The 69,272-nt window shown below is 51.4% G+C and overlaps 3 protein-coding genes across 8 annotated transcripts in view; all 3 read left to right on the top strand.

Moving 5' to 3' along the window:
* ZNF853 (zinc finger protein 853) overlaps positions 1-3,207 on the top strand; it is a 6,935-nt gene extending 3,728 nt beyond the window's left edge. For both annotated transcript variants that reach the window (XM_087867168.1, XM_087867169.1), the window contains exon 3: positions 130-3,207. In XM_087867168.1, the coding sequence (XP_087723294.1) occupies positions 130-1,874 (1,745 nt within the window). In that variant the 3' untranslated portion in view covers positions 1,875-3,207. The remainder of the gene's footprint in view (positions 1-129) is intronic.
* An 11,527-nt stretch (positions 3,208-14,734) lies between these two features.
* ZNF316 (zinc finger protein 316) lies at positions 14,735-33,991 on the top strand. 5 transcript variants are annotated; one of them, XM_087867135.1, is made up of 7 exons: positions 14,743-14,869; positions 18,409-18,535; positions 18,973-19,349; positions 19,543-19,670; positions 20,464-20,590; positions 21,125-21,238; positions 28,566-33,991. In XM_087867135.1, exons 2-7 carry the CDS (start codon positions 18,447-18,449, stop codon positions 30,878-30,880), a joined length of 3,150 nt encoding a protein of 1,049 aa, XP_087723261.1. In that variant the 5' UTR covers positions 14,743-14,869; positions 18,409-18,446; the 3' UTR covers positions 30,881-33,991. The 5 variants fall into 5 exon arrangements, with proteins under 5 accessions (XP_087723270.1, XP_087723261.1, XP_087723280.1 ...); XM_087867144.1 differs by lacking the exon at positions 18,409-18,535 and having other exon boundaries at positions 14,735-14,869; XM_087867154.1 differs by lacking the exon at positions 18,409-18,535 and having other exon boundaries at positions 14,752-14,884.
* Positions 33,992-48,609: 14,618 nt separating this feature from the next.
* LOC123802573 (uncharacterized) lies at positions 48,610-68,926 on the top strand. Its single transcript, XM_045813405.2, has 6 exons — positions 48,610-48,980; positions 49,351-49,509; positions 51,012-51,070; positions 63,402-63,543; positions 63,841-63,936; positions 66,134-68,926. Exons 3-6 carry the CDS (start codon positions 51,014-51,016, stop codon positions 68,779-68,781), a joined length of 2,943 nt encoding a protein of 980 aa, XP_045669361.1. The 5' UTR covers positions 48,610-48,980; positions 49,351-49,509; positions 51,012-51,013; the 3' UTR covers positions 68,782-68,926.
* The last annotated feature ends 346 nt before the right edge of the window (positions 68,927-69,272 follow it).

Genomic DNA, 69,272 nt, shown 5'->3' with positions numbered 1-69,272 from the left:
CTGAGAGCTCAGTGGTGTGTCCTAGAGTGGCTGTCCATGGGGCAGGGTAAGCGAGGAGGTCGTGGGGGTCCGACCGTGAGAGCTGCCTGTAGATCCTTCTCTCCTGGCTTCCTGCCATTTGCACTACAGGTGGCAGCGGTGGGAGTGAGAGTCAAGAGGAAGAAGAGGCTCAGGATAAGAACGGCAGCCCTCCACGGCCAACAAGCGCCGCCCCAACGGGGGCCAGGGAACTGGCTGAGGAAGCAGCGCCCGGACAGCAGGAGTTGCAGCGGCAACAGTCAGAGCTGCAACCAGAGCAGCAACCACAAAGCCAGCCAGCAGGATGGCAGCTAGAATTGAAGCAGCAGCAGCAGCAGCAACACCTGCAGCAGGAACAGTTACAGCAGAAGCAGGAGGAACAGTTACAGCAGCACCAGCAGCAGCGACAACACCTGCAGCAGGAACAGTTACAGCAGAAGCAGGAGGAACAGTTACAGCAGCAGCAGCAGCAGCAGGAACAGCAGAATCAGGAGAAACAGTTACAGCAGCAGCACCTGCAGCCGCAGGAACAGTTACAGGTGCTGCAGCAGCAGCAGGAACAGTTACAGCTGCAGCAGCTGCAGCAGCAGCAGCAGGAACAGTTACAGCTTCAGCAGCTGCAGCAGCAGGAACAGTTACAGCAGCAGCTGCTACAGCAGCAACAGTTACAGCAGCAGCAGCAGCTGCAGCAGCAAGAACAGTTACAGCAGCAGCAGCTGCAGCAGCTGCAGCAGCAAGAACAGTTACAGCAGCAGCAGCTGTTGCAGCAACAGCAGATGCAGCAGCAAGAACAGTTGCAACAGCAGCAGCAGCCCGGTCCACTGGAGCCAGAGGAGGAGGAAGAGGTGGAGCTGGAGCTCATGCCGGTGGACCTGGGGACGGAGCAGGAACTGGAGCAGCAGCGGCAGGAGCTAGAGCGGCAGCAGGAGCTGGAGAGAGAACAGGAACAGCGGCAGCTGCAGCTCAAACTGCAGGAGCAGCTGCAGCAGCTGGAGCAGCAGCTGGAGCAGCAGCAGCAGCTGGAGGAGCAGCAGGAGGTGCAGCTGGAGCTGACCCCGGTGGAGCTGGGAGCCCAGCAGCAGGAGGTGCAGCTGGAGCTGACCCCCGTGCAGCCGGAGCTGCAGCTGGAGCTGGTGCCCGCCGCGGGGGGCGGCGGGACTTCGGCCCCGGGGCCCCCAGCCGCGGTCGTGGTGGCCCCCCCGGGCTACGTGGTGCTGCAGGAGCTCATGGTGTTGCCGGCTGTGGCGGCGCCCGCGGTGGTGGCCATCCCGGGCCCCGCCGGCAGCGCGGCGCTGACTCCGGCCAGGCAGCGGCGGCGGCGGCGCGCGCGGGACCGGCCGACCATCTGCGGGGAGTGCGGCAAGGGCTTCAGCCGCAGCACGGACCTGGTGCGGCACCAGGCCACGCACACGGGCGAGCGGCCGCACCGCTGCGGCGAGTGCGGCAAGGGCTTCTCGCAGCACTCCAACCTGGTGACGCACCAGCGCATCCACACGGGCGAGAAGCCCTACGCGTGCTCCTACTGCGCCAAGCGCTTCAGCGAGAGCTCGGCGCTCGTGCAGCACCAGCGCACGCACACGGGCGAGCGGCCCTACGCCTGCGGCGACTGCGGCAAGCGCTTCAGCGTCTCGTCCAACCTCCTGCGCCACCGGCGCACGCACTCGGGCGAGCGGCCCTACGTCTGCGAGGACTGCGGCGAGCGCTTCCGCCACAAGGTGCAGATCCGCCGCCACGAGCGCCAGCTGCACGGCGCCGGCCGCTCGCGAGGCCTGGGCCTGCTCTGCGGCACACGCGCGGCCACCGGCGGCCCAGCGCGCTCCGAGCAGGCGGCGGGGGCCGCGGACAAGGCGCCGTGAGCGGGCCCGGCGCGGACGGGCAGTGACGGAGGGGGGGGATCGGGATCAGGGAGGGCGCGGGCTCCTCCCGCCCGGTTCCGTGGCCGTGGCCCGGCTTCCAGCTCTCTCCCTGGTTAGCGGAGGGGAGGTCGCGTTCGCGCACCGACCCTCGGAAACGCTCCACGCGCCACGAGACGCGAGCCGCCGGGGCCAAAAAGCACGGGTGTTGGGCTTCAGTACGAACAGCACGCCGCACGAATTTGTTACTGGGAATTGAGCCGTGAGGAGTCTGCCAAAACCCTTCCCCCAGAAAACTGGACTTCGCAGAAGTGGGAGCCACAGGAGAAAACTGCCGGTGACACGTGTGACCGTCGGTGACATTAGACATGCATCGAACACTAACCAGGGAATCAAATATATGTGGTAAAACGCACACGAATAGGATTTGATCCTGGTGAATTTTTCTTCAAGGAAAAAAAAATGGGGAAAAAAAGGAAATTTATCTGCACTTTGTAGAAAACCGATCAAGGCATTAAATTGTCCTCAATGGCATTTGCCTTGAAAGTACTTTCTAGAATGAAAATTCATCAGGGTGGATATCATCCTGATTAAAATGTTTGTGTTCATAAGCACAGGGTCAGAGTGTCCACGGGGTCAATGCACAAATGCCAGGAAGCCCTTCCCTGGGTCGAAGCTAAACCTTCCCTGCAAGGGAGCCCAGGGTTCCAGCGAGTGTGGGAGGCAGGCTGTCGCCCTCGTCGCTGCCGAGGTCCCGCACACACAGTGGCCTGTCAGTGTCCTCTTGAGCAGGAGACGGCGGCTGACGCAGAGGGCATTCTGAGAATGCTCTCCGAAGTCCAGCTCCATGTTCCCCTTGGGGAAAGAGCTCTGAGGTTGCCCCTCCCTGGGATCCGCGGGCTCTCAGCTTTTCTGTTGCTTGCCCAGGGACTAAGGCTAGGGGGTTGGGGCCTTGAGACCCAGGGGCAGGGTTCTCCTGGGCCAGGCTATGCAGGGTGCTGGCCCGAGCAGATCCTGACCCATCACTGGTGGGGTTAGGGGGAGAAATTGGGGGACAGAGGTTGGAGGCAACAGAAATGCTCTTTACAACGTCTACGCAATTGTCTGGGGGGTCTGTACAAGCGTGGGCAATGTTCATGCCTGTGGGAAGGCAGGACAGTGGAGGAGGCTGCCCGCCCCTTCTGCCCCCAAGTGCTTTCTGCTCTTGACTTCCCGCGTGGCTGCTTCGATCCTGCCCCCCTCTGCTCCCTGCTTCTCCTTTACTAACACAGCCTGCTACATTTTACAAATGTGTTGGTTAAGTGAGAAACAAAAAGTGAAAAATAAATTTAAATGAAGAAATACATTGTCTTGTCTCTGTGTTTTCACGGCTGGATTTTGTGTCTTGCCACCAGTTTTTCTACAGAATATTTTCCTGGTCGCTCTAGAGCAAGGGCCTTGGTATTCAGTCCCATGGTCAGTGCTCCTCACCCCAGGCTCGTCCTTCTAACCTGAGTCCCTTGGCCTAGGATGGACTTATTCAGTAAAACCCTGCTGGGAGGGACGGGGACCCGAGGGTAGACACTTGAGGCCAATTTGGGCATCTCCTAAGGACAGCTTTAGATCAGTTCAGAAATGGCTGCATCTTCCCTTCCTCTGCCACTGTATATACAGTGATTCGTGTATGATGGTGATTTCCTCCCCCCTCCCCCCCCCCCACCGATGGGCCAGAGCTGTTTCCCTGAGTAACCAATCACTGAGGGGAGGGGGTATCAGATCTTTCAACTGGGGATCTGACCCCTCAGGGGGGAAGGTCCAAGTCATCCTGTTAGATGGGCCTCCTAGAACAGCAGAGGTGCTGAAGGCAAGGGGGACCCGGGGATGACGGGGGAGATGAGGGCCGGCTGGGGGTGATCCCCCCCAGCCTTCTGTTGTCAGCATGCTCCCCCGAGTGGAATCCATGTGTGGCGTGAGTGGATCTGTGTGGGGCAACGAGCAGCCTGAGCAAACGGTGATTCTTTGCCCACATCGTGGGTGGATGCTTTTGCAAATATGTGGGCTCCCCTGACCCTGCCTGGCTTCCCCCAGCAGCACCTGTGGCTCTTCCGTCTCTCAGAAAGGGAGGTGGCCCCCAACCCACCTCTGAAGAGTTGTGAAAGCCCGGCTCCCTTCCTCACATTGGGACGAGTCTGAGGCAGCCCTTCTGCTCCAGCAGAGCTCTGGGATGAGGTGGAAGCCTCCTTGCCCCTGTAGGGCTTTGCCTGAGACCCTCTCCTTTCCCCCACCCCCAACCCTGGGCAGCACCCCTGCTCCCACCAGCCTCCCCTGGCCCTTTCCTTGAGTAACATTCTGCAGTCTGCTTCCGGGGAACCCAGGACAGGGACCCACATCCAGGTGGGTAGACCGAGCCTGTTGGTAGGTGAAGGCCACGTGTTGGGTGGGGTTTGTCCCAGGCGTTGACAGGCATTGCTGAAGAACTCACAGCCCAGTAGGAGAGACACACACACGTGAATGGTCATACAATGGGATGGGCTGTGGGGGACAGAGCACCTGCCTCCGACATGGGGAGCCAAATGGCCTCACAGAAGTCTTGCTGGGGCATAAGGTGTTTGCAAGGTAAGGACAGGAGGGACTAGAGGGGAAGGCGGTCCAGACAGAAGTCACATGGTGCAATGGATCAGAGCCCGAGAGGGCCTGATGGAACGGTGAGAGTTTCCAGATGGCTGGGTCATAGGTGTCACAGGAGACAGGTGGTGGAATGAAAGGTGGAGCTAGGGGCTAGATTTTGTGGAACCCGTTGGCCCCAGACTCCCAATCCTCCTGTTTACCGCTCTGACTTCTCCCCAGAACTTCTCAGCATCTCTGTCCCCCTTTATTAGGCTTCTCCATTCTGATAGGCATCTAAGACTAAGCAAGCAGGCCTGCCCTCTGGGCCCACCCCCCACCCCCAATAACTCCTTAGTTGGAAGCCCAGCCAAGTGTGGCTCCTGAAAGGCCCCATGAATCAGTCTCTGTCCCCCGGGGTGGGGGCTGCTCACCTCTGATCCCTGCCCTCATCACCCAACTCTCCCTCCACCTTGTTTTTGCCACCTGACCACAAACCAGCTCAGTCCCCAGTCCTGGCCACTCTGCACCCCCCACTCCTGTCAGGGGTCTGGGCAGCAAACACAGGAACAGGCACCCTCCTCCATGCCCAAGAGGGACGGGAGCCACAGCACCTGAGCCATCCCTCACTCCTGTCCTTTTGCCTTGGACAAATGTCATGGGCAGAACCTTGGCGCAGGCCATGCGGTGGCTTGGTCCAAAACTGCCCTGCCCACCCACCTGCCCCAGCCAGAGTACCTAGGGCCCCTGCCTGTGCTCCCCAGCCCAGCGTTCCTGCATCCTGAGCCCCTGTCTATGCAGCCAGGAAGCCACCCTAGGCTCATCCCCCATTCACAGCTCCAGGGTCAGGGCGTCCCAGACTTGAATTCCAGTCAGGAGCGGGGGAATCCCGGTTGCCAAGACGAATGACACGCCAGGGCCCAGGGCTGTGTAGCAAGGAGCTAGGCTCCTCATCTCTTCGACCCTGGCAAGGGCTCCCCCTCCACCTCCTAGCTGTATTTCCAGCCATGTCCAGGGGTTCTTTGACTTGAGTCAATGGTTGCCACGTTCATGTCACCTGTGCCCTTGCTCATTGTGGGGGACTCTGCTTTTCAGTGTTTAGATCGCTCCTCTGTCTTTACGCGCTGGCAGCCAGTGAGGCCTGACTAAATCATGTGTGTTGGGAGACACGAAAGGAAAATGTAGAGACATGAGCACTAAGAAAAGAAGTTTCTTAATAGATGGGAATTTTGTAAAGGAGTCCAGACTCAAGGCTGGCTCATACAATGTGAATTTAAAAAAAAAAAAAAAAAAGCTCACAAAATTACCAAGAGTACAACTAGTCTTAATTTTTCATATAATGATCACACCTACAAGGGTTTGGAAAAGATAGGGATCAAGTTGTTTTTGTGAGGGGGTCAGGAAAGGGCTCCAGGTCTTACGTATTTTAGGGACTAGTGCTAGACAGAGGGACCCTGGTGCGAAGTCCTTCCTGCCCCTTGGTGATGTGTTAGTCACCATAATGACAGTAGAGCAGGGTGTCATGTTGCTTTCTTAGCGATTACGTAAATATCCCTTTGGGCTGGCCCTGAGGCTGTATTCGTGTCATATCAGGAGCTAGCTGGCTAAGCCCATGATTCTCTAAAATGGAAAATCCCCAGGGAATGAGATAAAATCAAATCTATAAAACAGAAAGGAGCCTGACTCTTATTACTGGTCTTTGCTTTCTTTGAGTCAGCTGGGTATCTTTTAGGAAATAGCAATGTTCCTCCAGGGAGGACTTGGGGATTGGAATTCCGGCCACCAGTTACTATGTGACAATTTTCCTTGCCTGCAAAATGGGAGCAAGAGTGTCTATTGTTCTGGGTTATCGTGTATCAAACACAATGGGCGAAATAGGACGGGCAAAGGGGCCCATGTGCCCAGGACACCTTAGGCCCTTCGAATATGTTTGTTGCATCTAAAGCAAGAAAGCATCAAACAGAAATTCTTTCCTCTGATTGGATTTTCTGGGATAAGGCTTTCTACTGTTCCAACGTTACAAAATTTAGACATTGTAGAAATGAACTGCGAGGCCCCCAGATGGTAGAAGAGCATAGCTGTGCCCTTAGGAACCTCCCCTGCAGGTAGGATCTGGTTGGGTCCCCCGGCAACTCCAACCCAGCCTGTGACATCAGCCTCCATCCAGGCTTCTCCCTTGGACCTGAGGACTCATTGTTCTCACAGACTCGGATGTTACAAAAATCTAAAGCTTTAGAAGACCACACAGAGCTCTTAATTCCTGGCCAAGCCTGCATCTCCCGATGCCTCCCTTCCCTGGCCGGCAGCACCATCTACCTGGAGACACTGAGACGCATACCCAGGAGTCCTTCTAGATGTCCCCTGCCTTTCCTATTGCCCTCTGCTTCAGCTAACTCTTGTGCAATCCTCCACTCTAAACAGTGGCTAAAAACAGCAGATGCTTTATTATTTCTGACGGCTCCACATATTGCCTGGGCTCAGCTGGGCGGTTCTTCTGCTCCGTGTGATGTCGTCCGACAGCTCAGTGGGGCTGAGACGTGGGTTCATCACAAGGCTGGTAGTTGATACTGGCAGTCAGCTGGGAGCTCAGTGGGGCTGTCCACTAAGCAGCTACACATAACCTCTCCACCCGTGATCCGGGTATCTAACGGTAGAGGGTCTGTGTCCCAAGAGACCTGGGCTGGGGATCTACAAGCCTTCTCACGATCTAGCCTTAGAAGTTACAGTGTCACTTATGCCAGAAGCTAATTATCAAACTAAGTCACCAGCCAAGCCCAGACCCCAGGGGTCGTGGGATCAAGCCCCACGTCGGGCTCTGAGCTGGGCATGGAACCTGCTTGGGATTCTCCCTCTCCCTCTCCCTCTGCTCCTCCCCCCCCCAATTAGAAGGCAGCTGTAAAAATAAATACAATGGAAACAAAACAGTGTTTTTAAATTATGGGGAGACCCCATTGCCTGGTGGAAGTTCCGAATTCAAGGCTTGCCCTGTCTTTGTTTAAAGGGTGATAAACAAGTGTGGGAGAGGCGTTGGAGACGAGCAGCCCTGCAGAGACCTTCTCCTTGATGCTATCAGAGGACGCGGAGGAGAAGCGACAGGAAAGGCGACAAGGTAACAACTGGGTATTACTGAAAGTCCTTCCCAGCATGCCCTTAAACCATCTCTGTCCCACATGACCTGCAGGAGAAAATCTGAGCTCCCTACTTCAGAATAAAAGGCTTTTTAAGTTCTCTCTGCCCATTTTCCCCCCCTTCCTCTTTTAGACTCCATCGTATCACATTCTGCCAGGCTGTACAAACTCTGGTCATAAGATTGACTTACCCTCCCAATTTACTCTGAACTTATTTATCTGTTTTAGGAATAAATAAACAGTCAATGGCACAATAAGTAAATATATAAGCACAAATTAAATTTGGACAAGACCATTTAATCTGAGCCCTGATGATTTTTGCCTCTTGCCCTAACAGTGTGGCTTAGCAGGCGGCTGACTGGCTCGGTCACGGCAGGGGAGGGAAGGAACGGGCTGAGGTGGGAGAGGCCGTGAGGGGCGTTTGTCCATGACCTTGGGGGGCTGCTGGAGCAGCCCGGGATCACCCTCGTCAGGACGCCTCTCACCCGAGGACAGTGACACTTTGGTTTGCATCAACTGTTACTTTGCTGGGCTTTCCCGCTGCTCATTGCTGAACTCAATCTCGACAGGTTTCCCAAACCCACCGGGAGAAGAAGTAACTAATTTAAAAACACATTAAAAAAAAAGATGTAAGAAATCAAATGGTGTCCCCCAAAGCATAGACTTTTGTGTTAATACACCTTCCATGTCCCTGTTACATATCTGTCACAATTTGGGGGCCTATAAAGATGTAGTCGTGAAATCAAGTTTACCAGCAGGGTCTTCTGCCTAGTTCCTGCTCGGCCTTCCAAGGGGATGATGGCCGTGAGGAGGCTGTCAGCTCCCCCCCTCCACCCAGTGATTGTCGTGAAGCTCATTCTATGTGTCAGGCTTCCTGTGGCTCACCAGCTGGGGCATGGGAATGTGGAAGGCAAAGGGCATGTGGGTACACTTGGAATTCTGTGAGGCCCACGATGTCCCCGACGTCTCCATAGGAGCACAGGCGCTTGGGGCTGACGCTACCCCTGCACAGACCCACCTGCAGGCATGCTGCCGTCTTCAGGGACTGGACCCTCATCTGGGCAGAGCTCACTCCCACTCAGTGCTCAGGACTTGCTCAACTGTCTCCTCCTGCAGGAAGCCCTCCTGGGCTCCTCCTGGGCTGTCATGCCAAGGACTGGCAAGAAGCCTGGCACAGAGGGGTGCTGACCAAAGTTCCCGCCCAGCCCCACATGCCCAGCGTGGGGGGATGGCAGAAGTGCCATCGCTAAAAAGAACCAGAGCCAGGCAGTAGTTGAAGCAGTAGAAACAAGATTTTATCCAGGACCTAATGCAATAGGGAGAAAGAGGCCTCAGAAGAGAATCTGGATTCATCAAGGACAAGTGAAGATTTACAGCCAAGGAGCAGGGTAGGGGAAGTTGGTGCATGGACATTTAACAAGACAGAAGAAACGGGGGGCGGGGGGGATTCTGGTTAAACAGACCAGACAGGATTCTTGCTGAAGGCAAGCCGGGGCGATCACACATCACGGTGGTGCTGGGGGGGTCGGGGTGAGAACCATGACCAGATACGGAGTGTGATCAGATACCAAGGGTGGGGATTCTGGCTAAACCAACTTGACGGGATTTTTGTTAAAACTGGGTGATGCAGACAGACACAGAAGCTGGAAGACAGGGCCTAATTGAGATGCGGCCGAGACTAAAAGTTCGGTTAAGGAAGTTGTTTTTGTCACAACACCCCCCCGCCCCGTCTGTCTACAGTCTAGACCCCACCCCTGCCTGTTCCTTTCTGCTTCACTGCAGGGGCCTGGATTCAACCCTCTGCCCCTGTTGAAGGGGACACTTCTGTCATCTCTGCCTGGTCCTCCTTTCTGCCCTCTGGTCTGCCCTGCACTGCCTAAGCGGGAGGCCACGATGGACTCGTATGACAGACTGGGCAGGCACGGCTTCTGGGGTTGGGGGAGCTCCCTCTGGAAGGACGATGGGCAGGGTCCTTTACAGCGGTGACAAGGATTGCAGAACTGGGGAATGTTCCCAGAGTGAACAGGATCCCCCTGGAAAGTAGAAATTCCCATTTCCACAGCTTGACCCTGTCACCTTGTGCCATGGGCTAAATGTTTGTGTCGCCCCATCTCACCCCCATTTCCTATGTTGAAACCTAATCCCCGGTGCGAAGGCATTAGGAGGTGGGGCCTTTGGGAGGTAACTAGGTCATGCGGGTGAAGCCCTCACTAAAGGCATTAGTGCCCTTATAAAAGGGACCCCGGAGAGCTGCCCTGACCCCTCACTGAATAAGCACAGCCAGAGTGCGAGCTCTGAACTAGGAAGCAGGTGCTCACCAGACACTGAACCTGCCGACGCCTTGATCTTGGACTTCCCAATCTCCGGAACTGTGAGAAACCAATGTTTGTTGTTTAAACCACCAAGTCTACGGTATCTTTGTTACAGCAGCTCGAATGGGCTAAGACACTTTGTCACCTTAAAGGCTGGTCACTTCCCATCTAAGTTATTTCAATAGCCTTTGGGCAGCTCCCTGCTGCCCACCTGGACCCCTGCCACGGCCCCCCCATCCATGCTGGCAAATCATGACCCACCTCTGCCTGGTGCCTTTGCTGGCTGCTTGCCACCATGGGGGCTCTACCAGCCACCCCATGGCCTCAATTCCCCTACTAGCCCCAAGCTCCCCACCTTCAGGCTCTTGCTCATGTCAGGTCTCCCCTGCCCCACTGCATTCCAGCTTCTGGCCCTCTTTTGGGCTTGGCTGAAATGCCACCTGGCCCATGGCTCACAGGCTGCCCCTCCTAGCTGGGACCCGTGCTCCTCTGCACCTGGAGGCCCTATGTCCCTTACTGCTGTCCCACCAGACCAGTCCAGGTAGCATGGTGCAGGAGGGGCTCAAGCCAAGGCTAGCCCTTGTGTCTGGGAGAGGTTGCCGCTTCCTCTCTGCCCAGCTCACCTCCACCAGTCCCTTCTCAGTGCACTCCAGGGAAAGAGCTGTCTTCTGACAGGTCAGTCACTGGCTGGGCTGAGGGTCTTCCCCTGGGACATACTGCCAGCCACCTCTCCTCTCTCCGTCTGGCTCAGACACAGCTGGGGGGAGGGTGGACCAGCCCTTGATATAGGCCTGCCGGCTCTCCTGCTCACTGTACCTCTCTCCCCAGGCTGACTCATGTTGGCAGGGGCCTCGAGTGGAACTGGGTCCCCTTCTCTGAGGTTCCTTCGATTTCTGACCCACCAGCTGCCCCTCACAGAGGCAGACAATCGGCAGGACTTGGGCACATCTGGATCCTAGCTCTTCTTGTCAAAAACGGCCTCCAGCCTCCTCTAATATGGAATCCCGACACCCTGTCTACATTTATAACTGTTATCTGAGGGCTCTCTGTCACTGCCACGCAGGGTTACGATTCTGAGTTCTGAGATGCCCCACGGCAAATTCCGAGGGCCCTAAGCAGCATCTCTGGGTGGGTGGGGCCAGCGCCATAGCCGAGTCTGGGCTCCATTTCGCTCTTGCTGGTCCCCACTCCTGCTCATTTCCCTTCCCACTCAGCCCTGGCACCTCCCTTCAGCTTTCACGGCTCAATCTGCAGCCCTGGCTCTTTGGACCTGTTGAGCCAGGGGCCCAAGTGAAGGCTCTGACTCCCCCCCCCCCCAGAGAGCAGGGCCTGAGCTCTTCAGAGAACCCCTGGCTTGAGCACGGGGCCCTGCGCTCAGCGGGTGTGCAGGTGTGCGAGGGAACACGCCCCAGCAAGAATCCCTGCTGAGAGTAAAGGAAAAGCAGGGATAAAGCTGCTGGCCTCAGAGGAAGTGGGGGTGCCATTGAGGACCTGAGAACCTACAGGAAGGCTGATGCCAGGACTTGGCCAGGGCTGTGAGACTCATGAAACCCAAGCAGCACGCCTACCCAGAGCTTTGGGGAACATCGCTGCATGAACGAGTGGGGAGAGGAGAGGGGGAGTCAAGGCTGCAGTCTGGGTCTCTGGCTCTCCAGCACCCGGGAAGAGAGGCCCACCTGGCAGGAACCCTGTCCTATGGTGGTGTTCAGTTTCCGTGCTATAGGTGTGGGCACAGCCAGTGCCAATCCCTGGCATTTCTGGGCTTCAAAGGCAGAAGTGTCAAGGCCAGGTGACCTGAGGACATGAGAGTCCTAAGCATGACCCAGCCATTTGGGACAGCCTAGCACTGCTTAGAGTAGGCACAAAGATGACCTGGGGCCCAGGGGAGGGTCATCTGCAGAGGCTTGGCCAGTCTGAGGCAGATGGCAAGTCCCACATCCCAAGCACCCAATCCGGATCCAAAGGAGAGCTGACCCGGAAGGAACAGGGTCAGGTGAGGTCGTAAGAGTGGGGAATTACATTGATTTGACTATAAAATAAGCACAGATACCAAGGCTCCTATCAAGCGGCTTGATTCCCACAGAACAGTGGGCGGTCTACCCGAGCACACCTTGCTTCTGACCTCACAGGTGTGGGGCAGGGAAGGAGAGTACCTTGGGAGCGTGTCCCAAGCCTAACCTTGACCTTGGACGTGCCGTCCGGGTGGTGGACTGTGGGCCCTTTGTGTGGCTGCACCACCTGGGTGTCCTGGGCTGGACAAGCTCTGGGGACACTGCCTGTCACAGGGCAGGAGGGAAGAGAGGCTCGGAGAGGGGACGGAATAGAGAGGCCCAGGGACTCAGCCTCTGGAGGACAGCAGAGCCTTGGGCAGAGCGTGATGGAGGGCAGAGCTTGCTGAGTGGGGAGAGTCTGGTGGACTCCGTGCCGTTGAAATCTCCTCCGAGAAGGGAGGGGAAGAAATCAGGTTTTGGTTTAGGTATTCCGTGGGGACAGGCCATGAACAGTACTGGGGAGATGCTGGGGTGATGCAGGGTCCCTGCCTGATGAGGGTTGGTTCTGTGTTAGCTCCCAGCCCCCCGTATGTTCTCTACCCAGCTTTGGGCATTGGACCATGACTGCAGCCCCAGGACCCTCTTGCCCTCCACAGTACAAGCAAATTTGGCCAACGGGCCGTGCTGGTATGAAGGGGGGGCAGGAGAGGGTTGGTGTATTCTCACCCCTCGCCACGGTCACAGCTCCCACGGGGGACCTCATCTACACCTCTCCTGCTCTCCCCAGGATGGACAACATCCTTCCCCCTCACCCCCCATTCAGGGCCTGATGCCAGTCTCTGGGGCCTCCATTCCTGTTGTTCCCCTTTACCTGGCCTCCACTGCTTCTGTTATCCTACACTCAGACCCTCTCATTGGGACTACCTGGGGATGAAGGGTGGGGAAGGGTCTATGCTGGGGGTCCAGGATTCCAAAGGACCAGATGGGAGGTGCCATATGGAAATGGGCAGGGAGAACAGTAAACCCCAGCCTCAACTATAGGGCCTGCTGGTCACCTCTCAGGGCCCCCTAACAGGTGCCCTGTAAACCATGGCCTTTGTGTTGGCAGAACTTATGATTTTTTCAATCTTTTTACAAGAGACCCTCAATTTGGGGCGCCTGGGTAGCACAGCGGTTAAGCGTCTGCCTCCGGCTCAGGGCGTGATCCCGGCGTTACGGGATCGAGCCCCACGTCAGGCTCCTCCGCTATGAGCCTGCTTCTTACTCTCCCACTCCCCCTGCTTGTGTTCCCTCTCTCGCTGGCTGTCTCTATCTCTGTCAAATAAATAAATAAAATCTTTAAAAAAAAAAAAAAGAGACCCTCAATTTTTAAGTGTTATTCATTTTAAAACGTTTTAAAAACACCAGAAGCCAAAGACAATCACTGTGAAGAGTTAGCCTCGGCTGGAGGGTGGGCAGCTGGTGCTCTGGGCTGGAGAAGGTGAGGCTTGGAGAAGGGCTGCCGCACCCCTCTGCAGGACCCCAGTTTGAATCCTCTGTAGGCCCGAGAGGCTCCCAGCCAGGGGCTGAGGTTTTGGAGGGGAGAAGCTGTTATTTCAGGCAGGTTTAAACCTGTCCCGAGCCCAGTCAGGTTGCTGCTCTGTCCTGAGGGTCCAAGGCTGGGGGATGCTACAGAAAATTTAAGAATAATGGTGCCTGTTGGGTGGGAGCTTGGGAAGGAGCAGGGCTGCACCATTCCCGACTGGGGCTCACAAGCTGGCTGAAAAGGGCCCGGACCTCTGTGAGGACAGGAGCTCACCCTCAGACCCAGCCGTGTCCCCTGGGGGTGAATGCAGACAGGTTTGGGGGAGGACTGCGGGTGCACCTCACCTTCTCACAGCTCCTACAGTCACAGATCACTTGTACCTCCCTCTGCCTGGAGGACCCTTGCCTTTCCAGAGGCTGCCCCTGCATCATCCTGATGACAGGTCCCTCCACATGAAGCTCCAAACCCAGGCCCTATTGCATTCATTCAGCTGCCCCGGCCCACGGTCCCTCAAGTCCTCGTCGTCATCCATTGGGGTAAAGCCCTCACATTTAGCCGCTTTGGTCCCGCACGCAGCGGTGGTCCCGCAAGCAGGGCCGGTGAGCGGTGGACACCCGGCCCACCTGCTACAAGTCCCACTTGATCAACACCTGCAAGGGATCGTCCCTGCCCCTGTCCGGTGTCATGGCACACAGACTGCATAAATGCCTCCATGAGGCCCCTCCATAGGTCATCGCCTGCCTCCACCACCTCAGGACCTGGAGAGGGTCCCAAGGCCGGGGTGGGCCTGGCTCCAGTCTAGCACTCAGTAGGCACTCCCTGAATCTTGGTTGAATAGACTGGGCTTGGGGAGGCCCTAGGCTCAGAGCCGAGGGATCTCATGGGGAGATTCAAGGGGGAGGACGAGGATGGGGTGTCCAGGGGTGGGGACCGGGGTCTCGGGGTGGGGAGCACCGGGGTCTTCAAAGGAGGGATCGGGGTCTCGGAGCTGGGGGCTCTGAGGTGTCCAGGAGTGGAGTCAGGGTTTCCGGTGGAATCAGGGAGAGCTGGGGTTCCCAGGGGAGGAGTCGGGGTCTCGGGTCAGAGCAGGGAGCGCTGCGGTTCCCAGGGGATGAGTTCTGGGTCTCGGGTCCAGGCAAGGGGAGCTCGGGCTCCCAGGACTGGGGCACCGGGGTCCCCAGGGGTGGTGCCGGGATCCACCACCCAGAGCGCCCTCCCTCGCACGCGAGGCGCTTCCTCTCCCTCCACGCACGCCCCCTCCGGGAGCCGCTCTCGACCCCGCGTGACCGGAAGTGGCCCCCCGTGGGCGCGGGCGGGGCGGGGCCCGGCGGCGGCACTTCCGGTGCCCACGCGCCGCCGCCGCGCAGCTCCGGGGCCGTCACTTTGTGTAGCGCGGGGCGCGCAGGCCCGGCCCGGCCCCGGCGTTCGGCGGCGGCTCGGCCGGCCCGGCGCGCGCGCGGTGAGTGGGTGGCAGGTGCGGACGGCCGGGCGCGGAGCGCGGGGCCGGGTCGGGCCGCCCCTCCACGCCGGCGCGGGAGGCCGCGGGGAGGCCGCGGGGCCGGCGGGGCCCGGCCTGGGCCTGACGGGGCCGGAGCAGCGCTCTGGCTGGGCGTTCGGCGGCCGCGCCAACGCCCGGCGCGGCCCCCGGACTCCCGCCCCGGACCGCGCGATGGGAGCGGGCTCCGACCCCCGGGGTGGGCGGAGGCCGGCAGCGCGGAGCAGGCGGGCTAGGGAGGACACGCGCGAGTCCTCGGGAGGTGCCCGCCGCCGCCGGCTAGGCCCGAGGGGCGGGGGTTGGGCCGTGGCCGCCCCCGGGGACACACCCATCCAGGAGGGGCTGTCACCGCCACGGCCTCTGCGGGAGACCCAAGCCCGATAAGCCCCCTGGAGGGATGGAAGTGGCTTGGCTGGGCGCCCCGTGAGCTTGCTTAGTGACCTTGGGGGCCTCGTCTGGGTCCTCCCTCTCTGCAAATGGAGGCTCCGGTGGGCTGCTGTGCCGTCTTCTTCTGCTGATAGTCTGGTAGGGAACCCATCCCTGGGGTTGGGCAGGGTCTGGGCCGTCCCAGGTGGCCACAGAGGTGGGAAAGGGGCGGATCTTCGGCAGAGGACTAGGTGGGTAGGGAGTTGGGCAGGCATGCAGGAGGATCAGCCCCCTGGCTGCACCTGTGTGGGGAGACCTTGGTACTTAGTTGGGCTCAACAAGTGTTGGTGGGTCTGGGGAGTTGGCCAGCATGGTGAGCGGCTGGCCTGGGGGAGCTGGGATGGCCCCACAGAGACAGCTGCACCAGGAGCAAATCCTGGAAAGTAGGGCAGCCCAACCCATGGACACACAGTGAGGATCCTAGTAGTCAAGGAAGGAAGGCTTCTTGGAGGAGACAGAAACCTGGAAGGCCTTGAAAAACAGGGGTGTGGGAGGGAAGGGCCTAGATATATGTGCACCCACACATTTCTGCTTCTCTGTGTAGGTTCCTTGAATTTGGGACTTTTGTGGAGAGTTTCTAACAGTTTCCAAACTTTTTTTCTGTTTCTGTGGTCCTCCCTTCTCTCTGTGGAGGGTGTCTTGTCATCCTCAGCCATAAGCGTCTGCAGTACTGTAGCCTAGGAGGCAGGGCCCGGGTGGAAATAAGGATCTGGGATGATGTGCGGGTTTATGTTGGTGAGGCTGCTTCCCTGACCCTCTGTGACTTCTGACCTGGAATCAGATCAGGTAGGCAGAGTGAGTGTCAGTGGGCTGATAAGCTAGGAAGAGAAGAAAGGAAAGTGTGGGTTTGGGGGAGTGTGCCCAGCGCCAGCTGCCTGGGGAGGCAGGAAGAACCTGGTGCCTGAGTTACTGAAGTCTGTTTTCCAGAATGATTCTGTTCTGGATTCTGGGTTGGGGCATGTGGGGTGTCTGGCTGTGCTAGGCCACGGTTCCATCTGCAGGGGGACTGCTGACCTCCACGGCTGCTGAGCCATTCCCCTCTCATCACCAGCAGGTGCATTTTTTGGGAGCAGGGACTTGAGGCCCCAGCCTATTCGAGGGCAGAGACTCTCAGTGCTTCTGGCGTGGGTTCCATTTTGGAAGAACCCTGAAGATTGGTCAGTCTATTCTGGAATGTGGCAGTGGTGCCAGAATACTGAGGTGTGTTGTTTTGTTTGAGTTGAGTTCTATGCCCAGTGTGGGGCTTGAACTCACGGCCCAGAGATCAAGAGGCGTGTGCTCTACTGACAGAGCCAGGTGCCCCTGTTTTTAAAACCTCACATTCATCCCATTGATGACGGACTTTAGAGTCGCTTCATTAATAAATACTTGAGTGTTAGCTCTGTGTGACATGGGGGGATTCAGAGATGAGCAAAGGGAGCTTCTGTTTTCCTGCAGTTGACAGTGTGCTTGGGGAGACAGGCAGTAGGGAGACAATTCCGAAAATAAATAAAAATGACGTGCTGTGAGGGCAGAGTTCAGGGAAGTGGGTGAAACGGGGGCCCAAGAGGCTACCTCCAGAGGATCAGTGAAGAAGAGGGGAAGCAAGTTCCAGGGAAAGGGAAATAGCATGTGCAAAGGTCCAGAGGTGGGACCAGCGCAGGGCCACTTTATTCCTGAGATTTTTTTCTTTTGCGTCTGGGTCCTTGGATACGGCCGACGGGACTGTGGGAGTCTGCTCTGGATGGTGGCCAGGCAGGATACCGCTCCACTGGGCTTGGTGTGATGTCTGGCTTTAGCCTGGATTTGTAGCCTGAGGCCTGGGTGTGAAAAGCCCTCCTCTGGATCCTGAGGTGGGTGGTGATTGGGAAACCTTTGCTGAGTATTCTCTGTGCCCTGGGAGCTGGGTAGGGCTGCTGCTCCTTCCTGGAGGTGGCTGGAGTAGCACTTGGCTCACATGTTTCTGCACTCTGGTGCCTTCACGTGGCCAAAGAGCTACAGGAGACCAAGAACACTGGTTTTGGGGAGAGGCTGGAGGCTGGGGCGGCCCACCTAGGCATAGCTCTTCACCTGTGACGTTGGGTTCAGTGACTGTGAATTCGCAATCCAGTCAGCTAGAGGGGGGAGTGTGAGGGGTGGGAGAGGTGGCTTCTGGGTGCCTGTGCATTCCAGCCCCTGGACCTGCGCCTTGGTCTCTGGGAGGCTTTCATGAATGCTCCAGGTTCCCTAGCTCTTCAAGTGTGGATTTAAAGCAGCAGCTTGGAGCGGTTCAGAGAATGAGTGTGTGCTGCCTTATTAATCAAAAAACGATGGGTTGTGGAATTAGAGCTAATCACTGAGCAGTTTTTTCATAGGTACCCAGTGTTCTGAGCTGTTCTCCTGACCCTGCACGTGTTTACATGGGGTGCCCCTGTCCCGTTGTTGGGGTTTTGTGGCAGATGCTGTCTGCTGGTAGAGCCGGTTGAGCTGTGGTGGGCCCAGCTGCCCCATGTGGCCTGACATTGCAGGAACCCTCTGGCCTTCATGCCCTCGTCGCAGGACTCTGGGGTTGCTGTGTTCGTCATGGGCTTGGATCACTTTGGAAACAGCCCTGTTTACGTCTTAAGTGCTGACGGATCCAGGGCTGGGTAGTGGGCTCGTTCTTAAGCTTTCACTCAAAAAGGAACCTCAGAAACTGACTTGTCAAAACCGTGACCCTGTCTTGCCCTTAGGCCTCCAGTAGGGCTGGTAAAGGGCGTGCACCTGGGAGGAGGAGTGGCCCCTGGGCCCGTAGCCTCCCATCCTCAAGTCCACAGCCCTTGGCTGTGGGCTGTGCGGCAGCATGGCTGTGTCTCTCCCTAGCACCTGGGCTGAGCCAGCTCTGACGTTGGCATGAGTAGGACCCTGCAAGCCACCGGGGTTTTGACGGTTCTCTCCTGGGAGTCTCTGATGCTTAAACTTGGAGAGATGGCACAGGGCATTTTTGATCATCTTTGCTGGTCTAGCGATGAACCAGATCTCCGTGATCTGTTGGACTTTTCCCAGATGCTCTGGACAGAGTGAGGGGCAAGGGAGGGGGTAGCACATACTCAGGACCTCTTCTCTACCACCTCTGGCAGGAAGGAGCCCGACCTGCTGGCCTTCCTGGCAGTGCTGAATGAGCCTACTGGTCTCGTTGCACCCCTGCCCACACCCAGGCCTCTCCTCCCACACCCCTGCTGGCACAGTGTGGGCGCTGAGAGCTGGGTGAGCATTTTCCCCCCGTATGCCAGGTGGGCTGTTCCTCTCAGACTGCACTCACCCCTTTCAGCCAAATGTGGGCCACTGTCGGCCGTGTGGCCTGGACTCCCTGCTTCCCACGGCCCCTGAGGCTAAAGACCTGGGCTAAATCCCTGATTCACTCCAAGAAAACACAGCAGTTCACATCCGGCACATAATTGCCGGCAAGAAGGAGCTGAGGCCGCATAATGGGGTCACGGAGAGGGGCTCCGTGGTTAGTTTTTCTGGGTATAGACTGTCCCAGTGGTGCCCCATGAGATGGTGGGAAGCGCCCCAGTCCTTCCTCAGCTCTAGCGCCCTCACTGTCTCGTGGGGGAGACGCGTCGTGCCTCCCGCAGGGCGCGAGGGCGCTGTGGGCGGCTCGAGTCACCGCCGCCCGTCACCGCCGCCGGTCTGTGTTTCAGGCCGAGCCGAGGCTCCCCTCCGGGGAAGATGGCAGCCCTGAGAATGACCCCGGACTCACCAGCCGCGCAGCTGGCGAAGGCGGAGGATGGGTTGGAACGCGCTCCTGCTCAGGAGGAAGAAGAGGAAGAAGAAGGAACGGGGCATGTGGCGGAGCTAGAGGAGGAGGAAGAAGAGATCGCGGTGGAAGAAGGGGAGGACAAGGAGATGCTGGAGGCAGAGGAGGAGGGCGGGCGGGCAGGGCACGTGGACCAGGTGGAGGTGGAGCTGGAGGAGGACGAGGAGGAGGTGGTGGCAGAGGCGCAGAGTCCGGCCTTGGGGACCCAGGAACGCCGTAGCCGTGGTGCTGATGCCAAGTCGCCAGTACTTCCGGAACAGGGTAAGAGACAGGAACCAGCTCCTGGGGGAGGAGGGGGGCAGGCTGGGCCAGGCTGCAGCAGGAGCGTCAAGACCCAGGCCCCGAAGCAGAGGAGTCAGGAGCTCCTGACCCTGCTCACTGTCTGGGCGAAGGGGACCGTGGCGGCGAGGCCAGTGGGGAAGGCGGGCAGGCCCCTAAGAGATCTTCCCCTCAGCCTTGCAGGTTCCAGCCACACCTAGGGATGAGGACCTGGAAGAGGACGAGGAAGAGGAGGAGGAAGAGGAGGAGGAGGAGGAAGAGGAGGAGGAAGACGATGATGATTTCCTGACAGCTGGATCTCAGGTGAGCTGCTCTCTCGTTTGGAGCTCGGTTAACCAGGCAGGGTTTGCTGAGAGGGGGGCTTGGCACCTGCTGTCCTGGAGACCCCTGTGGGCAGAGCAGAGGCTCCGTGGTCCTCAGGGCGAGTTCAGGATGGGAGCTGGGATGGGGCAACAAGAAGCGACTGGGGGTCGCTATCCCCAAGCCCATGGGATGTGGTTCCACTTTACTGGGGCCTGACCCTTCCCAGGCCATCATGTCCTGATAATGTTGACTGCCCCTCACTCGGCTGCCCTGCGGCCCCTTTCCTGGAGTGCCCATCACCTGTCCAGTCTTGGGTTTCCTGCCGACCCCAGTCAGTTTGGGCACCAGTGCCCACAGTCGGTTGAGTTGCTGCTGCTTGTGGATCCAAGCGTGGGCCCGCACGTTGCTGATGTGACCACTGGCTTAAGCTGGACAATGAGGTGGGGAGGACACAGCCACAGACTTGAGCTTTCTCATCTCCTGACCTCAGTGTGGGTTGTGGCTCTGCACCCCACACGCTGAGCATTTGCCCTCTCTGAGCCTGGGTTCTCATCTCCAAATGGAAATGGGGTGCTTGTCTTCCAGGACCACTGCCAGGCTTGGATGCTTTGAGTACTGTTGGGCCTTTGCAGGCCTGTCAGTGGTGGGATGTGGGGCTATGTCCCCGTGAGCTCCGTGTTGCAGGACCACGGTCAGCTCTTCTTGAGATTTTTCTGTTGCTTGCATTCTAGGGGCTCCCCTGCCTCTCTCCGAGGGCAGCTTAGGACAGTGGCCAGGGCGCTCTGTTTTCCAGGGGCTGGTGACCTTTGAAGATGTGGCTGTGTACTTCTCACTGGAGGAATGGGAAAGGCTGGATGTGGACCAGCGGGACCTTTACAAGGACGTCATGCAGGAAAACTATGGGATCCTGGTGTCCTTGGGTGAGCAGGGAGGCTTTCTGGTGTGATGGCTGCCAGCAGCCTAGCCGTTTGAGAGAGTGGTTTCTGAAGCCCCAGGGTCTAGGAGAAGGGGATTCTGGAGCCAGCTACCTCTTGGGGGAAGTCCTAGGGACCATCCTGGCTTCTGGGTGGGGCTGTGTTCCAGGGTCTCCACTGTGGCCCAGCAGTGCTATGAGCCAGGTGGATGTGTTTCTGGGAGCTGCCGGTCCAGCTCCGGCCTCTGTGCCATCAACCCCCAGAGGCCTCCAGCGGTGAGGAGTCAGGTGCTAGAGGAGATGAAGGTGTGTGGAGGGGCTCAGCAGGACAGCTGCAGGTATCAGGGCTAAACTCTAGACTCGTGAATGTGGGATTTCCCAGGCAGAGGCTGGGACGTGGGAGGGCTGGTCCGGGAAGGATGGAGAAGAGGGAAGGGAGAGTGAGGAGCCGGTTGGCATGTCGGGGATGGCACTATGTGGGGTGAGGGCGGGGCCTGTCCAGCGCAGCCCTGCAGCTGCCGGCTGTTTTTCTCTTGGCCAGGCTACCCAATCCCCAAGCCAGATCTGATCTTCCGGCTGGAGCAAGGGGAGGAACCCTGGGTCCCAGATAGCCCCCGTCCTGAGGAAGGAGACATTGTCACTGGCGTCTACACAGGTGAGTAGGAGATGGAATCTCGTGGGGTTTCTGCTGACACAGCTCCTTAGAGCTTTGTCGGACTTTGGCCTTGACCTTAGCTCTGTGCCGTGGCCTTGATGCTGGTGGTCTGGGATGTGGAGTGGGCCACGTGGAGACAGGGAGGCCACTGTGGGCTACCCTCTGCCTTTGTGGGTTGGCTTCTCTTGATTCTAGCCCATGGAAGTCCCAGGCTGGGGAATCCTTAGAAAATCTACGGGTTCCTTTTAGGAGCCTTGGAAAGTGTCCCTGTCCCTGCCTTGGAGCCTCTGATTGTGTTTTGTTTTTGTAAGTGAGGGCCATTTGTGGCGTGTTTGGCTCAGAGAAACCAGGTGCAGGAGCTGGGCAGACTCCGGCTGAGAGTGCCGGAACCCGCCTTTCTGGTTCCCACACTCGAACCGGCCCTGTGGCTTCTCCACCCGTGGGGCTATCTCTGCGCAGAGGGTCTGCGGGACAGGCCTCTGGCCTGGGTGCGCTGCTCTGCCCCTTCCGGAAAGGAGATTTTGGAGGGAAGTGTTCAGGGTGACGGATTTCTCCGGAGACCCTGATGTGGCTCTGGCGGTTTCTCCAGCTCTGAGCTTCGCTTTGCTCACGTGGAGAATAAAGAATTTGACTTAAATCCGTAATTCCCAAGCCGAGGACGCGGGACTGTTGGTTCTGTGGAGGCGTGTCACGAGGTCTGTGAGTCAGGCTCAGTGTTTGACAGAGATCTGTGGAGGGCATGGCCGCCTTGGGGCTGGAGAGACGTCCCCTGTCTGCCCCCCCCCCCCAGGGCCACTGGAGGGCTCATGCCACCGTCGTGCTTGGATAGACTCGGAGCAGCATGTAGACGTGTTTTAAAATAAAACTACAGAAAAACACAGACCCTGTTACTAGCCTACGTGTGGACCCTTTGAAGCGTTTTCCCATTTACTCTGTATCCTCGCGACAAGCCCGTGCCACCGCAGAGCAGAGGCGCCCTGTCGACCTCGCAGATGAGGACATTGGCTTTGAAAGTGGTGACGACGTGGCTTGTCCAAGGTGGGCCCACTTGCCGTGGTGTCACAGGCTGGCCTTCCCGCCCCGGCTGTCCGCGTGCCATGCGGCCCTCTGTGGGAATCATTCCTGGGCTTCAGACTTGGGTGGGCTCTGGCTGGTGAGACCACTGCAGCTGCTTCTGGGACGAGTCTGGGACAGAGGTGATGTTTCTCAGGAGTTCTCAGTGGGAGGTGGGCCCTGTTTATGGGCACAACTCAGAAAAACCACCTGCAGATAAAGGGGCCACGGGCCTGCCTTGGCCAGTCTCTCATCACGTGGGCTAGATGAACCCCCATTCTCCAAGCTTCTTGGAGGGTCCTGGGGTACAGCCTTTTGCAGGCTCCAGCATGGGTGGTCCCCGCAATGTGACCTGTGAATGTGGGTGGGGTTCGGCAGCACCCTGAGGAGGCGGGCGAGCAGGATCAGCGCCCCTCTGTGTCCCCTGTGGCTAGTCGCTGCACCAGGGCCGGTGAGCCGTGAGAGCTCCCCCCATCCCCACCCCCTCTGCCACCTGGCAAGCTCCAGGTCGGTGCAGGATGCAGGCATAGTCTCAGACACCCCTGTCTGCTGGGGTCAGCTCAGGCAGGGCAAACCTGTCTAAGGCTTTTCTTTCTTTCTTTTAATTATTTATTAATTTATTTGAGAGACAGCGTGCACGTGAGAGCAGGGTGAGGGGCAGAGGGAGAGAGAGAAAGAATCCTCAAGCTGACTCCCCTGCAGAGCATGGAGCCCAACTCGGGGCTTGATCCCAGGACCCTGAGACCATGACCTGAGCTGAAATCCAGGGTGGGCCACTTAACCAACTGAGCCCCCTAGGCACCCCGTCTAAGGCCTTTCTTAACTACGACTATAGTCTGTTTGCTAAATAGTCTCTCTCCCCTCTTCTCCCTGTATTCATTTCTGTGTGGCTGAGTCTGTTGAGAATTGAGAATTGCTGGGTCTGAGAGGAACAGATGCTAACTGTTCTGAGCCTGACAGTTTCTGGATTTCTAGATTGTAGTCTGGCAAAACACAAGTGTATTCCTCTCTTGTGCTTCTTAAAGAGTTGGGCCAAAAGGTTTGGACTCTGGCCAGATTCTCCCACTCAGGCGCCCCGTCCCGTCCGCTGTGCTGACCTGAAGTCCCCTGCTCTGCCCTTCGGGCTCCTTGCTTGGGCTCCCACCCCAGGGCCAGCACCTCCAGCTCACTGCTGCTCGCTCTCCTCGCCTCTCCTGACCCCACGCCCTCTCCCGCGCCTTTCTCCTCACCCGGCTTGGATAGCAGTGCCTGTCCCCCGTTTGGGATAGATCCGTGTCGTTGCCTGCCAGGCACGTGGCAGGACCCCATTTCCTGCCCACAGCCACACTGCAGCAGGGTCGTGGTCGTGGCAGGAGAAAAGCATGGCCGCCGGCTGACCACACCTCCTGAGGATGCCGCCACCACCTTGGCCCGGTGGTCTGGCCTCGTGGCCTTGTTGGGTTGTCTTTGTGCTCTTTGAGGACCCCACATGGCCCTGGTTTCTCAGCCGCCTTCCTGGCTGCTTCTCCACCTGCCCCCATTTGTTCCCGAGACCAGGGCGGTCCTGCGTCCTTTTCTGTTCTCTCTGGTGCCCGGGGCCGGAGCTCGCGTCGTTGCTGCCCATCCTCAGTCCTTTCTGCAGCCCTCACCTTGTCTGCTTGTCTGTCCGTATGCTTGATGTCTCCCTCACTTACCTGATGGGCATTTCAGAGTGAACCGGAACGTGATGGGGCTTCTCCTACTCCAGTCCCCTCTCACAGCGTCCTTGGCCCCTGAGTGGGCCTGGCTGCGTGCCTGGTTAGTCCTTGTTGCTCTGCCTTCCTCGCCCCACCCCGTCCCAGGCTTCCATGAAGCCAGCAGGCCTGTGGCCACAGGTGTTCCCGAGTTGCCTCTGCCTTTCCTTCCAGTAGCTTCCCTGCACACTTGGCACAGCGTCTGGGCCCTGCTGTGGCCTTGAGGCCACCGCCCCTCCAAGCTCCTCACCTACACCCTTAGCTCTTCAGGTTCAGTCCCACAGACAACCTTTCTCTTCAAGCTCTCGCCTGCCTCAGGGCCTTTGTGCCTACTGTTTCTCCTGCCGGGAGTGCCTTTTGGGTGGCTGGCTCGGCTCGTAGGACCCCACTCGAGTCGCGTGTTCTCTGAGCACACAGACTCCAGGAGCACACCCTCCTGCTTACTCCAGGATGTTCCCGGCATTTAAAGCAAACAGCGCTGTCTGAAATGGTCCTGCCTAGATGCTTGCCTCCTCATTTCCTGTCTGCTGCCTCCGGCCGACTCTAAGAGCTGGCACTGTGTATCGTCTACCCCTGTGCTGTCCCCACGGTACTCGGCGCGGGCCCGGCACCCAGCGGGGCCGGCTGCTGATCCCCTCCTTGGCTGCTCTTCCTGCCCCTCGTGTAAAAGCGAAGGACGGAAGAGAAATACAGCATGCAGGACTTGACCTGCTTGGAGATGACCAGGAAGGGAGACAGAGAAAATTTAAGAGCAGTTAGAGGTAAAACACGGAGATGGGAGAATGTCGAGTCAGTGAGCAGTCGGTGGTTCTGGGGAGGAGGAGGTCAGGAGCAGCTGTGGAGGGCAGGCCGGCAGCAGGCTGCCCGTGGTCCTTACCTCACCCAGCCCGCGAGCGGCTGGGCTGAGCGCCCGCACTGGGCCTGTCTGCCCACGGGAGAACTGGGGTTGGGGGGACGTTAGTCCTTAGCATGGGCCTTCCCTGCCTTTGCCAGACCCGTGAGGGGGCCCTGGATATCCCTGAATCCCCCTCTTTTGTCTGAGCCAGGGAGAAGGCTCTTGGGTCCTGTCTTGCCTCAGACCCCTGGGCGTGGTGTAGGTAGAAGGGGAAGGAGCCAGGAAACCTGCCTGAGGAAGGGCCAGGCCTCAGGCTCCTGTTAATAACTGGTGCTTGGTGTTATAGTCATGGTACAGATGAGAAGACTGAGGCCAGAGAGGTCACCTGCCAGTGATGGGGGGCGGGCCCTGTGCTCATGGGAGGACAGAGCCCAGTACAGAAACGTGGCTCTGGCAGGAGCTGCCGCCCCCCCACCCCCCCGAGTACAGCCCTGGTTACCAAACCCCTGCTCCGGCAGGAGCCCACCTGCACGTCCACGTCCCCCTGTAACTGTCCCTAGGTGGTCTCCGGGTCTGGATGGTGAAGTCAGGAGCAGATGTTGACTTTACTCATGGGCCCCAGGAGAGATGGGCTTAGTCAGAGCCGACTCCATGGGGCCCAGGTCAGGGTGGGTCCCCGGACAGGGGCAGGGTTGCTCGGGGGCGAGAGTTGTGGAAAACAGTGGCACGGTTCTTGGGGTGTTGCGTGTCCGTCGTGCTGTGCAGCCCGCGGAGGGCCTCCCCGCAGCTCAGGGGTGTTCATCTCCTCCAAGGGCCTGTGATTAGTGCCTCGGTGGGGCACTTGCTGACAAGGGGGCTCTCCTGACAAGGCCACTGGTCGGCCCCTGGAATTGTCATCGGGCCTCAGAGCACCGGTTGCAGCCTAGCTAATCACCACCCAGGGTCATAGTCCTGGGGAGCAAACGTCTCAGGGAGGTGAAACAGCAGCGCCCACGTCCCAGGGCCTCTTCTCTCCCCTCCCGTGGGTTCTGGAAGAAGCAACAGTGTTTGACCCTACAGGCCACTGTTACAAAATGTCCCCTCACCTACCTTGTGAAAGCATTCTCTGCCCTGGCTCTCGCCTCACAAGTAGACCTGGTAAGTGCTCACTCGGATTCCAGCAAACTCCCTGAAATCTGGAGTGACCCTTCCATTGGACACCCCCACTCCAGGGCCCCACCTCCAGACCCTGGCCCACTGTGGTGACAGAAAGACAAGAGACTAGAACCCGGCCTCAGGGAAGGTGGGTCTTCTTCTGCTTCCCCCTCCAGTGGCCCTGTTCCTCCCTGTGATCTTGGGGTGCAGCCGGCTCTGACTGCCCGGGGACACGGCTGCCCTTACTGCCCCTCATTTGGGGTCAGTGGGCTCCCCACCACTTTGCCGTGTGCTCAGTGGTTTCTCATTCCTGGACAAGTGACTGCCAGCTCTGGAGGTCCCTCCTACATCGCTCCCCTCTGCAGAGGCCTGAGGTGGGGAGTTGGGCAAGGGCTCACCTTCCCTGGCATGCGTGGGGCTTTCTGCTGCTCCTAGACCCCAAGGAAGAGGTGTTGTGGGTGAGTCACTGGGACCTGGCCCACCCTTCCCTGTTCTGAGTGGCTGAGGTGGCCTGTTGGCAGGCCCTCATTTGTCCTGCATGTCGGCTTTGTATCCAGCGGGTGCTGACCCTGGGCTTGGTCCTGGGGTGCACACTAACCCCACCAAGACATTGAACTTGTTCCTCAGCTTGAACTCCCCCTGCCTTGGCGAGTCTCTAATTCAAACTACTCAAGACTCTCACCAGAGTCTTGTGGTAAAATTTTTTGAAACTCATGGGAAGAATTCCCAGCTGATCTGAGTATCTGCTGAGCTGCCTGTCCCCCCACTGACCCCTCTCGTGTCATGAGGGAGCTCCAGCCTTCCAGGGAGGAGCTGGGCCTTCTCTGTGCTGTGCAAGGGGCCAGCCGCTTCACATCACCCGCTCATGGCCCCGGGTGGCACCTGGACGTAAACTGAGCTTAGTTCAGGAAAATGCCTCTTATTTTAATATTACTAACTGTAGAAAACTTGAAAGTATTGCAATTATGAAAAAATAAAATAACCCATTTCTGTATGCCTTTAAATGATGCGTGTTTTTTTTCACAGCTGCAGTCATGCCCAAAAGTTCTGTGTCTGGCTTTATTTCACCCCATGCTGTGCTGTGTTTTCCCATGCGACCATATCACCAGACATGTAGAGTGCCATACAGAATACAGGATGAGGGCTGAGCCAGGGTGGGCAGCCCTCCTGGGCCCCGACCTTCCCTCGGGGGCAGGACCCAGTGATCCAGACTCATCCAGCCAGGTGATGCCTGACACTGGCCACAGTTTCGGTGGTGGACCCAGGTGGGGTAGAGGAGGGGATTCCCACCCTGGGAGCTTGAACCTTCCAGATGCTTGAACCTTCCAGGATTCTGAGGTGGGCGACAGTATGGTGCATGACCACTGTGGACCCACGCGGGGCAGAGTGTCCATGAGAAAGTAGGCACACAGGTGCGTTGGAATACCCGGGGCCGCTGTGGGTCAGGGGTCTTCCCTCCTGTTCCTTGTGTGACTTGGTGCCTGCTCTGCAGACGTTAGCTGCCTCCTGAGTACGACGGCAGGCACAGCAGCACCGCATTTTATAAACTCGGAAATCCCACAGGCCTGACTCTGTACCTACACTCTGCATTGAAGGGAGAGGTCGGATTGGTGGAGGAGGTAGAGAACTGAAGGACCTTTGTTGGGGGGGTGTCCTTGGCCTTCCGTGATAGGAAAGTGCTTGCAGTTCACCTAGTCTTAGCCAGCTTGGGACTGTTTCCCAAAAGCACAGCCCCTCGGAAAAAGCCAAGCTTTAGGGTGGCTTAGCAGGGAAGCTTGGGCTGGGCCTGAATCGTTGCTGGAGGCTGTTAGGATGAGTGCAGAGAGCTAGGGCCCAGTGGCCCCTCTAGGTCTCCTTGGCTCAAGGCAGCCTTTTCAGGTTCTGCTCTGAGAGTGGAAGGGAGACCCATGTCTGCTGGCCAGCCTGAGGCTGGCAGAGAAGAACTCAGAGGGGAAGGGATGCTGAGCACAGCTTAGGTGCTTACAAAAGCAGGTCCTCAGCTGCAGGGCCCTGGGGCTTTGCTGGCACTGGAGCCTTGCCTTGGGCCAAGCAGGCTGGGGGTGGGGTGGGGTGGAGTTCTCTGGTAGACAGGGGGTTTTGGGGAGAACAACTCAGGGGTCTCTCTTTTTTCTGGGTACAGGGCCCCTGTTATGGGCTTAGCCCCTGGTCTCCCAGGAACCTACAGGCAAGGTCACCAACTTTGTAGAGCGTTCCTGTTCCTCAGCAGGGTGGCAAGCCCTGGAGATCTGGCAGAAGGATTACTTGATGCCATTTGAGGACAGTCCAAGAACAAAGGAATCTCAGCCCACCTAGAAGGGACACCCACACGCACATTCTGCCGTCTGCAGAGTTCGTCCCAACTGAGGGAGGCAGTGGCTTTACTGCCCCGCCTGTGCTGGAGCGCGCACAGCCTTCTCCCTTCATGGAATGGAGGGGCACCCAGCTGAGGCTGGGGATGGAGCCTCGGGGCCGGGGGAGCTTGGGGTCCCGCGCAAGCGGTGATTTCTCTAGCTTGCAGGAAAAAGGGGTAGCTTGCAAGGGGCTGCCTCGGCCTCCTCTCATCTCTCTTCTGGCCTTCCTTTGTTGCCTTCAGGGGCCTGGTTCTGGACCGACGACCTAGACGACCACGAGGAGGAGGAGGACGAAGACTTCCTGGCAGAGGTGGCCGAGGAAGAGAATGAGCCCCCAGGGCTCTGGTCAGCGGCCTACGGCGTAGGAGACGTTCCTGGGACGTGGGGCCCCGATGACTCGGATTCAGCGCAGACTCCAGAGGGGTGGGGTCCTGACCCTGCGGGCCTTGGGGTCCTGGCCGAGGGGTCCGAGGCGAAGCCCTTCCTACCGGGCCGGGAGCCTGGTGCGAACTTGCTGGCGCCCTGGGCGTTCCCTGCCACTGTGGCAGCTCCGGCTGGGCGGCCCGAGACCACGTGCGACGTGTGTGGCAAAGTGTTCCCGCACCGGTCCCGGCTGGCCAAGCACCAGCGCTACCACGCGGCCGTCAAGCCCTTCGGCTGCGACGAGTGCGGCAAGGGCTTCGTGTACCGCTCGCACCTGGCCATCCACCAGCGCACGCACACCGGAGAGAAGCCGTTCCCGTGCCCGGACTGCGGCAAGCGCTTCGTCTACAAGTCGCACCTGGTCACGCACCGGCGCATCCACACGGGCGAGCGGCCCTACCGCTGCGCCTTCTGCGGTGCGGGCTTCGGGCGCCGCTCCTACCTGGTCACGCACCAGCGCACGCACACGGGCGAGCGGCCCTACCCGTGCCCGCACTGCGGCCGCAGCTTCAGCCAGAGCTCAGCGCTCGCGCGGCACCAGGCGGTGCACACGGCCGACCGGCCGCACTGCTGCCCGGACTGCGGCCAGGCCTTCCGCCTGCGCGCCGACTTCCAGCGCCACCGGCGCGGCGGCGGTTGCGCGGAGCCCGGCGGCGACGGCCCTCGGCGGGAGCCCTGCGACACGGTGCCGGCGGCGGGGCCCGAGGAGGCTGAGGCCGGGCCGGAGGGGCCCGAGGAGGCCGAGGCCGGCGAGGCGGACCGAGAGGCCGAGGTCGAGGCAAGAGAGGAGGCTGCGGCGGGGCCCACCCCCGGGAGCAAGGAGGACCCCGAGCCGGACAGACGGTTCCTCGAGCTGGGCAACGGCCTGGGGGAGGGCGAAGGCCCTTCCTCACACCCACTCGGCTTCCACTTTCCCGTGCACCCCAAGTCCTGGCTCCACCCGGACGGCTTCCCGATCCTGGGCCTCCCGGACTTCGGGGAGCGGCTGCCGACAGACGGCCGCCCCATACCGGGACCCCTGGGGGGCCGGCTTGCCCTGGTGGAGGGCGCGGGGCTAGCCTGCGACCCTTTCGGCGGCGGCGGGCCCGGGGGCGGGGGCGGCGGCGGGCTGCGAGCGTTCGCGCCGGCCGTCGGCGGGCTGCTGGCCGAGCCGGCGCCCGCCGCGTTGGCAGAGGAAGAGAGCCCGTGGATCTGCTCCGACTGCGGCAAGACGTTCGGGCGCCGCGCGGCGCTGGCCAAGCACCAGCGCTACCACGCGGGCGAGCGGCCGCACCGCTGCGCGGACTGCGGCAAGAGCTTCGTGTACGGCTCGCACCTGGCGCGCCACCGCCGCACGCACACGGGCGAGCGGCCCTTCCCGTGCCCTGAGTGCGGCGCGCGCTTCGCTCGCGGCTCGCACCTGGCGGCGCATGTGCGGGGCCACACGGGCGAGAAGCCCTTCGTGTGCGGCGTGTGCGGCGCGGGCTTCAGTCGGCGCGCGCACCTAACGGCGCACGGGCGCGCGCACACGGGCGAGCGGCCCTACGCGTGCGGCGAGTGCGGCCGCCGCTTCGGGCAGAGCGCGGCGCTGACGCGGCACCAGTGGGCGCACGCCGAGGAGAAGCCGCACCGCTGCCCCGACTGCGGCAAGGGCTTCGGCCACAGCTCGGACTTCAAGCGGCACCGGCGCACGCACACGGGCGAGAAGCCCTTCCGCTGCACGGACTGCGGCCGCGGCTTCGCGCAGCGCTCCAACCTGGCCAAGCACCGGCGCGGCCACACCGGCGAGCGGCCCTTCCCGTGCCCCGAGTGCGGCAAGCGCTTCTCGCAGCGGTCGGTGCTCGTCACGCACCAGCGCACGCACACGGGCGAGCGGCCCTACGCCTGCGCCAACTGCGGCCGCCGCTTCTCGCAGAGCTCACACCTGCTCACCCACATGAAGACGCACCGCAGCGCGGCCGGCGCGCCCGGTTCGGCGCCGGCGGCCCCCGCGTCCAAGGCCGAGGCTCCCGCCAAGGGGCTGCCGGGCGCGGGCGGCGGGCCCGGGGAGCGCGGCAGCACCCTGCTGGAGTTCGCGGGCGGAACGAGCTTCGGCTCTGAGCCGACGGCCACCTTCGCGGGGCCCTCGGGCGCCTACGAGGAGAGCATCCTGTGATGGCCCGAGGCCGACGGAGGCGCAGCCCGCTGGGCCGCCGGCCCCTTGCTCCTTTGGCCTCGGGGTGCTGAGGGCCCCAGTCCCGGTGCGGTGCCTTCCCCTCAGCCCCCGGTGCACCGCACCCCCCCCCCCGGCCTCGGGCGCCCCTCCTGCCCGGCCCCGGGAAACCGGGCCGCCAAGCTCGTCCGGCCGTGCAGGGGGCGCGTGGGGAGAGGAGAGCCGCGCGCGGAGAAGGCGAGGGCCACCCCGACCGAGACTGCGGCATCCCTGGCTCTGTGCTGTGGAGTCACGCGGTAGGGATGGCAGGCGATGTTATTTATTTCACTCGGATTCCGATTTGGGTGGCCTGGGGGACCGGCGGCCGAGGAGTTTGTAAGTGGGTTGTACAGCGAGGGCGGGGAAGCCCTTGCGTCAAGGGGAGGGTGGGGTGGTCGGGGGCAGAGCTTCCGGCTCCTCCCGTGGGTTTGGCTGACGACTTCTTCCCATTCCTCAGCGAGAGACTTCAGGGACCTTCTGGTCATTTGAGTGTGTCCGGGAAGTTTTAAGGACTGCGCGGGGTGAGGGGAAGTATGGGTTTCCAGAGGACGATGTTCCTCCCTACCCAGGGGGGCAGAGATGCAACTGGGAAAGCGTTTATTCTGTCTACTGTGGGTATTTATTTCCATCTCTTGTACGGCCTCAAGAATCTGGGAGGAGGAGAAAAAGCCAGAAACCAAATTTGTGGCCCCAGGCGGATGGGTTGCAGGTGTTCCAGGGTCCTGAGGGAGTTTGAAGCCTTATTCTGGGGGAGGGTCGCTCGCTCTCGCCCCACCTGAGCACCTAGGTCAGCCAGGCACTAATTCTGCTGGTGGGTTTTGGTCTCCGCCTCCCCCTTTGAGTCCTTTGGTACTCTCACCTCTGGCAGCTGGAGGTGGCACACTCAGAGATCCCGGGGGGCCCCTTGCTGGCTGCTGCGGCCACCTTCCCAGCCTTCCACTGCCTGGGCCATCACCTCCCCCAGAGCAGGGGGACGCACGGGGCCCTGCCCTCCGAGCTCAGTGCTTGTTTAGATTTAATAACCAATTGTAAAGTGACAGGTCGGCAGCAGGAGCATTTCTCACATCCCATGGGATCAGGGCCCTATGACGCCTGCAGGTCCTTTTAACGCTGCTTCTGTCGTTATACTAGACGCAAGTAGTGTTTCTGTTTAGAATACCATGTCACAGGGTGGGCAGTCCGTACAGTGGAAAGTCCACCTCTGGGGGTGTGGACTTGAGCCTGTGGCTCAATGACAAGCCAGGCACCCAGCTATGCAAGGCCCTCACCTGGTGGGCACCCCACCCTCCAGGTTGGGCCATTGGGAGCCACTGGGCAGGCAGCTGAAGTATGGCTCACACGAGATCCTTTCCTCCCTTAATGCCTTTTGGGCCAGTGTGAGTGGGGCCAGAAAACAGATTTTGAAGCAACTGCATTCCCTTTTAGACCTAGTTCCTTCTGTTTTAGTGTAGACATGGCCTTCGGGGCCTGAGAGCCAGCAGCCAGGCTGCTGGGTCTGGGGGTGGGGTAGGAGGCACAGTAGTCAGTGGGTGGGAAGGGGGCGTGGATGGTGGTGGTAAGAATTCACCTGGCTGGGTGAGGTGGTGGGGTGGGTTGGGGTGCTGAGAAGGGCAGGGGTCCTAGGAGGCATCAGCAGTGCTCGGTGATGCCTTCCCTGTTCTCAGTTTCTTTCCTCTCCCTGTGGGACAGGAACCTCAGGGGCCAAGGGCAAGGTAGCATAGCCCTGCACGGCTGGGGTTTGGCTCCGTGCTCATCCCTCCTTGCACACCTCTCAGAGTGCAAACCTTTGGTGCCCCCTGGGCCCCAACTGCTTCTGCCCTGGCCCGGAGCCATCAGCAGGAGGACCTAGCTTTAATAAAGAGTGGAGAAATGAGCTTTCTGGCTGGATTCTGTGTTGTTGCCGCTCCTCGATGCCCTCAGGGAGACCCTGCAAGGTCTCGGGCCTTTTTTCTGCAAACAAAACTAAACAAAAACAACAAACCTTTTTTTTTAGGAGTTTCTCCTTTCAGAAACTAGAAATGGCCCGTGAGGAGTCAGCCCAAGATAAGCTTTGGCTCCTGCTGCCTGTGTCTACCAAGTCCTTCCGGGAGTCCCCAGCGGGCCCCCCACACTGCCACATACTCTTTGTAATACACCTATCTTGGGACCTTATTGTGCTTAGGATTGTTTTCTTCAGCCTTCCCGTGGTCAAAGGAGAGGGGCCAGTCCCCTTCCGGGGGATCCAGACATGCACCGAGTCACAGACATCTCCTCAAAGGCCTCAACGCTTCGTGGGTTTATCCAGGCTCCTCTGCTCTGTGCCAGGGCAAAGGGCGCCTCTCCAGGACCCCAAACATCTTCCTTTGTACCGATTTATTGACTACCTTCTTCTCACCACATGATGTCCCCACAAGCAGATCTGACCTCCCGTTCTTTGCCCATGGATTCGGAAAATATGAGCTATGAAGTAAATGCTCTTTCAGATGTGATTTGGAGGCAGCAGAACAGAACCCAGTATTTCAGTTAAAAAAAAAAAAAAGGCTTTGAATGGCAGATGGATGTTAAGACCTAGTTAAAAATTGATGGCCTTGACTGGAGGCCGCTTAAATCTATTCGGAAAAGGTAAATTATTCCCTGATAGAGTTTACAAATGTCCAGCCAAATTCTTTTTTATTTGGGGGACCGGGCGGGGGGGAACCCAATCCTGATGGTCATAGGAGAAAAAAAAAAAGTAGACAGCCCTTATGGTTTTGAGAGGACTTTCAAATTTCTGGAGTCCCTGATTGATTCCCCAAGGGTCAGTTTAGCATCTTCTCTCCTTGCCAAGGAGTGGAAGCCCCCAGGAGATGTGACCCGTGAAAGTTGAGGCTCTGAGCACCCCTCTGGCCTCCCCCTACCTTTGTTATTTTCCTGTTTCTCTGTTGCTTGCATTTCCCCAACCTCCTTCCTTGCTCCTGACCCTATCACTTGATCTCTTCAGATGCCTCCTCCTAAGCCTTTTTTTTTTCCTTTCTCTAATTGGCTACCTATGGAATAAAGTATTTTGAAATTTTTGGTTATATTTATTAAATAAAGCTTTATGATCCTTGTTCATTATTTAATCTTTTCCTAATTATAAAATACATGCTAGTTGTAAAAATCTCAACAGTACCAAAAAACCGTGTTCCGTGCACACTTCTCTCGAGTCGCACCACATCCAGCCACGGGCCCCAGCGCCGCCGCCGCCGATGTGGGAGCACATGTCTTCCATGGAACAGAACTGTTTCACCACCGGGGACATACTTCACATGTTCGCTGGCAGCTTGCTTTTTTCATTTACCAATATACTGGGACATTCTTTCCTACCGGACCGAACTACCTCACTCATTTTAACTGCTCCTTCATAGCATTTCATTTCGCGGGTGTACCAATAATTGATGGAACTGCTCCCCGCACAGTGGGTATGTGCTTGTTTCCAGCTTCTCACAATTACGAACAATGCTGCAACGTAGATTCTTGTACATATTTCTGCGCAGTTATGTAGATCTTTAGTTATCCGTTTAGAAAAAGTACTAGAGGTGATGTTGCTGGGCAAAAAGGCATGTATATTTAAATTTTCGGGTATAGTTACATTGCCACTGAGAAAGGCCAACTCCAGTCCAGCAGCGTATTCTCCCGGCGCGGTGAGAAAGTGCTGGTGGTCCATGGCCTCGCCAACAGGGGGCATCCACAATCGTTTGAATCTTTGCTTTGTTCTTAATTTTACAGAGGTGAATGGCTTGCATTTTTCTATTTCTTTCAAACATGTAAATAGGTTATTAAAAAAAAAAAAAGACAACTCATGGCCTTGGCTAAGGTATTTATGGGGCTGAGGCTATAAAATATCCCTATGCAGTCCAAGTTAATAGCTTCCATATTTTCTGGTAAGACAAGATATCTCAGGTTTACCCTGAAAATTTCCTACCCCAAACCTGTAATCAGCCAGTTCTTCAAGGAGCCAGGATTCTTTTAGTGGGAAATGATATTTAGGGACCACAATTTGGTGTTTGGGTGCTTAATGCTATTAGGCTGATTTTTTTTTTCCTAAGGAAAAAATAATTTTCCAGGTAGAATTCTATATCCAGCCAAGCTATTCTAGTTATGAGGACAAGTGATATTTTTAGATCTGCAAGAATTCAGAAAATTTACCATCTTTTAACCGTTCATAGGAGGCATGTCACAAAGCGAAAGAATCTACCAAGAAAGAGGAAGATTCGAGATGTAGAAAATAGTGGAGGCAGTCTAGGAGAAAGAGCTGTCTGGGTGAACAGCTATGCATCAGTCCAGTTGGAGCATGGGATGGTGGGCTTCAGGAATTAGGTCCCCGTGGAGTGGGGGAATCCGGCAGAGTGGAAAATATGCCTGAGCGGTTGGACAAGGAAGAGCAGAGCTATGGTGAAAGGCAGGTCTGAAGTCGAAAGGGACCTTGGCTGGGAAAGCCAGCATGGCACACCTCAGGGCCATGAAGCAAACTCTCTTCAGACTAGAACTGGGTTGGGGTGGAACCAGGATCTTGTTTCCACCTCGAGACAAAGACTGAATGCGAATGCCACTCACCATAACCAGAGGCCACACTGGCCCCTGTGAGGCTCTGTGCAGTTTTTGCTCTGTATTTTTTTTTTAACTTTGAAGTCATGTCTTTAATTATATCTGATTAGCCTGAACATACTTATTTAGGTTCTTGCCATATTGTTCCATAAGCTTATTTTGTATTTTTTGGTAAATTTGTTGACTGCTTTTCTTGGCATTAGATCTCTTCATATTTTGGAAACTGACTTTGCAGGCAGGCTCATCTGGAGTAGGAGGGCTTTTATTTGTTTCTTTGGGTAGTGGTTGGGTTTCATTCTCTGTCCCTCCCAGCAGTTGTTGGTTACCTCCATGCGAGCCGAGAAATGTGGTAACAGTGCTCTGGGATTGCTGCTCCCTCAGGATACCAGGCTTGCTGCGACCCAGGGAAAGTGGCAGCATGCAGTCGGGCTGGACTCCTGGTCAGGAAGCTGGCTCTCAGTCCCCTCCACCCACCTCCCTAGGTCCTCAGCTCCCCGTAATCCACAGTCCCCGGCAGCAGGTGGGCAGCCCTCGTTCCCAGCTCTGTTTCACCCCCTGAACGTGCCTCAGACCCTTTTCTCACCAGAAGCCTTTTCAGTGTCTTTGTCCCCAGAGCTCTGCCCCCAGCACCTCCCGCTCCCTTCCAAACCTAGAGCCAACCAGGCCTTTTCGCTCATCACTCACATTGCTTCTGCTTATTTTTGAGCCAAAGAGATGTTTACTTTGCTTTTGGATCCTGGCTCTGTCTTTTTAATTATCTCTTGATAAAGTTTATCTTTCAGTGCTGTGTGATCAGAACAGGGAGGATGCTGGATGCGACGCTGCTGTGCTATCTCGCCCAGACTGATATCACTTTTATTACTTCCCCTTAATTTTGTTCCCTTTACCCTCCCTAGTTGTTCACTCTGTATCCATCCTCCCCTTCTTTTGCTCTAAGAAAATCTCGTACTACTGGGAGTGCCGATGTGCCCCAATGACATTTCCCAGACTCCTCTGTAGACAGAAATGGCCAATTAAATGTAAGGAAAAGAGAATTATGTGGGGCTTCCAGGAAAGTTCTTTAAAAGGGCCTGATTCTGTTGGGGGAGGGGTATACCTTTTTGCCCTTTGATCTTTCTTTTCTTGTACCTGGAATGCAGATGTGATGGGTAGAGGTCAGCTGCCATCTTGAGACAAAGAAGTCACTTCAAGGATGGAAGCCACATGCTGAGAACAGCTGAGCAGAAAAGCAGCAAGGACCTGAGTTCCCCAAGAGCACAATCAAGGTGGGCTGGGCACTGGAGATGTAACCAAGTTCCTGCCCCAGGAACTTTCCAGTTAGGATGACCAACCTTTGCCGCTGCTGCTGCTGTCAGAAGCAATTTTTCAATAGACCCTCCGTACTTGCATCATTCCCTGAAGATTCAAAGTCCCAGGTAGAAGCATATGATTGGCTGGGCTTGGGTCAGGGGCACATTTCCCAGCTGCCAGGAAGTTAAGAATACCTAGCCCCTTTGGCATCTATAGTGGGACACAGGCACTGCCTCCCACTAAGACCCACACAGAGGATTCCTCCCTGGAGAGTCAAAAACCGTGGGTAGCTTCCATTGTACCCCTGTAGTAACTGAAATATAGGGAAATCTCTGGCTGGAAATCCGACCCCTTGACAAGGTAAGCTGTGGCTTATTTCTATTCAATATCAGTGTGGATGCTGAAGAGAACACAGGGATGGGCTCAGGTCTTGGCAGGCATCCTGCCTTTCCAGGCTTTTCTTAATTCTCCATTATCCAGGCTCACTCGTGCAAATCCTGGGGAAGCTCCTTTCTTTGATCCTGGTTCTCGGCTTTCCGGACTTTAGCTCCATTTCATGTTGGCGCTTCTCCCAGCTCCCATCCCAAACCTAGCCCTTTACAACAGCCGATGCACACAGGCCCGGCCGTACTGTTCCTTCAAGGACCTCCTTTCCACATGATCAGCCCGCTCTTAGAGGGTCTGGACCAGGAGCAAGTCAGCTGAGAACAGTCCTAGGACCAGCCGTGCCTTCCCGAATCACTATGCTGAGATGCGGATTCTCATGTCCTGTCCCGCTTAGGATTTCTTTCCAGGCAGCGGTGACAAAAATGTGAACTTGCTTTATTGCTACTTGTCATTCATGGAGCTGGTGGCTGAGAACTGGACGACCTGCAAAAAACCCAATGTTTTTGCTAGCGCAGTACTCAAAGCATCAGGAAGACGCCCCCTCCCTTCCCCCAGCGGCCAAATCTTACACAAGTCCATCTAACTGGAAGGGCCTGGTTTGAGCCCAGAACCCTAGCGGCAGGGAAGGCTGGAAAACGCAGTAGTTAGCGTTCCGTCAGGCACACTTAGAAGGACGTGAGAATGGGTAGGCGTGCCCGCTCACCATGTCCTCACCCCCTGCCATCAAGAGGGAACCCCGCAGGAAGCTACTTGTCGACACCAGGACTTGTGGGGTGTCACTGCCTGGTCCCGAGGTTGTCATGTGGCAGCCATGACACATGCGTCAGCCCCCAGACGCAGCTCCCTGCCAAAGGCCAGCAGACACCGATTTCCACGCACAGAAGGTGGCAACCGGATGGCTCTGGTCTGTTTTTGTGAATCATCTCAGGAGACTGTGGGTGCGCCATTCCAGGATCTGACTTGGAGTAGCTTCGGGAAATGTCATCGGAGCATTAAGGAACCTTAAGTGAAAGGCGTCAGGACACATCTGTCCTACGCCTATTGGACGTTACTAACTGCCTCACCCAGAGGCCATTCCTGATGCTCTGGATTCCCCGCGTAGAATCCCATGCAGATTCTTTCTCTTTTTCTCTTATTGAGGTGCAATGGACTTGGCATGAAACTAACCATTTTGAAGAGTACAGCTGAGTGGCCTGTGGTACATTTACAGTGCTGTGTCATCACCACCTCTGTCGACTTCCCGAACATTTCCGTCACTCCATTAAGCAGTCACTCCTGAGTCTCCCTCCCCCGAGCCCCAGCCACGTCTGAAGCTAGTGAGCCCCATCCTAGACTCTTTAGTTAAGACAATACTTTTCCATTTTTGGCTCCGGCTCATGTGAGCTGTACTTGCACCGGAAAGAGTCCTAAACGGCAAAGCATCCCTCAGGTTCCAGCGTAAGCATCTGTTTGTCAGACAGGACTTCTGCTCCCCTAATTTAATTTCGATTGTCCTGTTCCACTGCCTTCTGGCAACGCGTGGTTCTCCTGAGCACAAATTGCAGTATGGCGTGTGTTACTGGTTTCATGGTTGTCTCCTCCGTGGGCCAGTACGATCCAACAATGTAGCAACAATGTGTTTTGTTCTCTTCCTCTGACCAGCACCGTGCCATAAAAAAATCTGTGCAATAAACATGCTGGGGGGGAGGAGAAAGTGGGAGGGGCAGGTGACATCTAGACCTAAAGACATCAGGTCTGGAGCGGTCCCCAGCTAGTGACAACTTGCTACTGAGTTGGGGAGCCTCGCTGCCCACCTGAATCTTCCAAAGCCCCATAGCTCCTCAGCCCCGAAGACACAAACACAGACCACCTTTTTGGAAACTCCTGAGAAGAGGCAAGACAAAACGATGCCAGGGACATGAAAATACCATTGATATAAATGTTTTTATCTGTTTGAAAAATTAACACAAATTATACAAATCCAAACGTATTAGAAGGCTTTAGTTTAGAGTGAAAATAAAAGGTTGAATCTTTTTCTCACACCCACTCCCTAGCTGCACCCACTTGCCATTCCTTTCCTAAAAGCCACCTGCTGTTATTAACCTCTTGTGTCCCACAGCAACGATACGCACACTCAAATGCATAGATATTTGTACCTTCGTTTTAAACAAATGCTGGAATACCAACACAGATGCTTTTATACAAGCACAATGTTTTTATCCTCTTAACCTTGTAACCTGAAGTGAGTTTCATATCAGCACGATGGGATCTACCTCTTCATTTTAATGCTACACAGTTGCATTGTGTGAATGTGACTCATTCACTCAGCTCCCCTTGAGTGGACACTTTAGGGGCTCCCTGTCTTTTGCTACTACAACCGACACCGGAAGGCATAGATGCCCCTTGCACACGCCTGTTAATAGGATCGTACGATAAACTCCTCGAATGGAATTGCTGTGTCAAAAGGGCACGTTGATTTTGAGTTTTGCCAAAGTAATTATAACATTGTACGCTCTCATCAACAATACGGGCCCCTGTTTTCCCAACAGGCTCGCCAGCAGTATGTGTTATCAAACCTCTAGATCTCTGGCAACATGATGGGTAAAACGGAAAGCCGTTGTCTTAACTAAAATTGTTAAAATAACCCACACAGAGAATACACTATGATGAACATCCGTTACCTCCAGACTCGGTTCTCGTCCATAGCCAGACATGATGTTTTTCTATATTGCTTCAGAATTTTAATTTTGTTAGAAATTTTGTTAGAAATACATGTTACAGGTGCAGTAAAACTCATATATGTATCCCTGTCTAATTTCACTCTCTTCCTTCTCCCTCTGGAAGTGATTATCATTAATCTGCTGTTCATTGCTCCCGTGCATGGAGGTTATACTGCGTGTTTATGTCCAGAAAATAATATTTGTGAATGCTTTAAAACTGTATATATTAGTCATAAATTCTGCGCATACATAAGTGTGTTTAAATCATATATATCACTCTACGTAATATACATTTATAACAGAGTCATATGTGCTAATAACGTATTGCAGTTGTATGTAGTTATTTCAACTGTGTATATTCTTCATCAAATTCATATATTTCCATTGATACAGAAAGAACATTAGATAAAATTCAACTAGAACCAGAAGGGAACTGTCTTAACCTTTTAAGGGTAATATAGCAAAAACCTACGCAAACTTTATACTTAATGGAAAAACATCAGAGATTTCTTTTAAAATTAGAAACAGATGTGTCCACCATCCTCCTACCATTTAACATAATACTGGAGTTTCCATGCAAGAAAAGAGTGGGCATAAGAATTACAATGGAATAAATTAAAATGTCATAGTTCTCAGATAACATGACTGTCTCCCTAGAAAAACACAAGAACCCATTGCTAACAGATTAGAACTTACAGAAGTGTTCATACAAGATCAACCTACAAATATCAACGGTGTTTCTCTACCAGCAATCTGAATAAATTGTTGTATCATGCTTTTGTAGGGGATGACTTAATATTATAAAGATGTCAGTCGTCGGGGCACCTGAGTGGCTCAGTCGTTAAGCATCTGCCTTCAGCTCAGGTCATGATCTCAGCGTCCTGGGATCCAGCCCCGCATTGGGCTCCCTGCCTGGTGAGCCTGCTTCTCCCTCTCTCTCTGCCTCCTGCTCCCCTTGCTTGTGCTCTCTCTCTGTCAAATAAATAAATAAAACCTTAAGAAAAAAAGATGTCAGTTGTCCCCCAAACTGTTCCATAAATAATGCAATTTCAATAAATATTTCAGTTGAGCTTTTTGAGGGCCTTCATAAATTTCTGTGGGAGAAGAAGAGTAAAGAGGCGTTCACTTACCCTACCAATGATAAGAAAGCACAAATTGGGGGCGCCTGGGTGGCTCAGTCGTTAAGCGTCTGCCTTCGGCTCAGGGCGTGATCCTGGCGTTCTGGGATCGAGCCCCACATCAGGCTCCTCCGCTAGGAGCCTGCTTCTTCCTTTCCCACTCCCCCTGCTTGTGTTCCCTCTCTTGCTGGCTGTCTCTCTCTCTCTCTGTCGAATAAATAAATAAAATCTTAAAAAAAAAGAAAGCACAAATTGTTTACCACACAATGTTAGGGAAACTGGGCAATAATACTGGATCCCTACTTCACATCATATAAAGAAGCAGATGCCAGATACACTGAAGACATACCTGCAAAGGTAAAACCACAATATTAGCAGAAGAGAATGTAGGTGATATCTTTGTGACCTTGGGGTAGGAAAGGACTCAACAAAACTGCAATATCATAGCCATGAGACAAATAATTGAAGTTGATTACTCTCAAATTTATAACTTTTGTACTATGAAGGACTCCAGAGATAAATAGATATCAGATAATAGATATCAGGGGAAAATATTTGCAATATATAAAATTCACAAGGGACTATCACCTAAAATACTCAAGCAACTCCTAGAAATAAAAAAAATAGGATAGCAATTTAATGGGAAAGTGGGGATTTTTAACATTATTCTCCTCAGAACCGATTTTGTGAATTGGTGTAAGAACATATTTCCTAAGTCTGGAAAATTCTTAGACAGCGCTCTGTAATATTGCCTTTCCATCATTTTCTCTACTTTCCTCTGAATTCCTATTTGACTACTGGACTAAAAGTGTATTTTGATCCACACCTCCCTCAACAGACCAGAATTAGCTCAAAGGAGGTCCAAATGTAAAACCATGAAGCTCTTGAGAAAACATAGGAGAAGTTTTATAAATGTTTGGTTAGACTAAGAATTTTTTTAGATACAACAAGATCCATAAAAGAAAAAATTATAAATTGGACTTTATTAAAATCAAGAACTTCAAAAGATATTGTAAAGAAAATGAAAAGGCTGAAAGAAAATATTTGCAAATCACATACCTGATAAAGGGGTTGTATGCAGAAATATATATATTTTTTAAAAAACCTCTAAAAGTTTGATAATAAGAAAACAAAGAACACCAATTTTTTTTTAAATGGGCAAAAGATTTGGACACAATCTTTGGATGGGAATTAGGTACATGAAAAGGCGCTCAGCACCATCAAACTTAGGGAAAAACAAATTAAAGCCATAATGATTATAAGTAACTAAACAAACTGACCATACCAACTGTTAGCAAGCAGGGGAAGCTGCTTTAATTCTCATTCATTGATGAAAAATGGTCAGACAGTTTGGCAGTTTCTTAAAATGTTAAATATATCCCTACCATATGACTCAGCTCTTCAAAGCCTAGGTATTTACCTAAGAGAAATGAACTGGAACCTCCCCATCCGTCCAGGAACAGATGAGTGGGTAAACAAATAGTGGTTTTTCCATACAATGGACTACTTGGCGATGAAAAGAAATACAGTATTGATACAGACTCAACCACATTGATGATTCTCAAAATAGTTAGGCTGGCTTACAGAAGCCATTCAAAAAGGAATATAACCCCGCTTTACGTAAAAGTCTAAGATTCTAGAAAATGCAAATTCATCTATAGTGACAGAAAGCATATCAGTGATTGCCTGGGAGTTACTGGGGGGGGGGCAGGGAGAAATGGGAGACAGGGATTAGTTTTGGGAGGTATAATATGTTCATTAGCTTGATTGTGGTGATGGCGTTATGGGCATACACATGCATCAAAACTTAATCAACTTGTAAACTTCATACATGTTCAATTCACTCTGTGTCACTCATTGCCCCCAATAAAACTGCACCTCTGTTATTGCAACACAAGGGCTACCTCCCAGCTTTGTTCTGATTATCCGATGAGTGGAAACCATTAAAACAGCTCCTGGCTCGTCAGAAAGCATTGTTTCTTGAAATTCAAGGCAAAATTCGTTACTTAGTTTTTCTGAAAAGAATTTTTTTTTTTTACTTTCTACAAAGAAATTTTTAACTTAAAAAACGCAAATAATAGAAAAAAAATCCAAGCGATAGCCGAACCAATTCTAATTTCAGATGTTGAATACAACTGATGCTTGCATGGTAACATCCTGAATTCCCTAAAATTCTTATTTTGTGATGGTTTAAATCCTTTGGAGAATCCTGGGACATTTCCCCAGGAAGACAGGTGTGTGGGAGAGAAAGAACTAAACATCTTTCCGGTGCAGAGGATATTACTGTTTCCCATTAATCATTGAGAACTTACATTTCCTGCGACGAGCTCCTTAAACCAATTTCTGCAACCCCACAGAAAACTTCCTCAGGCTAAGACGCCATGGGACCTTGGCGGGATGAATGACGTCCTCTAATTGGTTGAAGAGCTCGTCCAATACGCCCTCCGCTCCTTCGGGGATTGGCTGGGGCAGGCTCTCTTCTGGGCTGCTCCCTCAGGATTGGCTAAGGCTGGCTGCCCACGCTCCCTCCTCTCTCGGGATTGGCTGAAGCGCGTCGCATACTGCTCCCTTGGGATTGGCTGAGTCTGCGAAGTTCTTCCCGCCTTCTCCCAGCTGCCCTCTTGTTTTCCTTCCTCTTTGCCCTCGCTAGTCAGCCCCTGGGTGGGGGATGCTTTTCTTCTGGTTTTGAATTTCTGCCTCCTTAAACCCCCCCCCCCCCCCCCCCCCCGCCGCGGGAAGTAGGGTCGGCGTCCCTCACAGTTACAGAACCTTTGGTCTGAGATCCGGCTAATTCAATGAGTGTGGACAAGGAACTTTATCAGGATGCTGTGGTCGCCAAGGAGGAGGGAAAGCGGCCCGAAGAGCGATTCCAGGGGACTTCCTCATGGAAAGACCGCATTTTTTCTCTCCTCGTAAAAGATGAGAGAGGTCGAGTGATGCAAACGCAACTGTCCTCAACGGTTTCTGTTCTCATGTTTTAGGTGGAAGAGGAGGATAGAAAGAAGACATCAGGACAGATGGGCTGTTTCCTTGCCTGCCTCAGTTGGCCCCTCCATTCTGGATGTCTGTCTTTCCCCATGGCCTCTGGGATGGCTCTCCCGTAAGGTTTGCCGGCAGCATGACGGAACAAATAGTTTTGTGGGTGGTGCTAATCCGGCTTTAGGCTTAGGAGCAAAGTCTGAGAAAATGGCCATGGTTCAGATCTTAACTCCAACATGGATTGGTTTTATGGCCTCTGCAGGTGACTTAACCTCGAAAATCCTCAGTTTTCCCACCTAGAGAGGACTGCATAGCATATAACCGTGAGTGGTAGATTGCCGTGAGTTACACGTGGGAAGAGCTTGGGACAGTGTCTTAGCCTTTGATGTGGTGACAAATGACTGGCCCCAGATTTTATATAGCTCCACACGACAGGTCGTAATTTCTGTTCTTGATGATACCTGTGTTGTGTGGGGGGGGTGTGGGGGAGGGGCTGCTCTACTCAGTCACTCAGACAGGCTGACTGGTCAAGGGGAGTGCGAAGTCCCATGGGGTCTGTGTCCGTTCAGGCTGTTGTAACAAATTACCATAGACTGGATGGCTTAAACCTCAAATATTTATTTCTCCCAGTTCTGGAGGCTGTGCCAGCATGGTTGGATTCTGGTGAGAGCCCTCTTTTGGGTTGCATACTGACTTCTCCTAATGTCACAGCTAGCTCTCTGCTCGCTTCATAGAAGGGCACCAATCCCTCACAACCTAATTACCTCCCAAAGGCTCCACCTCCAAATACCATCATTGGGTTTGGGGGTTCAACCTGTGAATTCTGGGGGGACACACACATAACATAATAAAGTTATCACTTTCTTACTCTTTGGTTTATCTATAACCTTCCTTATTCCAAAGAAACTCCCCACCACAGGGCATGTAATTACACTCACACAAGATGCAAAATACATTCAGATAGATTCCTTCAAAACACCCAAAAGCCACCAGTCCTTGTCCTCCTTGAACAGCACCTTGTCCTTGTACCCCGGTCCCTGGCTTACTGGTGAGTGCTCTGCCAGGCACTGCCACATGCATTTACATATATCAACTCCTTTGGGTCTCACAAGCCTCCAGTAAGGGTGTTCATCCCCATTTTATAGATGAGGAAAGTGAGCCACAGAGAGCCACCCTAAGGTCTCAAGGGCTGGTAAGATGGAGAGTTGGGGTTTGAGCCCAGGCATGCAGACTCTGGAGCCCCAGCTCCACCCCTTTGCATAACTAACTCCTTCTCAGACACACTCTAAGAACACACTTATGCAATTACCCACCAACATGTTTTTATCTACCAACATGATGTCATATAGCCAGCTCTATGCCTATAGAGCAAGGTGGTGTCTTCCTTTCTTTCTTTTTTTAATATTTATTTATTTGAGAGACAGAGAGCGCCTGCACAAGCAGGGGGAGGGGCAGAGAGAGAGGGAGAGAATCTCAAGCAGATATCCTGCGGAGCGCTATCTCACGACCCTGAGATCAAGACCTGAGCAAGAATCAAGAGTTGGCCGCTTAACTGACTGAACCACCCAGGGGCCCCAAGTGTCTTTCTTTTACCTCGTGGCATGAGGAGGTTGCAGAGCCCAGATTTCCAGGAGTTTGGGGACTTAATAGTGTGTTCCACCGTGCAATGCTGGAATCGTCAGATCATAGGCATGTGACATCTCATAGCAGGAAACTCACTGCACGACCCATCCCACTGCTCTTTATGGGTGGAAGTGTGAAGTCTGGGCAGTTGAAGGGTCGTGACCAAAGTGATCCACAGCTGGGACCAGGCCGTCCCTGCTTGGAATCGTCTTTGCAAATGTGAGCTGATCCCCTCTTTAGGGCAGGACTATTGCGTAGCACTGCCTTGAGCCTTGTAATTCCACAAATAAGCAGTGCATATCTTTTCCCTGTGAGGGGAGAAAAATGTTTGTAGAGAAATCTAAAGTCTTATTTAGACTAAATTGATCGAAAGTCCATGCACTCCTCCGAGGAAATCACTGTTGTCTATGCAGTCGTCGTGACCCTTCCTATGACTTTATAGACAAATACAGTGGCTAGAGAGGGAGCATAGTAGAGTGCTGTAATATTCCTTAGGTCTTTTATTAATCATGCAGATTTGAAGTAATGCTAATAAAATATTAATAATCTCATAGTAAGCCCAAAATTTAAAATAATACAAATTTGTTAAACTGTATATTTAAAATTGACAGGAATTATAGAAGAGTAAAGCTGACATGCTTTGCCTACAAATCAGGGTAGTGTCCCTCTGGCTGATATTCAGATGTTAATTCCATTCTTTAGATTCCTGGGAATGAACCACGTCCAGAATGTCCACACTGTTCTGTACTGTTTTGTTTGTGGGTTTACCTTTGTTCGTTTTTTTTTTTTTAAGACTTTATTTATCTGAGAAAGCGAAAGGAATAGAGAGAGAGAGAGAGCACAAGTGGAGGGGCAGGGAGAGGGAGAAGCAGACTCCCCTCTGAGCAAGGAGCCCAACATGGGGCCCGATCCCAGGACCCCAGGATCATGACCTGAGACCAAGCAGCAGACGCTTAACTGACTGAGCCACCCAGGTGCCCCTGTCCTTGTTCATTTTGAATAACACATATTTATTTATATTTTTAGAGTACATATACAAATTAAAAAAGGACCCCATTTTATATCTTGGAGAATATTTTGATTCCAAAATCGATCATGAACATTGTTACACGTGAGTTACTTCCCTTACATTATCGTTTTAAATGGCTGTCACCTCCTGCAATGTACTTTACGTATGCATTGATTAGCCATTTAAATTCTCTAAATTCATATTGCTTCCATTATTTTTCTATTACAACTACATTGAACAAGGTTCATATACATACATCATTGGATGGTTATTTCATTAATGTCCACTACAAGACATAGAATTAAAGGGTATTTTTTATTGTCAATACAGAGTAGCTTCCAGAAAGTTTGTATGAATTACCCTCCTACTAGACATGAGGGAAATGAATATTTTTCTCAATCTGTACCTATCCTGGATATTAGTATTATTTTACTCTTTTCAAATTTTATTTTCCAAAAATATCTTCTTTTAAAAAAATGTTTTATTTACTTAAGTAATCTCTGCACCTAACATGAGGCCCGAAATTACCACCCCAAGATCAAGAGTGGCATCCTCTTCAGACTGAGCCAGGCAAAAATATCTTAAAATTGCATGTCTGCTATTTGTCATGAGGGACTTTTTCATATATTTATCGCCCACTTATATCTTGTCTTATTAATTCCCTTTCGTATCTTAAAGGAGTGACAATAGTAATGCTGATCTTTTCAATGATTTGTAAGAGCTGTTAACAAATTAAGATTATAAAGCCTTTGTTTCTCATGTATATTATAAAGATCTTTTCCTAGTTTGTCTTTAAGCTTTGTTCCAATTTTTAATCTGAAACGGAAATGTGTAACTTTCTAACATAAAACCAGTTTTCAGCTTGATGGTTTCTTAGCATGCTGCCCTGTGTTTCCTATCCATGGATTGTATATTCTAAAATTCACTTATGCTTGAAGAATTTGCTTTTAGGGATGCCTGGGCGGCTCAGTCGGTTAAGCATCTGCCTTCTGTCTGCCTCCAGCTCAGGTCATGATCCCAGAGTCCCTGAATCGAGTCCCGCATCGGACTCTTTGCTCAGGAAGGAGCCTGCTTCTCCCTCTGTCTGCTGCTTCCCCTGCTTGTGCTCTCTCTCTAACAAATAAATAAATAAAATCTTAAAAAAAAAAAAGAATTTGCTTTTAAATTTTTTAAAATCTTGAATCCAGGGTAAACTTACTCTGATGCGTGAGCTCCGTATTTAACCTTAATTGTATTTGATCGTGGTCACTGGTTGAGCTAATGATGTATTGCATATTTTACTCTCCCACCGATCCCAGAGCCCCTTCATCATTGTAGTTACAGTGTCCTCGGCCTGTGCTCTGGTCCCTCATGATCCTTTTTTATTTTTTCTTTACGGTGAAACTGTCAGAAGGATGCGCGCCTAACGGTTCAGTATAGTCATCCCTGGGAGAAGGTGCAAGATACTTCTTTTCGTTTCTGTGCGTTTTGACTTAACTTCGATTTTTGTGTATTTTGTCTTAAATTTTTATCATCCCCGCCTTTATTTCGTTTTCATTCACATCTTTTAAAAATTGCTTGGCTGGGCAATTGATTGCAAGGGCTCATTTGGTTAAAACTTTTCATCTGTATTTCCGAATCTCTGTCTTCTTCCGCGGCTTTGAGGAGGACCCTCACCGCCTGGCAGGAGAGGCCTCTGAGCTGGGGTTGGGAAGACGTGGGGGACTCGGGGTGATGTGGGAGCGTGGAGGGGGTGGCAGTGGGGTGACATGGGGCGGGGTGGGAGTGGGGTGATGTGGGGGCGCGGTGGGTTGGGAGTCAGGGTGAAGTCGGGGAGGGTTAGGGTGGGGTGGGAGTGGGGTGATACGGTGGCGGGGTGGGGTGATGTGGGGGCGAGGTGGGGTGGGAGTTGGGGTGAAATTGGGGAGGGGCAGAGTGGGGTGATGTGGGGGCGGGGCGGGGCCGGTCCGCGCAGGTCCCGCCCTGTCCATGGGCGGAGCCTCCCGCGGGGCTCGTGGAGCGCGCGGCCGGGCCGGCGTCGGGCTCAGTGCGCAGGCGCGCGTCTTTCCGCCGCGGGGCGTTCTGGGGGTCTCGGGCCTACCCCGGCGAGGGTGCAGTTGCGGTCGCGCGAGGGCGGGCGGTGGGCCGTGGAGGTTCGGGCTGTGGACCGCGCGGGCGGCCCGAGGCTGCAGCGCCGGGCCTGGGGAGAGGGGCGGCATACCCCCGCCCTCTCAGGCCGCCCCCCCCCCCGGCGGGGGCCGTGTCCACCCAAAATGGGGGCGCCTCTGGGACCCCCGAACGAACGCGCAGGAAGGGCCGCGTTTTGGGGGGAGGCCGCGCTTGCCGCGGGGTCTCCATCCTCGTAGGTGCTGAAGGGGCCCGACCGCGGCCCGGAGGACTGAGCGCCAGCTGCCACCGGCCGGGGGGTCGCCTAGGTAGGACTGGGACCGGGTGCCGCGCCTTGATTGCCGCACACCCGTCAGAGCCCGGCGCCGAGGCCCTACACCTGTGACCGAAATGTGTGTGCCCGGCTTGCCCGCGACGGTGTGAATCCCGGGGCTCCTTAGCGTTTCCCTGGGTGCGTGCACGACTGGGCGCGCGGGAGCCTCCCCGCAGAGTGCCGTCCCGCGGGGCGCGGGGCCCCCCCGCATCTGCGCTGTCCAGAGCTTGAGAGCTCTTCACCGCGGCCAGCCCGCCTTTGTCCTCGGCCCCTTGTTTGCAATCCCTGAGAGGGGCCGTGTGTTCTTCGGGAGGCGGGTCTAGGGCCCCTGATGAAGGTTCCAGCTGAAGGGAGTTTGTCCCTAGGCTCTCCTGGAACAAAGCAGCTCTACTGAGGCAAGAGAGGCCGAGCTTCAGGAACAGGAATCTCACCAGGAGGAACCCTCTGCAGAGCTTTAAAAGAGACAGAAGAAACGCAGAAAAAGAGCATACGGGGCCCGAGTCATTTCACCACGTTCAGAAGCTGTGAGTGAGAAGGGAGCTGGGGCCAAGTGGTGGCAGGGGACAGACTGTGTGAGAAATGTCACCTCGTTGGCTCTACAGCTAGGAAGCTTTTACTTTCAGCCCCTCCCCAAAGGGCACTCTTCCCTCCCTTAATTCTCCACTGATTCTTTCCAGAAGGTGGGCAGCTTTCTAATCGTGACCAGTCACCAGGTCAGGCATCTGGAGATGTGTTCTTGTGTCTTCCTGATCTGACAGGCTCAAGAGTAGTAGTTCAGGGAGGGTTTGCCAGGGTTTTCTGTTTTTGTCTCATTTGGCACAAGAGGGGACAAGAACCTGGAGGGGGAAATGACTTGTTTAGGATCAATAAGAAGCGAGTAGAAGCCAGAGTCCCTGAGTCGACACAATCATGTCAAAATAAATTTCCTCTTAAAAGATCCTTTTGAGAAACACCAATTGAATTAGAAGAAACAGTTTCTTGAAAGACTTATGTTTAGGTTACCTATCCCTTTTTCCAAACCTTTGAGGATTCGTGGATTCAAGGGGTGAATGTTATTGTTACTAAGTCAAATACACAAAATAGCCTTTAGGGTTTGTTTTCCCCTACAATATCAGGTTTTGTGTTTTGTTTTTAAAATTTATTATTTATTTTATTGTTTATTTGCCAGAAAGAGAGAGAGAGCCCGCGAGAGTGAGCGCACGTGCAAGCAGAGGGAGTGGCAGGCAGAGGAAGAAGCAGGCTCCCTGCTGAGCAAGGAGCCCGATGTGGGACTTGATCCTAGAACCCTGGGATCATGACCTTAGCCGAAGGCAGATGCTTAACTGACTGAGCCATCCAGGTGTCCCTGTTTTTAAAATTTATTTATTTAGGAAGAGACCGCTGGTGTGCCAGTGATGGGGGGAAGGGGTAGAGGGAGAGAAAGAGCAAAAACCCCAAGCAGGTTCCATGCTCAGCATAGAGCCTGTGGCGGGCTTGATCCCACGACCCTGAGATCACGACCCCAGCTAAACCCAAGAGTCGGTAGTTCAACCAACTGAGCCACTCAGGTGCCCTGCAAGATCGGTTTTAATGAAGACACTGTATTTCATATTTTGACACGCCAGTATTTGCTTAATAGTTCTGTTTTAAGGGGCGCCTGGGTGGCTCGGTTGGGCATCTGACTCTTGACTTCTGCTCAGGTCATGATCTTGGGGTCATGCACTCAGCACTGTGTCTGCTTGTCCCACTCCCTCTGCTCCGCCCCCCTCCCCACACATGCACGTTGGCACACACAAACTCTGTCTCAAATAAAATCTTTAAAAAAAAATAGTTGTTTTAAACATTTCTGTGTTAGTGGGAGGGGGACATAGTTAAAGCAGTAAGAAACATTCCAGGTTTAAGGAGTCACAGAGGGACGGATGTTCCCTTCCCTCTCTTCTCCAGGATCAGAAGTTACCTGGCTGGTGCGTAGAAGTTTGTACAGGAACCGAGGTGCTGCAGGGCCAGCCAGACCTGATTACCCTGTTGCTCTTGCCTCCTCTTATAGGTATGCCTTCCCGGCTTTTGACATTCTACCAAGAACAACAGAAAATGAACAAGTCCCACGTGAGTTGGTTCTTTTATTTTTTCCCTATTTCATTTTCCAGCAGATTTTGTGGTTTTTATAAGCGTGTTCATATCTTAAAGTCGAAATAGATACAAAGCTACTTCTGGGTAAATGAAGAGTGAGTGGTACCTGTGTGGCCTGCAGCGGTGGCCGTGAGTCATGAGACCCCTCAGTCATCAAAGCTGAGCCACACGTTTGTCTTTGAGCTTCCTGATCTACGTGGGACTTTCAGTGACCGCAGAGAGGAACCAGCCAGTTACTCCTGGGACAGAAAGACTTAGTGACTCTGGAGTCTGGAAAAAAACGTCTTTGAAGTTCTTCAGGTAGTGAAGAACCTTATGGTGACCCCCTTGTTGCCTGTAATCGCTCTTCACTGGAGGTGGCGGTCAGAGGTCTGGTTTGATTAGGGACCAAAGTGCTGTTAGACTCTGAAGAGCTTTCTGAACATCCGCTCGGATCTCGGGACAAAACCCTGAGGCTCTCTGGAGGCACGAAAGAAACGGTTGGCTTGTTCTTAGTTCCTTAAACAGTTGGACGGCAGGTTGTTCAAACTGGTCTTTGGCAAATGCTTATGCACTGTCCACTCACGTTTCTTTTATCTTGATAAAGTATATATAACAAAATTCACCATTTTAACCATTTAACCGTAAGTGTACAGTTCGGTGGCGTGAATTACATTCACAATGTTGTACAGCTGTCACCCCTACTTTCATAACTTTCTCGTCACCCCAGACAAATCTCTATAATCCTTTAGCCAGTAACTCCTGGTCCCCCCAGCCACTGGTAACCAGATCTACTGTCTGTCTCTCTGAATTTCCCTACCCTAGGTATTTTATATGGGTGGACTCACACAGTCTTTGTCCTCTTGTGCCTTCCTTCTTTCACTTATTATAACATTTTCAGGGTTCGTCTGTGTCGTAGCATAGATCAGAACTTCCTTCCTTTCAGTGTCTGAATAATCTGTTGTTGTACGGATGCATCACCTTTTGTTCATTCATGTGTTAATGGACACTTGGGATTGTTTCCATCTTTTGGTCGTTAAGAATAGTGCTGCTGTGAACACTGGGGTACAAATTTCTGCTTATCCTTTCCCATTTTAATCCACTCGATGCAACCTTGCTTCTTCCCCATTACTTACCTAAATATGTTCTGATAAAGCTTGGCAGTAATGTCTCTACAGTGGCCCCCATTGGATGTTTTCCAGACCTTACTTTACTAGAACGTTCGGCTGCCTGTGGCAGTTAACCCACTCTGACCTTCTAGAAAGGCCTCTGTCTCTGGTATTTTGTGACATCGTTCTTCTCGCTTTTTTCCTACTCTGATTTCTTTGTCTCCCTCATGGCATCTTCCTCCTGTTTTGCCCATTCTCATGGCTTATCCCCAAATTCCCATCCTTCGCTCGTTCCTCCTGTTACTCTGCCGGTCCTTTCTATTTCATACCCTCTGTGGTGATAGTACCAAGTGTTATCATAGCCTGGGCTCTTCCCTCACGTCTTGTCCTTCTCTGTGCAGGTGGCTAGAGGCACCTTTGTTTTCCACGTTCCAAAGTTAAAGTAACCATTTACAGCCTCCCCTGTCGCCCATCTAATCTTGTCCCTCCATCCGCTGTCAGATGATGGTCCATCTGCAGGACACAGTTAAAGGAAGCACTGGGAGGGGATTCATCCTAAAGCCTTCCCTCCCTCATCCTGTGTGCGTCGCAGTTTTACTACTTTTAAGATGTCAACAGTTCTTAAACCTGTTCTTCCTACTGCATTCCTTCTCCTCTTATCAGAGCTTAATTCTCTCTCCCCTGGACTGTTGGAATAGCTACTTGCTCCTTTCTCCCCCAGATTACGTCTGTCCTCCTAAGTAATTAATCGGAAATGCTATTCAGGGGCGCCTGGTGGCTTGGTTGGTTGAGCATCCAACTCTTGGTTTCAGTTCAGGTCACGATCTCATGGGTCCTGGGATCGAGCCCCATCTTGGGCTCAGTGCTCAGCAGGGAGTCTGCTTGAAGATTCTCTTCCTCTGGGGGCGCCTGGGCGGCTCAGTCGTTAAGCGTCTGCCTTCAGCTCAGGGGGTGATCCCGGCGTTCTGGGATCGAGCCCCGCATTGGGCTTCCCCGCTGGGAGCCTGCTTCTTCCTCTCCCTCCCCCACTCCCCCTGCTTGTGTTCCCTCTCTCGCTGGCTGTCTCTCTCTGTCAAATAAATAAAATCTTAAAAAAAAAGATTCTCTTCTTCTGCCCCTCACCCCTGTCGCACACGCATGCTCTCTCTGTGTCTAAAATAAATACATCCATCTTAATCTCAAATGCTGTTCAGATGATGCCATTGCGATGTGGAGAGCACTTGAGTACCTCGCAGCCACCTGTAGGGGCAAGGCTACGCTCCTTATGAAATTAAGGCTGTTGAGACTATGACCACTTCCTATTTCTCTGTTTTATTAAAACATTTTTAAAAATTGTAATACTCTTCACATTTTACTCAACTTTGGTTTATTGGTCATTTGTTCGATGTGCTGGACACTGGACCGTGTGCCACAGACTCCACTCAAAGCCATGTCGAGACCTGGTCCCTTTTTGATGGAATTTACAGTTTGGTGGAGAAAGTGACGTTTTACAAGCAAAGCTGTAATGTGATCCCAAACCTGACGTAGTTCCCTAACTGCCTGCCAGTGCATTTTGTTGACGTTCCTGCTCTGTGGGCTGACTTTGACCCCTGCTCCAATTCCTTTTCTGAGTCTCTGAGCTAAACTGGGGGTATCTCAGCCAGGAAGCCCTTCTTCTCTTTCTTTGTCCCCTCTCTAGATTAATTGCTCTTCTCCTCTGTGTTCCCACAATACCCCGTGCTGTCCCTGTCACTGTACTTTGTCGCTTGTGTGGAAATTACTTGTTTGTGTCGATAGGGCATTAGCCCTTCCAAGTCTAGATGCGTATCCTGTCCATCTTTGTACTCTCACTTCCTCACCTTGTGCCTCACTCCTAGTAGGGGCTCGACACATATTTGTGGCTGACTAGACAAACGGTAGGCTTTGTCTTATTTGGGAACCAAACTCTACTCTTACTGGGCAAACCATCCTCCCTGAGCACCCAGCAGGGCCATCGGGAGAACCGGGGTCTCCTTTCCCTTCTCTGAGTGCTGTCTCAGGTCATGCAAGGTGGAGTTTTGTTGTTGTTCTCGCTTGAAGAGTTTATTTTTTCTTAGAACAACGTTAGGTTTACAGCAAAATGGAGTGGACGATGCAGAGATTTCGCATGTACCCCCGCCCCCCCCAGCCTTCCCCATTGTCCGCATCCCCCGCCAGAGTGGTACCTTTGTTGCAGCTGATGAACCCACACCGACACAGCAGAATCACTGCGTCCGAAGTTTACGTCAGGGTTCACTCTTGGCGTTCACTCTGTGGGCTTTTGACCCACGGATACGTGTATCCGCGGTTGCAGTATCATACAGAGTACAGTGACCCTCGAACAATACAGGGATCGGGGCACCAGTTCCTCGCTCGAGAGATTTACCTGTAACTTTTGACTCCCCCAAAACTTAACTACTAATAGCCTAGTAATAACTGGAAGCCTTACAGATAATACAAACAGCCAATTAACAGGTATTTTGTATGTTATATGTTGTATGTATTATATACGGTATTCTTACAATATAAATAAGCTAAAGAAAAAATGTCACGAAGAAAATCATAAGGAAGAGAACAAATATATATGGTATTAATTTAAAAAATCTTGAGTGTAAGTGGACCCATGCAGTTTAAACCCATGTTGTTCAAGGGTCAGTGTGTTTTCACTGTGTTTAGAAATCCTCTGTGCTTTACCCACTCATCCCTCTCTTCTCCCTCCCCCTGGCAACCACAGATATTTTTATTTTCTTCATAGTTTTGCCTTTTCCAGAATGTCGCATAGTTGGGATCATATAGTATAACCTTTTTAGATAGGCTTTTTTTCACTTAGCTGACTGCATGTCTTTTCGTGGCTTGTTAGCTCATTCCGTTTCAGCGCTGAATGATGTTCCACTGTCTGGATGGACCGCAGTTTATTTACCCAGTCACCTACCGAAAGACATCTTGGTGGCTTCCAAGTATTGGCAATTGTGAGCAAAGCTGAAATAAACGTCCATGTGTAGGGTTTTGTGTGGACATAAGTTTTTCACTTTATTGAGTAAATACCAAGGGGTGTGATTGCTGGATGGTCCGGTAAGAATTTGCTTCGTTTTGTAAGAAACCATCAAACTGGCTTGCGCACTGGCCGTACTGTTTTGCATCCCCCGGCGCTGAGTGACTGTTCCTGTTGCTTCGCGTCCTGACCAGAGGTTGGTGTGATCGGTGTTCTGGATTCAGGGCTTCGTCGTAAGTGTGGAGAGGTTTTTCATTTTAATTTGCGTCTCCCTAATGACATATAATGTGGAGCACCTTTTCATATGCTTATTTGATGTCTGTATATCTCCGGTGAGGTGTCCCTTAAGGTCTTGTGTTGTTTGTTTTCTCAGTGTTGAGGGTTTTTTTTTTTTTTTTTTTTAAGTTTGTTTGTTTGTTTATTTTTAGTAATCTCTACACCATGAGATCAAGAGTCGCATGTTCTGACTGAGCCAGCCAGGCACCGCTCTTCCTGAGTTTTAAGAGTTCTTTGTATATTTTGGAAAACAGTCCTTTATCAGATATGTTTATTGCAAGTATTTTCTCTCAGTCTGTGGCTTACCTTTTCATTCTCTCGACAGTGTCTTTTCACAGGACACAAAGTTTCAATTTTAATGAAGTCCCGCCTATCAATTCTTTCTTCTGTGGGTCGTGCCTTTGGAGTTGTATATAAAAGGTCATCGCCAAACCCGAAGTTACCTACATTTTCTTCTGTGTTGTCTTCTAGGAGTTTTATGGCTTTGTGTTTTACATTTAGGTCTGTGATCCAGTCTGAGTTTATTTTTGTGAAGGATGTAAGGTCTGTATCTAGATTCACTTTTTTTGCATGTGGGTTTCTAATTATTCCAGCACCATTTGTTGGCTGTCTTTGCTCCTTTGTCAAAGATCAGCTGACTGCATTTATGGGGGTTTATTTCTGGGATCTCTGTTTTGTTCCATTGATGTGCTTGTCTGTTCTTTCACCAATAGCACCTGCCTTGATTACTGTAGGCTTATGTAAGACTTGAAGTGAGGTGGTGTCAGTCCTCCGACTTTATTCCTTGCTTCTAATATTACATTGGTCACTGTGGGTCTTTTGTCTTTATATATAAATTTTAGAATCAGTTTGTTGACATCCACAAAATAACTTGGTGGGATTTTGATTAGGATTGATGGAAACTATAGATCAAGTTGGGAGGAACTGACATGTTGACAGTATTGAGTCTTCCTGTCCACAAACATGGAATAACTCTCCGTTTATTTCATTTTTTACTTCTTTCATCAGAGATTTATAATTTTCATCGTATATATTTTGTATGTATTTTGTTAGATTTATACCTAAGTATTTCATTTTTTCTGGGTGAAATGTACATGAAATTATATGGGTTTTTAAAAAAGATTTAATTTATTAGAATGAGCGAGAGAGAGAGAGCAAGCACAGGCAGGGGCAGAGGGAGAGGAAGAAGGAGAAGCAGACTCCCCTGCTGAGCAGGGAGCCCGATGCGGGAGTCAATCCCAGGACCCCGGGATCATGACCTGAGCCGAAGGCAGACGCTTAACTGTCTGAGCCCCCCCCCTCCGTGTGCCCCTTGCAATTATGTTTTTAATTTCAAATTCTACTTGGTCATTGCTGTTACATAGGAATACAATTGCTGTATATGAACCTTGTGCCCTGGAAACTTGCTATAATCACTTAATATCTTCAGGACTTTTTTTTGATTCTTTTGGATTTTCTACATGGACCATCATGTTATCTACAAAGACAGCTTGTTTCTTCCTTCCCAGTCAGTATAGCTTTTATTTCCATTTCTTGTGTTATTGCATTAATTAAGACTTTCAGGACGATGTTGAAAAAGAATGGTGAGAGGGGACATCTTTGCCTTGTTTCTGATGTTAGTGGTAAAACTTCTAGTTCTTCACCATTAAGTATGACATTAGCTGTAAGTTTTTGTAGATATTCTTTATCAAGCTGAGGACATTTCTCTGTATTCCTAATTTATTGAGTTTTTTTTTACTTGTCAAATGTTTTTCCTGCATCTTACGGATATGATCTTGTGCTTTTCCTTCATTAGCTTGTTGATGTAACGGCTTATCTTAATTATTTAGAATGGTGACCCAGCCTTGTATATCTGGAAAAATCCTACTTGGTTGCGATGTATAATTCTTTCTACACATTGTTGCTTTCATTTTGCTAATATTTTGTTAAGGATTTTTGCTTCTGGGTTGATGAGAGATATTGGTCTGTAGTTTTCTTGGAATGTCTGTCTCATTTTGGTATTAGGGTAATGATGGCCACAGAGAATGAAATAGGAACTGTTCCCTCTGTTTCTATCTTCTAAAGGAGATTGCAGAGAAGTAGTATTTCTTCCATAAGTGCGTAGTAGGATTCACCAGTGAACCCATCTAAGCCTGGTGCTTTCTGTTTTGGAAGATTATTAATTATTGACTCAAGTTCTTTGATACAGACTTATTTAGATTGTGTGTTTCTTCTTGCATGTTTGACAGGTTGTGTCTCTGAACAGATTGGTTCCGTTCTAGGGTAACAAATTTGTGGACATAGAGTTATTCATCCCTAGGATCTGTAGTGATATGTTCCCTCTTTCATTTTACATATTAGTAATTTGTGTCCTCTCTCTCTTTTTCATAGAAAGCCTAGCAGAGGTTTATCAATTTTTTAAAAAAATCTTTTCAAAGAATCAGCTTTTGGTTTCATTGAGATTTTTTTTTCCTGTTTATTTCCATTTTGCGATTTCTTTTGAAATTTCCATTTGATTTCTACACTGATTTTTATTATTTCTTTTCTTCTATTCACTTTTAGTTTGTTGTTGTTTTTCAGATTTCCTAAGGTGAAATCTTAGGTGATTGATTTTAGTTCTGTCTTCTCTAGCATATGCACTAAATGCTGTGCTCCACTGCTCTGGTTGCATTGCATACATTTTTCATAAATTGTGTTTTAATTTTCATTTAGTACAAACTATTTTAAATTTTCTTTTGAGATTTCTTCTTTCACCCATGAGTTATTTAGAAAGCGTATTGTTTAGGGGCGCCTGGGTGGCTTAGTCGTTAAGCGTCTGCCTTCGGCTCAGGGTGTGATCCCAGAGTCCTGGGATCGAGCCCCACATCAGGCTCCTCCGCTGGAAGCCTGCTTCTCCCTCTCCCCCTGCTTGTGTTCCCTGTCTTGCTGGCTGTCTCTCTCTCTGTCAAATAAATAAATAAAATCTTAAAAAAAAAAGTGTATTGTTTAATCTTCGTGTATTTTGGAGTTTTTCAGTTATCTTTCTGTTACTGATTTATAGTTTAATTCCACTGTGGTCTAAGAGCAGAACTTGTATGATTTCTGTCTTCTTTTAGTTTATTAAGGTGTGTTTTATGGCCCAGAATGTGGTCCATATTGGCGAATGCTCCATGTGAACTTGAGAAGAATGTATTCTGCTTCTGTTGGACCAAGTAGTCTGTAGATTTCACTTCGATTCAGTCGATTGATGGTGTTGTTGAGGTCAACTCTGTCATTGATGGTCTGCCGACTGGATCTGTCGATTTCCGATAGAGTGATGTTGAAGTCTCCCAGCTGTAATAGTGGATTCGTTCTTTCTCCTTATAGTTCTGTCAGTTTTTGTCTGACATATTTGACACTTTGTTTTTGGGCACATACTTGTTAAGGATTATTATTTCTTCTTGGAGAATTGACCCTTTTATCATTATGAAAGCCTCTCGTTATCCTTGATAGCTTTTCTTACTTTGAAGTCTGCTCTGTCTGAAAATAATATAGCCCCTCCTGCTTTCTTTTGGTCAGTGTTAGCATGGTATATCTCTCTAGCCATGTACATTTGATGGGGGTTCATTCTTTAACTTTTCCCCAGTTTTTCTTTATTGTGGCATATAAAATTTACCATTTTAATTATTTTTAAGTATACAGTTTAGTGGTATTAATACATTCATAATGTTGTACAACTATTACCACCATCCGTTCCCACAACTCTTTTAATCTTGTAAAACTGAAGCTCTGTGCCCATTGAACAATAACTTTCTATTCCTCCCTTCTTCTTGTCCCTAGCATCCACCATTCTATTCTCTGTCTCTATGATACGAGTAGCTCTCCTTTTGTGGCTGGCTTATTTCTCTTAGCGTAATGGCTTAAAGGTTCATCTATGTTGTAGCATGTGTCAGAACGTCCTTCCTGTTTCTGTGGCTGAGTAATACTCTATGTATATACCACGTTTGCTGGTCTGTTCCTCTGCTGATGAGCATTTGGGTTGCTTCCACATTTTAGCTATTGTGAATAAAGCTGCTATAAATACAGGTGTACAAATATGTCCAAGACCCTGCTTTCAGTTCTTTTGGGTATATATCCAGAAGTAGAATTACTGGCTTATACGGTAATTCTGTTTTTCACTTTTTGCAGAACTGCCATGCCTTGCCATGGCGCCTGTACCATTCCACATCCCCACCAGCATTGCCCAAGGAATCCAGTTTCTCCACATCCTCTCCAGCACATGTTGTGTGTGTGTGTGTGTGTGTGTGTGTGTGTGTTATAGGTGCCATCCTAATGGGTGTGAGGTGGTATCTCATTGTGTTTTAATTTGCATTTTCCTAATGATCAGTGATGTTGTGCATGTTTTCATGTGCTTATCAGCCATTTATGTATCTTTGGAAAAATGTCTGATCAAGTATTTTGCCCATTTTTGAATTGGATGTTTGTGGTTTTTGTGTTGTTGGGGTTTTTTTAGGAGTCCTCTATATATTCTGGGAATTAATGCCTTATCAGATATATGACTTAAAAATATTTTGTCCCATTCTGTGGGTTGCATTTTACTCTGTTGATAGTGTCTTTTGATGTACAAAATTCTTAATTTTCAGAAAATCCAATTTGTCTGTTTTTTTTCTTTTGTTGCCTATACATCATATCCAAGAAATTATAGCCAGATCTAGTGTCATGAAGATTTTGCCTTATGTTTTTTTTTAAGAGTTTTAAAGTTTTAAATAGTACATTTAGGTCTTTGATCCACGCTAAGTTGATTTTTTTATGTGGTGTTAAATAGGAGTCCAGTTTCATTCTTTGCCTGTGGATGCCCAATATTCCTAGCGCCATTTATTGAAAAGACTGTTTTTTACCCATTGAATGGTCTTGGCACCCTTATAAAAAAATTATCTGGCCACATATATGAGGGTTTAATTCTGGGCTGTCTATTCCATTGGTCTGTGTGTCTATGTATACCCGTGCCACACTGTTTTGATTTCTATGGCTTTGTAGTGAGTTTTATAATCAGGGAGGGTGGGTGCTCCAGCTCTCCTTTTCCAAGATTGTTTTGGGTATTTGGGGTCCGTTTGAGATTCCATGTAAATTTTAAGATGAGTTTTTCAATGAGTTTTCCTATTTTCTACGTAAAAACATCACTGGGATTTTGGTAGGGATTGGATTGATTCTGTAGATTGCTTTGGGCGGTATTGACATCTTCACAATATTAAGTCCTCCAATCCATGAATGCAGGGTGTGTTCCCACCTAACTGTGTCCTTAATTTCTTTAAGCAGTGTTCTGTGGCTTTCCTCATACAATCTTTCACCTCCTTTGTTAATTCTTAAGTATTCTATTCTTTTGATGCTGTTGTAAATGGGATCGTTTTTATAACTTCTTTTCAAATTGTTGTTAGTGTACAGAAATGCAGCTGCTTCCTGTGTGTTGATTTGTGTCCTTCCTGCTACTTTGCTGAATTCATTTATTAGCTCTAACAGTTTTTTTGTGGCCTTTTTAGGGTTTTCTACATATAAGATCATACCATTTGCAAATAAATATAATTTTACTTCTTCTTTTCCGATTTGAATGTTACTTTTCTTTCTTTTGTTTTCTTCCTTCCCCCCACCCCCCGCATAATTGCTCTGGCTAGAATTTCCGGGACTAGATTGAATAGAAGTGGCGCAAGGGGCATCCCTGTCTTACTCCTGATCTTAGAGGAAAAACTGTCTGCTTCCACCAGTGCGATGTATGCTGTGGGTTTTTCATGTATTTTATTATGTTGAGGTGGGTTCCTACTATTCCTAGCTTCTTGATTCTTTTTATCATGAAGAATGGGTGTTGGATTTTCTTGGATGCTTCTTCCACATCGGTTGAGATGATTATGTGTTTTTTCCTTCATTCTGTTAATGTATGGTATATTGTGTTGACTGATTTTCATATTCTGAACCACCCTCACGTTCCAGGAATAAACCACACTTGGTCACGGCGTGTAGTCCTTTGGGTATGCTGCTGAATTTGGTTTGCTAGTATTGTTTTGAGGATTTTTGCGTTCATAAGGAATAACAGTCAGTAGGTCTCTTGCAATGTCTTTTTCTGGCTTTGGTATCAGGGTGATACTGGCCTCACAGAATGAGTTAGGAAGTGTTTGGTCCCCTTCAATGTTCTGGAAAAGTTTGAGAAGGATTGGTATTAGCTCCTCTTTAAATTGTTGGTAGAATGAAACAGTGAAGCAGTGAAGTCCACAGCTTGTATTCGTCAGGATAATGCTCATTACTGACCCAGTCTCCTTACTAGTGACAGTCTATTCAGATCATCTGTTTTCCTCTTGAGTTAGTCTTTTTTTTTTTTTAATATTTTAGTTATTTATTTGACAGAGAGACAGCCAGAGAGAGAGGGAATACAAGCAGGGGGAGTGGGAGAGGGAGAAGCAGGCTCCCAGCAGAGGAGCCCGATGTGGGGCTCGATCCCAGAACGCCGGGATCACGCCGTGAGCCGAAGGCAGACGCTTAACAACTAAGCCACCCAGGCACCCCCCTCTTGAGTTAGTTTTGACTGAGTTTTGTGTTTCTAGAATTTTGTCCATTTCCTCTTGCTTATCCAAACTATTGGCATACGGTTTTTCAGAGTACCATTTCATAAACGTTTGTATTTCAGCAGAACTGGTGCAAATGTCCTTATTTTCATTTCTGATTTTAGTAATTTGAGTCTTCCTTTTTCCTAAGTCCATTCAGGTAAAAGTTTGTCTGCTCTGTTTATCTCTTCAAAATCCTGGCTTTTGTTTTCATTTTCTCTGTTGCTTTTCTGTTTTGTTTATTTCTGCTCTAATCTTATAATTTCCTTCCTTCAGCTAGGCTTGGGTTTTTCTTCTTTTTCTGGTTCCTTAAGTTGTAATGTTAGGTTGTGGCTTTGAAAGCTGTAACAGTGATTGCTTTCATGTCCTTGCTGGTACCTCATTATCTTCAGTGTCATACCCGCCGCCTGCCGAGGGCCTAGCATCCGCCAGCAGAAAGGAAACAATAGGTTGTCAACATTGAAGTTTTAGCCAGAAAAAAAAAAAAGGCAAATTAAGCTTATCATTATTGTGTGGATTGGCAGGATGTATATATTATCTATTAAGAAATAAATAAATTGGAGGTGCTCAAACTTTATTCCTAGGGTGGGGGTGGACTATTTTGGAGACACTAAAGTACAGGAATAACCCCAGACTTGCTCTGTAATGTATCCTTGGACACCGTTGCAGATCTTTACCTTCTTACAGTCACACTTCTGGGTGCTTCTCATGGCTCCTCGGCCCTGCTTAGATAATGGTGGCACATTAACGAAGATCTCCTGCTAAGTGAAGCCCAACCTGACAATACAAAATAGAACCATATTTTCTATCATTATTTAATACTCCTTATAAATGACTCTAGCACAGCTCTCATGATAACCTTATTACCAGTTAAGTGTTCGTAAATCTGATTTGTCTCCTTATTGAGACTTAAGCTCCTGGGGCACCAGGGTGGCTCAGTTAGTTGAGCGTCTGACTTTTGATTTCAGCTCAGGTTATGATCTCAGGGGCATGGGATTGAGCCCCCAGTCAGGCTCTGTGCTCAGCAGGGAGTCTGCTTCCCTTCCTTGTCCTCTGCCCCCACTCACATGCGTGTGTACATGCTCTCTCTCTCAAATCTTAAAAAAAAAAAAAAAAAAAAAGATGACTTAGGCTCCTTAAAGGCAAGAAAAAGAACAGGATTGGTAGCTTACTATTCCTGGCGGGCTAGGACAGTTCAGAAACACAGTAGGACTGTTAGTTTTTTTTGTTTGAATTAATAAGTTAATATTGGGTTTTCTGGGTTTTCCCATCATATCACTTTATCCCACGAAGTAAAAATAAAAGAAGGTATCGAATAGGCAACATACATACTGTTTTACAGAAAACTCTTGAAGTAAATGTGTTAAGACTTGTTTCCCACATGTCTGTTTCATGTCACCCAGCACTGCTCTCTTTGGCTTGAACAGAAATGTCCTGGTCAGGGATCCGTGTCGTTCAGGGACGTGACTGTGGACTTTACCCGGGATGAGTGGCTACGACTGACGGGCACACAGAGGACGCTGTACCGGGACGTGATGCTGGAGAACTACAGCCACCTGGTCTCAGTGGGTGAGGGGTGTTCCCTGTGTCACGTCTCAGAGTGTGTGTTTCCTTCCTTCCTTCATCGCTGCCAGAGTCTGTGGGCCCCTGAAGGAGTGTTTAATGATACTGCATGTATATCTCATGATCTCATGGGTCAAAGATGTTCCCAACAGGCACAGAAAGGACGTTGTGTTCTTGCCTCCCTAATGAAAGGTGCAAATGAGCACCTTTATCATGTGGCTCCTGAAGCTGCACCTTCCTCGTCCTCCAGGGGCCTGATATCCAAGCAACTGTGACAAGTTCTACCCTGTATCCCACTCACAGGGTGTCACCTCAGCAAACCAGAGGTGATCTTCAGGCTGGAGCAAGGAGAAGAGCTGTGGCCATCAGAGGGCGGATTCCCAGACCAGTGTGATCAAGGTGAGTTAGTCATTGTGGAGGAAGGAAGAAGCCCACAGAAATCAGGTCTTAGATGGGTTGGTTTTGAGGTTGGTGTGTGTCTTTGTAATTCAATTTTGGGCCCAGACCTTCGGAAGTAGCTAAACAGTGAGCCAGCAGACCTCTGATCACCCGAATCACCCAGTCTGTCACTTGTAAATACCAGTGCTGCCCTTTTCTGCCCGATAGCCAGTATGGAACCCCTGCCTTCTTCGTTTCAGACCTTTGTCTTTAGTTTCTTAATCTGGTATTCATCTTCTTCCATTTTCATGGACTATTTCCTCTTTATTTTTCCCTCAGGCATTCATTCATTCATTCATTCATTGTTCTGCAGATAGTCCTACTACTTGTGCTCTTGGTGTTGGAGATACACTGGTGAGCATAACAGTGTTGCTGAGCTCTTAGAACTTACAGGCTAGCAGGAGAAGATAGATGTAAACGAAAAAATCTACTTATCAAGTGGTGACAAGACCCATGGAGAGAACACAGGCTAAAAGGAGATAGAGAGTGGGTGTGCTCTTTTAAAAGGTGGTCAGAGGATGCCTTTTTGATGAGGTCCACATTACAGCAGGTAGCAGGAGGATCCTGGGGCTTCCAGGCAGAAGGAACAGCTGGGCCATGCTCTTGCGGCAGGTGTTTGTTGGAAGTGCTCTGGGAATCGCAGGGGGCTATTGTGGCCACAGGGTTGCATCCGCGAGGGACATTGGTAGGGGTGACTTCAGAGAGGTAGCCAGAGCCCAGATGACGTCTTACAGGACAAGGTAAGGGCTTTGATTCTGCTTTAGGTGAGATGGACAACTATTAATGGATTTCCACAAAAGAATGTTTTAAAATAATTTCTGTGGCTACTGTCCAAAGAAAATCAGAGATGGGCGTGAGGGTCTTTGACAAAAGTAGAAGCAGAGACAGTGTGCAGGGCTGGCTCCCCCAGAGTACTGCCAGAGTTGCCCACTGATGTGGCAGATTCTAATTTACAGCTCACCCGGACAGTCTGAGTGCCATGGAGGGAGGTGGCATGGAGGTGAACAAAGTCAGGTTATTTATAGGATTTGAGGGTATGGTTTCAGGTATATTTTTAACACAGAAGTTTGATAACCATTGAGTAAGGACCATAATAGTTTAGGATGTGTGGACACAACAAGAATTGAAGAGTCCTGGAGAATAAGTTTATTATTTATTGGAAAGTTGAACAGTTTGTTTAAAAAGTTTTGGGGAAGGTTCTGAACTGAACAGTAAAATTACTTGCAACTTTTAGCTTCCCAGGTGAGTTTCCTGGAGTAGTAAAGTCCTGTTACGAAGACACAATACTAGTCAAGTTAACATAGATAGTGGGCTGCGTGGGTGTGGACGGTTTCAGCTCTCAGCGGAGCAGACATGCTTGCAGTGGTTCAGATGAGAAGTGATGGGGGCTTCGAGTTCCAAGCTGGTGCAGGTGAGGAGGTGGGGCTGTAGGTGTAGGGAGGAGGATTTGCCACTAAGTCGGGTGTGGCCTGTGAGAGGAGGCGGCGGCAAGGGTTTAGTCGGAGCAACATAATGGGGGTGGGAGGTGTTTACTGACATGGGAGATTGGGGAGGAGAGGTTTGGGGGAAGTTTAAAAATTAACATCTAATAATTCTAAAATCTGAAGTCCTTTATATTTTAATTCTATTCTGATAGCAAGTCCGTGCTTTATTTCTAGGCTTGTTAAATCAGTCCTTAAAAGCAGTCTTCTGCTGTATTACATTTCACCATTTCTTGACTGAAGTTCATTTGCTAGTAGGTTCTTTAAGATTTCATGAGAACAGTACTTCCCTGCATTTTTGCATATTCAGACTTCCTGGTGTTACTTCACCTGAGTACCGTTTTGTCTACATGTGACATTATTGGGATTTACTTTTAGTCTTTAAGGATTTTGAACTTCTTTCTCCACTGCTTTTAGCACTGAATTCTATTACGATTGTCTGAAATCAGCTTGATTTTTTTTTCCTCCTCTTAAAAATGACTTCCTTCGAGTTCTGGGGCTGTGACGCACAGCAGGTGAGAGCTGTGGCTCGTAGAGGCTGAGCATCTAACCACGCACGGCTCACTGGCTTAACTAAGCGCGGTGCTAGGTGTTTCCACTATCTTGGTCTTTGGTCATCAGGAAACGTGTTAACATTTTTGAAGTACACTTAATTTTTCTTATTTATGACCTTACAGACAGAAGCCGGGAAAACCAAGACAAACATTTGTGGCGAGTTTCACTCATCAACAAAAGATCACTGACTAAGAACGATCATGTTTTCAGAGAAACACCCTGTCAGGATGACTCATGTGGAAAGAGTTTGAAAAATGTTTCAGAATCAATTATTAGTGATAAAAATCATTCAAGTAAGAACTCTGATGAAATTAATGTATGTGGGAAGTTGCTCTCTGATAATAACCAAGGAAATACTCATGCTGGAAAGAAATCTGACAAACATAACCAAGCTGGGAAATCCCCAAGTCATATTGAGGACCGTACTGAGCAACAGAAAAGTCAAACTTTGGGACCACTTTTTGAAGATAATGAATGTGGAGAAACCTTCCTTAATAAGGCAGCCATCATGACACCTATGAGCGTTCAAACAGAAGAGAAATCGTGTGGCTATAAGGAACAGGGGGGAAATACCAGTGATGAGTCAGCTCTCGAAGTCCTTCAGGAAACTCATGCAAGGAAGAATCACTGTGAGGTCAATGAGAGCCTGAAGTCAACCCTCTTAAAGCATCAGAGAGTTAACGTGGAATCTAATGAAAGTGAGAATAATTTCAGCAAGAAGTCCCATGTCACTCAACCTCCTGAAACTCACACAGGAGAGAGAACCTTTGAATGTAGTCACTGCAGGAAATCTTTTTACCAAGAGTCCCTCCTGACTCAGCATCAGAAGACACACACAAGAGAGAAACCCTGTGGAAGTAATAAATCTGGAAAAACCCTTCAGAAATCACAACTCACGGACCCTCTGAGATCTCACGCAGGAGAGAAACCCAGTGAATGCGATAAAGCCCCTGTGCTGTCAGCCCTTACTGATCAGCAGAGAACACGGACAGAAGGGAGGCTTTATGCGTGTAACGAGTGCCAGAAGTCTTTTCGTTATAGCTCAGCCCTCAAAGTCCATCAGAGAATTCACACAGGAGAGAAGCCCTATCAATGCACCGAGTGTGGGAAATCCTTCTATGCAAAATCAAACTTCAATCATCATCAGAGGACTCACACAGGGGAGAAACCATACGAATGTAAGGAATGTGGGAAATCCTTCTGTGTGAAATCAAACTTAACTAAGCATCAGAAAACACACACAGGGGAGAAACCTTTCAAATGTAACGAGTGTGGGAAAACTTTCTTACAGAAGTCACAGTTTGCTGACCATCAGAGAACACACACAGGGGAGAGACCCTACGTATGTAATGAGTGTGGGAAGTCCTTCTACTATAAGTCAGCCCTGCACGTACATCAGGGGAAGCATACAGAAGAGAAACCCTATAAATGTACTGATTGTGGGAAATCCTTCTGCTATAAATCAGCCCTAATTATTCATCAGGTGTCTCACACAGGGAAGAAACCCTATGACTGTAATGAATGCGGGAAAACCTTCTGTGTGAAGTCAAACCTCACAAAACATCAGAAAATTCACACGGGTTTGAAACCTTATGAATGTAATGAGTGTGGCAAAGCCTTCTCTATGAATTCGATCCTAATAGTACATCAGAGAACCCACACGGGGGAGAAACCCTATGGATGCAATGAGTGTGAGAAGTCCTTCTATAAAAAATCAGCCCTTACTAAGCACCAGAAAACTCACACAGGGGAGAAACCACATGAGTGTAACGAATGTGGGAAGGCCTTCCATATGAAATCCACCCTGATCATACACCAGAGAACTCACACTGGAGAGAAACCCTTTAAATGTAATGAATGCGAAAAGTCATTCTACGTGAAGTCACTTCTTAATATTCATCAGAGAAATCACACGGGAAAGAAACCTCATGTATGTAGTGAATGTGGGAAAGCCTTTTCTATGAAGTCCAATCTCACTGATCATCAGAGGACACATTCAGAAGAGAAACCCTACGAATGTAGTGAATGTCAGAAGACCTTTCGCCACAAGTCAACTTTAACGGTACACCAGAGAACTCACACAGGGGAGAAACCCTATAAATGTAACGAATGTGGGAAATCCTTCTATATGAAGTCAGCCCTCAGTCAACACCAGAGAATACACACAGGGGAAAAACCTTATGAATGTAAAGAATGTGGGAAAACCTTCTTCCAGAAGTCACACCTCACTAAACATCAGCGCACACACACAGGGGAGAAACCGTATGAATGTAAGGAATGTAAAAAAACCTTCTTCCAGAAGTCACACCTCATTGAACACCAGAGAACACACACTGGGGAGAAGCCCCATGAATGTAACAAATGCGGGAAATCTTTCTGTTATAAGTCAGCCTTAACCATACATCAGAGAACTCACACAGAAGAGAAACCATATAAATGCAATGAATGTGAGAAATCTTTCTGTATGAAATCACACCTCACTGTACATCAGAGAACTCACACAGGGAAGAACCCCTTTGAATGTAAGGAATGCGGGAAGACTTTTTATGTGAAATCGAACCTCATTAATCATCAGAGGACTCACACAGGGGAGAAGCCCTATGAGTGTAAGCGATGTGGGAAATCCTTCTGTATGAAGTCGACCCTCACGGTTCATCAGCGCACACACACGGGGGAGAAGCCCTATGGATGTAACGAATGTGGGAAGTCCTTCTGCAAGAAGTCGACGCTCACGAAACATCAGGTGATTCACACAGGAGAGATACCCTAAGGTGCAGCAAACGTGGCAACCCCTCCTGTGTGAAGTCGAGTTTCATCAACACCAGGAGAACCTGTGGGAGAAGCCTTAGGACTGTAGTAATGTGGAGAGCTCCGCTTGCGGAGATTCAGTCTTTAACTGGCATCAGAAGACACACATGGGGTGGGGGTTGGTGGGCTCTCTCTGGAATGGATATTGGGAAGGTTTCTGTGTCATACCTTAGTAAATAGCCGAGAGAACTCACATGGAGAGAGCCCTGCAATCGGCCTGTATATTAGTGTCCACCTGTGAATCTAATAGATGTCTCAGAGCAATCCGTCACAGGGCTCACATCACGGAGAATGCCACAGAAGTATAAAGGCATTTACAGATCATCAGGTAACTGATGTTGGAGTGGAAGTATAGCAGTGTTTTACATGCATGAAAGCTTTTGAGGAAAAAAAGTCAAACTCTGTATAAGAAAGGAATCAATCTCAAGGGGAAGTCTATCAATTTGGGAAATG

This window comes from Ursus americanus, chromosome 2 (assembly GCF_024610735.1).
Source record: "Ursus americanus isolate L20-20 chromosome 2, mUrsAme1.1.p, whole genome shotgun sequence".
In the NCBI taxonomy this organism is placed as follows: domain Eukaryota; kingdom Metazoa; phylum Chordata; class Mammalia; order Carnivora; family Ursidae; genus Ursus; species Ursus americanus.
The sequence above is the reverse complement of the archived record's forward strand: the minus strand, read 5'-3'. Positions and strand labels throughout refer to the sequence as shown.

What these genes read in the sequence shown, in the direction of transcription:
- ZNF316 (XM_087867135.1), top strand. Translation starts at nt 18,447, where the DNA reads ATGAGCCTACTGGTCTCGTTGCACCCCTGCCCACACCCAGGCCTCTCC. An exon ending in TGGGATCCTGGTGTCCTTGG is followed by an intron (nt 20,591 to 21,124) that starts GTGAGCAGGGAG and finishes TCTCTTGGCCAG; the next exon opens with GCTACCCAATCCCCAAGCCA. An exon ending in TGTCACTGGCGTCTACACAG is followed by an intron (nt 21,239 to 28,565) that starts GTGAGTAGGAGA and finishes TGTTGCCTTCAG; the next exon opens with GGGCCTGGTTCTGGACCGAC.
- LOC123802573 (XM_045813405.2), top strand. Translation starts at nt 51,014, where the DNA reads ATGCCTTCCCGGCTTTTGACATTCTACCAAGAACAACAGAAAATGAAC. An exon ending in AGAAAATGAACAAGTCCCAC is followed by an intron (nt 51,071 to 63,401) that starts GTGAGTTGGTTC and finishes TGGCTTGAACAG; the next exon opens with AAATGTCCTGGTCAGGGATC. An exon ending in CCCAGACCAGTGTGATCAAG is followed by an intron (nt 63,937 to 66,133) that starts GTGAGTTAGTCA and finishes ATGACCTTACAG; the next exon opens with ACAGAAGCCGGGAAAACCAA.